This window comes from Nicotiana tabacum, chromosome 11 (assembly GCF_000715075.1).
Source record: "Nicotiana tabacum cultivar K326 chromosome 11, ASM71507v2, whole genome shotgun sequence".
Lineage (NCBI taxonomy): Eukaryota > Viridiplantae > Streptophyta > Magnoliopsida > Solanales > Solanaceae > Nicotiana > Nicotiana tabacum.
Genome location: NC_134090.1, coordinates 1,466,533 through 1,538,621, shown reverse-complemented (window position 1 = coordinate 1,538,621; position 72,089 = coordinate 1,466,533). Strand labels below are relative to the sequence as shown.

The 72,089-nt window shown below is 37.6% G+C and overlaps 2 protein-coding genes across 2 annotated transcripts; one reads left to right on the top strand and one right to left on the bottom strand.

Moving 5' to 3' along the window:
- Positions 1-38,843: 38,843 nt before the first annotated feature.
- LOC107823151 (uncharacterized) lies at positions 38,844-41,691 on the top strand. The gene is made up of 2 exons (XM_016649747.2): positions 38,844-40,306; positions 41,142-41,691. The coding sequence occupies exons 1-2, from the start codon at positions 38,969-38,971 to the stop codon at positions 41,202-41,204; spliced, it is 1,401 nt and encodes a 466-aa protein (XP_016505233.2). The 5' UTR covers positions 38,844-38,968; the 3' UTR covers positions 41,205-41,691.
- Positions 41,692-66,449: 24,758 nt separating this feature from the next.
- On the bottom strand, positions 66,450-70,475 carry LOC142166164 (inositol transporter 4-like). Its single transcript, XM_075224616.1, has 7 exons — positions 70,345-70,475; positions 69,407-69,613; positions 69,144-69,214; positions 68,549-68,884; positions 68,348-68,455; positions 67,617-68,228; positions 66,450-67,123 (listed from the first exon to the last, which is right to left on the bottom strand). The coding sequence occupies exons 2-7, from the start codon at positions 69,537-69,539 to the stop codon at positions 66,647-66,649; spliced, it is 1,737 nt and encodes a 578-aa protein (XP_075080717.1). The 5' UTR covers positions 69,540-69,613; positions 70,345-70,475; the 3' UTR covers positions 66,450-66,646.
- Between the last annotated feature and the right edge of the window lie 1,614 nt (positions 70,476-72,089).

The window sequence follows — 72,089 nt, the reverse complement described above, 5'->3', positions numbered from 1 at the left end:
TTTGGTATGGTCCTTCCTAGTTCGGCCCTAATTTCCCTTCATTCGGGTTTCAGGTGCTTAGTGTGACCTTTCTTAGTACCAAGTTCCTGATATTGAAGTGTCGAAGGTTGGCCCTTCGATTGTAATATCTTTCGATCCGCTATTTTTGGGCTGCCAATCGGACTAGGGCGGCTTCGCGCCTTTCATCTAGTAGCTCCAGGCTCGTACTCATAGCCTTGTCGTTCGATTCCTTTGTTGCATAACGGAATCTGACGCTTGGTTCTCCGACCTCGATCCGTATTAAAGCTTCGGTACCATAAACCAACGAGAACGGGTGGCCTCGGTACTAGACTTCAAAGTTGTACGATATTCCCAAAGGACCTCGGGAAGGATTTCCTTCTATTTTCCTTTGGCGTCGATCAACTTCTTTTTGAGGTTTTGAATTATGATTTTATTGGTGAATTCTGCTTGTCCGTTCAAACTAGATTGGTAGGGAGTGGATAAGATCCTTTTGATCTTATGGTCTTCGAGAAACTTGCTTACTTTGCTGCCAATAAATTATTTCTCGTTGTCGCACACGATCTCGGCCGGTATTCCGAACTATGGTTGTCCAATGGGACGGGACGAGACCAAATAAACAGGACGGGACGACATTTAGTCGGGACGGTGGGTGGACGGGCCTAAATGGGACGGGATAAACGGTAGTCCCATCCCATCCCGCTAACAAACGAGACGGTTTTGTAGCCTTAAGTGGGCTATTTTTAAAAAATAATAATAATTATTTAATCATTAAGTTTGGCAAATCTAGTTTTTTGCCAATGACTAAGTTTTAAAATTTGCAACAACTAGTTTTTTGACTTATTTAATAGAAAACTAAGTAAAGAATTATAAAATATTAAAATAAAAGATTTTTAATGAAATATTTAAGTAATTATAATAGAGTTGTAATTTATTTAATATAATTTCAAGCCATTAAGTAACTAAGTAAGAGTGTAAGACAATTCATAAAATAATTCAAGGCTTAGAGCCTTTTATTTTATTAATAGAACTTTCAAATTTCACCTACAAATATAGTTCTTTTGACGAGCACCTACTCTACGCAACCACCTTCTAGGAAGGATTCTATTTGAACTAGGCCTCTTAGTAGCCAATTACAAATTAGTATACTAATATTTTTAAGCTCCTATATAGTTTCGTTGTAATTTATCTATAATTTCTCTCGGACATTGTTCTGGAATTGACAATGTTGATTGATGTTCCATGAGTTCCATGTCGTCATCGCTCCCAGTGCTAAGTATCTCATTGTATTCTTCTTCTTCCCCAATGGTTAATTTTTTAAAACCAAGATTTCTTCTTTCTAAATTAATCCAATCTCTGAATAAAATGAAAATCTCTAGGTTGTCCTCCACTAATGAATGTCTATGATCTCCGATTTGATATCTTGCAGCGCTAAAAGCACTCTTCGATGTTACTGATGATGCTTGAATAGCGACAATATCTCAGGCCATTATTGAAAGTGTTGGAAAGTCTTGCCACGCTCCATCCACCATGCCAAAAGTTGTTCGTTGCCTTTTTCGTCTTTAATACTTTCCAATCCTTTATTAAGATAAGAATCAAGTTCATCAACAATAGAGGAATTAAAATATGTTATATCATCCATATCTTCCCATAGAACTTCTACTCAAGCCTTAGAAATAGAAGGAGAAGTTTCACCATATGTTGTTCCCATAGATTTATATTTATCAAATATTGATCTAGCTTAAGAATATATGTGTAATAATCTGATCGGTCGTTTTGAGTATTACTATCCCATTTCAACATCTACTGCTCAATTTGTGTTTTACAGTTGTTATGTGACTCGTGATTGGTTCGGGTCCGGTGAGGTTTTGGAATGAATTGGAACACTTAGTTCTAAGGTTTAAAGCTTAGGTTAAAATAGTGGTCGGATGTCGACTTATGTGTAAACGACCCCGGAATAGAGTTTTGATGATTCCAATAGCACCATAAGGTGATTTTGGACTTAGGAGCGTGTCCGAAAAAGTATTTGGAAGCCGGTAGCTAAATTAGGTTTGAAATGACTAAAATAAAAATTTAAGTTTGGAAGTTTGACCGGGGAGTTGATTTTTTGATATCGGGGCCGGAATCCAATTCTGAAAAATTGGAATACCTCCATTATGTCATTTATGACTTGTGTGCAAAATTTAAGGTCAATCGGACTTGATATGATAGGTTTCGGCATTGAATGTAGAATTTGGAATTTGTTAGTTTTGAATAGGTAAATTCGGGTGCGATTCGTGTTGTAGTGTTATTCAATATAATTTGAGGCATCGACTAAGTTTGTGTCATATTATGGGACTTGTTAGTATACTTGGTTGGGGTCTCATGGGCTCGGATGAGTTTTGGAAGAGTTTGGTGTTTTGAGCATAAGCATGTAATGATCCAAAGGTCCATTTTTAGTTTTAGAGATTGAAATTGGATTTTGAGACTTTTGGGATTTTGATAATGAATTATAGCAGTGATCTGGAAAGTTTGGTCTAATTTCATCAAGTCGCGATTGGGTTTTTAGCGCGAAATATGAGTTAATTGTTTAAGGAGAGAAATTGGTATTGCATTGGGCAACTGAGCTCCGAATTGAGTTTCGATTGAACGACTAGGTTTGTATTATTATTTGTGACTCATAGGAAAAACAATCGTCGAATTCCGAGTTTGTATGATGGAGTTAGAGCCTTTTTAGTGAAAAACATAATTGTTGGTGCAAGCAAGTTCTGGTATAGACTTTTAGTGACGGATGGGCAGAAACTTAAGGACCAAAAATGATCATTTCCTTCATTTCGTTTTGGATACAGTTCTTGGGCAATTTTGAGCATTTCTTCACGACTTCGACTTGGGTACGTGTCCTATATCCAAAAGTGATTATATTTCATAAATCCATGGTTATATTCATAATTTATTTCGGATTTAAATGCAAGAAATCAAGATTTTTGCAAAACTTTTCAAGAACGAAGATTTTAGATTTGGAGGTCGAGTTGTTATCGGAATGTGAAAAATGGTATGGTTTGACTCGTAATTGAATGGGTTGTCGGATTTTGTGAGTTTCGCCGGATTGCGAGACGTGGGCCCCACGAACGATTTTTGAGTTAAATTTTGGTTTTTGTTGGAAAATTAGTATTTCCATATAGAATTAATTCCTATAATTAGTATCGACTGAATTGAATTAACTGTGGCTAGATTTGAGGCGTTCGAAGGCCGATTCGCGAGGCAAAGGCATAGCAGAATAAAGAATTACACAGTTTGAGGTAAGTAACAGTTCTAAAGTTGGCTGTGGGGGTATGAAACCCCCGATTATGTGTTATATGATCAGTTTTGTAGGTGACACACATGCTAGGTGACGGGCGTGTGGGCGTGCAACGTAGGAATTGTGACTTGGTCAAATTCCATGGAATTGTGTAGTTGAATAATCTGTGATTATCTGTACATTCTCCATGTAGTAAAGAAATTGAAACACAAACCATGTTTAGATTATGTATTGGCACTGTAGGGACCCACATAGGTCGTGCACATGTTGAATTATCTGCTAAATTGTTGTTTTGTACTCAGTCACAGTTTACTGGTTGATTTTATCTCAGTCTCTATTGTTCATTATTGATGCATCAAATTATTGTTGTTTGGGCTAATTTGCATGATCATTGAGAGCCCGGGAGACTGGAGAGATTTATGACTGAGTGAGGCCGAGGGCCTAATTGTGAGATATTATATTATAGCACGTGAGTTATCCGTGCAGCACGTGAGTTGTCCGTGCGGATTCATATATTATACTATAGCATGTGAGTTATTCGTGCAATATGTGAGTTATCCGTGTGGATCCATATTTTATACTATAACACGTGAGTTATCCGTGCAACATGTGAGTTTTCCTTGTGGATTCAGATATTATACTATAACATATGAGTTGTCCGTGCGGATCCAGATATTGATACTATAGCATGTGAGTTTTCCGTGCAGCACATGAGTTGTCCGTGCGGATTATAGCGCTTGGGCTGTAGGAGCCCCTTCGGAGTCTGTACACACCCCTAGTGAGCGCGGGCAAATGCTGAGTGCTTAGTGCTGAGTGAATGGAATGGCTAAGTGACTGTGGTCCTGAGAGGATGCATTTGATTTCATTACTGTTGCACTTCAGCTGTCATATATCACTATTTTGGAAATTTCTGAGAGATATAATCTTATGTTTCAGTTGAACTTGACATGAAATTACTGTTTTGGCCAAAAATGTTGAACTTGAAAGCATGCATATATTATTATGTTGGAAATTACTGTAATTGGACTCAGCAGTGAAGCTCGTCACTACTTTCAGTTCTTTATTTAGTATTGTTACTTGCTGAGTTGGTTATACTCATACTACACCCTGCACTTAGTGTGCAGATCCATGTGTTCCCGGACATAGTAGGTATTGATTCTTTCGCACAGTTGATTTTCTAGAGATTTAAAGGTAGCTGCCGTGTTTGGCAGACCTTGTCTCTCCTTCCCTATCTCCTTGTTTACTCTATTTGGTCTCTAACTATTATAGGTCATATTTTCCAGGCTCGTATTCATATTAGATGGTCATATACTCAGTGACAATGGGTATACTCATACTATACCCTGCACTTCGTGTGCAGATCCATGTATTCCCGGATATAGTGGGTATTGATTCTTTCGCACAATTGATTTTTCGGAGATTTAAAGGTAGCTGCCGTGTTTTGCAGACCTTGTCTCTCCTTCCCTATCTCCTTGTTTACTGTATTTGGTCTCTGACTATTATAGGTCATATTTTCCAGGCTCGTATTCATATTAGATGGCCATATACTCGGTGACACTGGGTTTGGGGAGTGTTTATATTTGTACTTATGAGATTTCTTCCACTGAATTTAATTATTGTATTTTTAAATTTAAAATATATGTTGTTTATTGAGATTGTCGGCTTGTCTAGTATTGAGATTGGCGCCATCACGACGGGTAAAAATTTGGGTCGTGACAAGTTGGTATCAGAGCTCTAGGTTACATAGGTTTCATGAGTCATGAGCAGGTTTAGTAGAGTCTTGCGGATCGGTACGGAGACGTCTGTACTTATCTTCGAGAGGTTTCCGAACCCTTGTGGAAAATTTCACTTTCTTTATTCATCGTGCAGAATTGATTCAGTTTGAAACATAACTCTTTGAATTCCTTCCACGCATTCGTGTGCGCATGTGAGCGCTCGGTATCAGTTGTGCATCACCGGCTTGTGATTCCATGAACGAGATTCATGATATGTATTCTGTGTTTCGCTGATGGGCCAGTCTGGAGGACTTGAGGCCAGGGTTAGACCGCAACTTAGGCTCGATAGTTTCAATTGTGTAAACTTGTGCATTTGGACTCATATGTCCGGAAGTATCCCTATGAGTGAATTTATGGCTCGATGAGCGGTTGACTAGCTATATGATGAGCATGATGTGACTTTAGAATATGTTCAGATGGTGCGGAGAATAGTTTGCTTGAGATGTAAAAAGGGGCATTGGGTGCTTGATTTTTGTTTTGATGTGACGTACGGTCTCGAGTTATGAGTGTGTTGAAGGATTTGTCATGCTGTTTAATTGTGGAGCGAAGTAGATTTTTCATGTCGTATTGACGAGTTCAAACTCAAAAAGATTAAGTGATTGCATAGTAACTGTGGCTGCGAAAGGGTATAACAAGATGCCAATTTGAGGCTAAGCAAGTGGGTTATCTCCTGCGGAGTAATCTACGTAGGTGTGTTCGTTATAATGTTGAGTGGAGAGTTTCTTTTCTACCAGCGGAGTGTATGTGTTGGGATTTGAATTTGAATCTAGTTGAGAAACTTGACTTGACTGTCACGAGAATGAAGGCAAGCTTAGCAGATGAATTGAGGTATTTTATGATTTGTGTTACATGAGCTTGTGAAGAATTTTCGTTGAACTGACTGCAGTATTATGGCAGTAATAGAGTATGGATATTGTGATTTATGAAATGTTTTGTTCTATGGCTTTGCGCCAAGTGGGGGGAGCCTGCTATTGACAATTTGATTTCATAGTTATGTGTTGTACTGGTTTTAGTTTGAGGCATATATATGAATCGGTTATGACTTGCAGAGATTGAGATCGAGGATGACTCGAGTAAAGAAATTCCTGGATACGGGTTATATTGTACCTTATGAATATATAAAAATCATGGGATGATCGAGTTGTTATTGTTGGATGTAGCATGCAAAGAGTATGAATTTATTGGTGATGTTAAGGCAAGGTTACCTCTTTGAGTGTTATTAAGCTAAGGGATCACGTATCTTTTGGCCCGTTTGGGCGGTGCAATTTAGATTTGAGCAGAGTGACTCTCTAGAAGGTTCTAATGAGTTCGAGATTTATATAAAGCAATCGAGAATTTTTCCGGATTTGTGTAAGGATAGAATTTGAGATTTACATTTGATAGTGCCGGGACTTGCGGTAATTCTGTATGATTATGGATTCTATATTCTAGTATAAGAAATGTAAAAGAACAATTTTAAATTCACACAAGGAATTTTCAGAGTGGGCATTTCAGTTGTGGTACTTATGGGGGTGCTTAGGAAGAATACAATGGCTCATGGGCCTTAGGGCGGTGTGGTTTTATGTTAGGATGTATTGTAGTGAGTTTTGGGTAAGGATAGTAGTGTTCTGACAAGGAGAAATGTCAACTTGAGAGTAATTCAGTAGAAACTCGGAGAAAATAGGACAAATGGGTAACATGCTGGATCGGTATGGTAATGGTATGCTCAGTTCTTTTGGTTCTTATGATGAGGTGGGGTTTTATGGGTGTTTTGTGGCAATACTCCCGGATTTGGCAACATGTGTGGCTTAGTCGAGTTAGAGGAATTCAGTTCTGATAGCTTGGTTATGTGCAAATGGATTTCAAAGTGTTTTTGATAGTTTCTACCATGGTTTGAGCCGGATAGTTTTTACCGGTTTGGAGAACGTGTTGTGTATTGTGATTTCCTCTTGGAAGGAAGCAAGAGAAAGGCTTCTAACTAACTGGGTATGTAATTTGCTGGTGACTCAGAGTTTATAATGAGATTCTTGTGCTTGTCACATGATGGCATGATGGATGTGGTATGTTGTGTGGATTAAGATTTACATGTACAAGGTGGTAGTTTGATCTGGAAGGGAAGGTCAAGAAGTTTGGACAGAATGGTCAGTTTCAGAAATCTAGATGAATGTTGTAACTACTCGGTAATCCCTGAGAAGGGTGTATATTTCAGAAGGGGCATAATGTTTTGACTTACGGATGTTCATCGGTATTGCGGTACTCACCTGGTTGATAGATTGTTGATATTATAATTATTGCTATGTGGCACAAATATATTTTTTTTGGAAGAATTCCTCATGGAATAATCGTGCATGAAAGATGTGTTAGTCATTCGAGTGCTGGAGTTGGGATCAGTTACGGTGATTCATGTGTTATATGAATTTGGAGACTATGAGTTCTCATAAGCATATTGTTTAAGGGTTGCAGCATGTTTGGGGTGAGTGTTTTATTTAAACTCAATGGAGGCACTAGTTGCGTTAATTATTTGTGATAGCTACGCGCTATGAGTGCGCATATATGTATGGTTTGAGCCCAAGTGCGGGCGTCGGAGAAAGTATTCATACTTGGAAGAATTCCTAGGCTATGATATGCCTAGAATTGACTGTTGAGCATAAAGTTATAGCATTTCTCGTATTCGTACCTTTGTCGAGAACTATCTAGACTACACTTGAGGTTACAAAGAGGCTAATTCCCTGAATAAATTGGGTAGTTACTATTTCTGTGTTAACTTACCGATTTGAGTGGTGATAGCACACTTTGCACCTGCCTACTCTATGACGTGTTATTATACCAGTTCAGGAGCATGAGAATCATAATTTATTTATCATATACATGTGTACTTATTTGATTGCTCCGGTATGATATGCTTGGACTGGAGGCCTATGACCACGCCAGGCAGATTATATTATTGGCACGTGAGTTGTCCGTACGAGTGATGTTAATGTGAGCTCTAGAAGAGCTGGTTACTGTTATTAAATTTGTGTGTCTTGGTTATACTATATATAATGAGCTTATAGCATTGCAATTGTGGTGGTGCTTGTTGGACTCGCAATACGGTTCTCTACGTTGAGACTTCTTCCATTTTGGGTACAAGGTTGCGCAGTTGTGGCTTGAGTTGCATTGGTGTGGCATGTCAGTGAGATAGTTATGTTTAATAATATATGGTCATTGGACCTATAATGGGTACTATCAGATTTTATTACGGTATATTGGGAGGATAATATTGAAAGTCATCTTAGAAGGTGATTATGACTCTGGTTGGGGCGAGAGAGCTCCATGACTTGTTGACCTGATGAGTGGTTATGAGATTCTGCGTGTTTCTTTAATTATCAGCAATGTACGAAGGTTTTGGAATGAAGTTTTGTTTGGTATGGGGTTAAACACTAGTACCATGTTAGTTTTGAGTAGTTACTGTGAACCTAAATGGTTCTGCGAGTTTGCGAGTTGTGTAGTATGTTATATGACTATACTTGGGGTTATGGTTATGGCTTGATATTGCTTGTTCAAACTTATACAGTGTGTAGATGTGAGATTTATGTCTTGAAAAGAATTTTGGATGTTGGAAATTTGGGTTCTAAGTTTTACGGAGTAAAGTTAAAGTAAGGATCTTCAATTATGTTGGCATGAGATCACCCTCGAATGTACGTGGTAAGATGGAATAGTGATGTGATGGCTTGGAAACAACTTTTGGCACGTTCGAGGACGAACGTATGTTAAGCGGGGGAGAATGTAGCGACCCGGCTGGTCGTTTTGAGTATTACAATCCCGTTTCCATATCTACTACTCAATTTGTGCTTTACAGTTGTTATGTGACTCGCCGGGGTGATTGGTTCGGGTTCGGTGACGTTTTGGAATGAATTGGAACACTTAGTTTTAAGGTTTAAAGCTTAGGTTAAAATAGTAACCGGATGTCGACTTATGTGTAAATGACCCCGGAATAGAGTTTTGATGATTCCAATAGCTCCATATGGTGATTTTGGACTTAGGAGCGTGCCCGAAAAATTATTTGGAACCCCCTAGCTAAATTAGGCTTGAAATGGCTAAAATAGAAATTTAAGTTTGGAAGTTTGACCGGGGAGTTGACTTTTTGATATCGGGGTCGGAATCCAATTCTAAAAAATTAGAATACCTCCATTATGTCATTTATGACTTGTGTGCAAAATTTAAGGTCAATCGGACTTGATATGATAGGTTTCGGCATTAAATGTAGAATTTGGAATTTGTTAGTTTTGAATAGGCATGAATTGGGGTGCGATTCGTGTTTTATTATTGTTCAATATAATTTGAGGCATCGACTAAGTTTGGGTTATATTATGGGACTTGTTAGTATACTTGGTTGGGGTCCCATGTGCTCGGATGAGTTTTGGAAGAGTTTTTGGAATAGTTTGGTGTTTTGAACATAAGCATGTAATGATCCAAAAGTCCATTTTTAGTTCTAGAGATTAAAATTCGATTTTAAGACTTTCGGGATTTTGATAATAAATTATAGGAGTGATCTGGAAAGTTTGGTCTAATTTCATCAAGTCACGATTGGATTTTTTAGCATGAAACATGAGTTAATTGTTTAACGAGCGAAATTGGTATCGAATTGAGCAAATGAGCTCCGAATTGAGTTTCGATTGAATGACTAGGTTCGTATTATTATTTGTGACTCATAGGAATAAGAATCATCGAATTTCGAATTCGTATGATGGAGTTAGAGCTTCTTTAGTGAAAATAATAACTGCTAGTGCAAGCAAGTTCTGGTATAGACTTTTAGTGATGGAAAATGGACTTTTAGTAACCAAAAATGGTCATTTCCTTCATTTCGTTTTGAATTTTTGGAGCACGGTTCTTGGGCAATTTTGGGAATTTCTTCACGACTTCGACTTGGGTAAGTGTCCTATATCCAAAAGTGATTATATTTCATAAATCCATTGTCTTGTTCATCATTTATTTCGGATTTAAATGGAAGAAATCAAGATTTTTGCAAAACTTTTCAAGAACAAAAATTTTAGATTTGGAGGTCGAGTTATTATCGGAATTTGATAAGATTGGTATGGTTGGACTCGTAATTGAATGGGTTGTCGGATTTTGTAAGTTTCGTCAGATTCCAAGACGTGGTTCACACGGGCGATTTTTAAGTTAAATTTCGAATTTTGTTGGAAAATTAGTATTTTCATATAGAATTAATTCCTATAATTAGTATTGACTGAATTGAATTAACTATGGCTGGATTTGAGGCGTTCGGAGGCCGATTCGCTAGGAAAAGGCATAGCAGAATAAAGAATTACACAGTTCGAGGTAAGTAATAGTTCTAAATTTGGTCCTGAGAGTATGAAACCACGGATTATGTGTTATATGATCGATTTTGGAGGTGACGCACATGCTAGATGACGGGCGTGTGGGCGTGCACCGTAGTAATTATGACTTGGTCAAATTCCATGGAACTCTGTAGTTGAATAATTTGTGGTTATTTGTACATTCTCCATGTAGTAGAGAAATTGAAAAATAAATCATGTTTAGATTATGTATTGGCACTGTAGGGACCCACAGTGGTTGTGCACATATTGAATTATATACTAACTTGTTGTTTTGTACTCAGTCATAATTTACTTGTTGATTTTATCTCAATCTCTATTGTTCATTATTGATGCATCATATTATTGTTGTTTGGGCTGATTTGCATGATCATTGAGAACCCGAGAGACTGGAGAGATTTATGACTGAGTGATGCCGAGGGCCTGATTGTGAGATATTATATTATAGCACGTGAGTTGTCCGTGCGAATCCATATATTATACTATAGCACGCGTGTTTTCCGTGCGGATCCATATATTATACTATAGCACGTGAGTTGTCAGTGCAGCACGTGAGTTGTCCATGCATATTGATACTATAGCACGTGAGTTGTCTGTGCAACACGTGAGTTATCCGTGCGGATCCAGATATTGATACTATAGCACGTGAGTTATCCATGCAGTACGTGAGTTGTCCGTGCGGATTATAGCGCTTGGGCTGAAGGAGCCCCTCCGGAGTCTGTACACACCCCCACTGAGCGCAGGTACCTACTGAGTGTCAGTGCTGAGTATTGAGTGAATGGAATGGCTAAGTGACTGTGGTCCTAAGAGGATGCATTTTATTTCATTACTGTTGCACTTCAGCTGTCATATATTACTGTTTTGAAAATTTCTGAGAGATATTATCTTATGTTTCAGTTGAACTTGACATGAAATTACTATTTTGGCCTTAAATGTTGAACTTGAAAGCATGCCTATCTTATTATGTTGGAAATTACTGTAATTGGACTCAGTAGTGAAGCTCGTCACTACTTTCAGTTCTTTATTTAGTATTGTTACTTGCTGAGTTGGTTATACTCATACTACACCCTGCACTTCGTGTGCAGGTCTAGGTATTCCCGGACATAGTGGGTGCTAATTCTTTCGCACATTTGATTTTTCGTAGATTTAGAGGTAGCTGCCGTGTTTTGCAGACCTTGTCTCTCCTTCCCTATCTCCTTGTTTACTATATTTGGTGTTAGATGCTCATGTACTCAGTGACACCGGGTTTTAGGAGTGTTTATATTTGTACTTGTGAGATTTCTTCTGTTGAATTTAATTATTATATTTTCAAATTTAAAAGATATGTGGTTTATTGAGATTGTCTGCTTGCCTAGTATTGAGATATGCGTCATCACGACGGGTGAGATTTTGGATCGTGACAATATGTTAGCTTGGCAGTCTTCGAGAGATAGTTGTTCATTTTCTTGAATTGCTAAATTCTCATAAATTTTACGAACAAGTCCCTTTGCACCTCTTGATTTTAAAGATAGGTTAAGTAGAGTAGAAATTAAATAAACTTAGTGGATAGGAAAAAATACTTTTTAAATTTTGCAATCATTTCATTTATGGCCGGTGCATAAGTTAGATTTGTTTTATACTTACCAAATGCAACAGAAATTCCATAATAAAATTTTTCTAAATATTTAGTAAGCTCTTTGATCTCATCCCAATCAGAATCAACAATTTGATCAACGGGGATAGCATTATGCATATTCAATACCTTTTGCATAGGCACCCGATAATCATAAGCAACTTTAAGCATTTCGTAAGTAGAATTCCACCTAGTACAAACATCTTTTGGAACTTTTCTATATGGAAGGTTAGCACTAACACATTGTTGAGCAAATTCACAAAGTCTACTCGCTTTATCAGCATGAAAAATATAGCCGCAAGCAAGTTGTACTTTACTACAAGCATCAAAAAATAAATTTATATCATCTTTTACAACCAAGTTAAAAATATGACATGCACATCTAATATAAAAAATTATAGATTAATTGGACAAAGTCTAGTTCTTAAGCTAGTTGATGGAGTTGTGTTAGTAGAAGCATTATCTAAGGTGATAGTTAAAACTTTATCAATGAGTCCATAAAAATCAACTATTTGTAGAACAATAGTTGCAATATATGCTCCAGTGTGTTTTGAATCAACAAATTTATAACCAATAATACGTTTTTGTATGTTCTAGTGATGATCAACCCAATAACATGTAATAGTTAAATAATCACAACCATTAGGACTAGACCTATATCAGATTTGATAGACACTTTACAATCTAAGTGAAAAAATACACAACGAATATACTAAAGATATTCGGTTTGAAATTTAAAAATATCATTTCTAACTGTGTTCTTAGGAAAACCTTGAAAAGTAGGGTCAATCTGTTGTTGTAAAAAGTTAAAACCCCCGCCAGATCCACTAGGAGCTCCAGTACCTGTGCTAGGATCCGTAATTTTTTCCGACTTCTATTAGAGCTTGCATCCATAAAGCTTTGTGCTCCCTACGTAAGTGTCTAGCTAAACCCCTCATCCCATCACTAGTCTTGTGTACAAATCGTTGCTTACATTTTTCACATATAGCACGTTGATTGACTTTATCATGTTTAAAAAATTTCCATGCTAGTGATATTTTGGCACGTTCACCCTTATCTGCCATAATTTAAATACGAAATTAAATTAAAAAAGTTAACACAAAAATTAAACACACGAATGAAATACGAAGAAAGTAAACATAAAAATTAAGCACTAAAATAATACGCAAAAATTATATATTAAAATTAGGAGATGGAACGAGTACACCGTGATTAAATATTGAAACTTGAAAAAATTGCCCCAAATATTGTTCCAAATACTTGACGAATTAATTTGAAGCTTGAAAGTTGCTCCAAATATTCGCCCAAATACTTGAAACTTAGTTGATCACTTGATTGTGAGAAAATTGATAGAATAATATAGATAGAATATAAGAGATTTGAGAGAGAATGATTAATTTTTGTGGGAAAAAATAAAGAAGGACGGGGGTATTTATAGTTAAAAATAGGGCCAAAATATAATTTAATAAACTTAGGGATTATATTAAAAGTTTAGGGGGGTAGGGGTATTTTTTTGGGGGGGGGAGGGGGGGGGTTTCGTTTATAGTCGTTTATGGTCATTGGCCAACAGCTATATTTCCAAAAACAATATTTAAAAAAACATGCAGGACGGGACGGGACAGAAACAGGATAAACGGGACGAAATGGGCATCCTGTCCCATCCCGTATACCGTTTAACATTGGCCCATCCCGTTTATATTTAAGTGGGCCGGGACGAGATGGGATACGGGACGAGACTGGGACGGGACGGGATGGCCCGTCCCGTTGGACAACCTTATTCCGAATCTACCTATGATGTGGTCCTAGATAAAATCGATGACTTCTTTATCTCTGACATTCTCATATGCTTGTGCTTTCACCCATTTAGAAAAATAGTCAGTCATAAACAATACAAATCGAGTCTTACGGGGTGCCCATGGAAGGGAGCCAACGATGTTCATTCCCCACTTCATGAATGTCCATGGTGATAAAATTGAATGCAGCAGCTCCCCGGGTTGATAAATCATCGGAGCGTGTCTTTGGCATTCATCACATTTTTGAACGAACTCCTTTGCATCTTTTTCCATGTCGATCCAGTAGTAACCGGCTTTGACTATTTTTCGAACCAACGATTCGGCGCCCGAATGATTTCCACAGGTACCTTCGTGGATTTCTCTCAAAACGTACTCAGTATCCCCCGACCCTAGACATATTGCAAGTGGGCCATCGAATGTTCTTTTGAATAGAGTTCCGTCTTCAGAAAGCTAAATCGAGTTGCCTTTGTATACAGGGCCCTCGATTCTTTTGGGTCCGAGGGTAGTTTACCAGTCCTGATATATTCCATGTACTTATTCCTCTAGTCCCAAGTTAGGCTCGTTGCGTTGATCTTGGTGTGGCCTTCTTCCACCACCGATTTCATAAGCTATACTGTAAGGCCCCGTAAAACCTTTTTCCTAAAAAAACGGGGTTCTATGGTGCCGGGGCAGGTGTAGAGGTTAATAATAGTAGGGGAGTTGAAGAAAATGTTGGGCAGAAGTAAACATTTCTGCGGCCTATTCTGCGACCACAGAATGGTCGCAGAGTGGGTCAGTTTTCTGGGTCATTTTGATGTCAAATTTCGCGGCCATTATGCGAACGCATAACCACTTTGCGGGCCGCACTCTTGTTGCATATCCCGCTTTGGGATTTTTTGGAGGGAGGTTCTGCGGTACACTATTTGACTGCAGAACCGTTCTGCGGTGCATTATGCGACCTCAGAACAGGTCTGCGGGCCGCATAGTGACCGCATACCCAGTCAATCATGCCAGTTTTGGAGGCCAAATTATGCGGCCGATATGCGGACCGCATATCAATTATGCGATCGCATATGTGATCGCATACCTTGTTCCGGAGCACCATTTTTTGATTTTTAAAACCCGACCCTACTTCATTAAATACACGTTTTGGGCCATGTTTTGAGCTAAAATCTGACATTTTAGAGTGAGAGAGAGTGCCCTAGAGTGAGGAGGTGTTCCTCAATAATTGTTCTTCACTTCTTCCTCAAATTTTGGAAGATTAAGAAGGGAAACTTACTAGGTCTTCATCTAGAGGTAAGATTCTACACCCTAACCCTCAATTTCGAATTTTGTCTAGAATTGGATAATTAGCAAGATAATGTTTGGGCATGGGAGTTGCCCATATTACATGCATGTGTTATCAAAGGGTGTAGAAAGATTGTTGAGCTAAAAATGATAAAGAATGGGTTGTGGGATGATGGAATCCTCCATAAAAGGACCTTAAAACATTGATGCACGCCTAGTGTTTGATAAAATGCTCAAATGAGCTAGAACCATAATCATCCTCCTAATTTTGATTCAATTTGTTACATTATCAAAATAGATTAAAGTTGCTAAGATTTCTGGAATATTTTAGAGTGTAAGGAAGCTCAATTGAGGTATATTGTCTAAACTTTCTCTCTTAGAATCGAATTTTATAATGTCCCCGTGAGTTTCAAAGTATAGGTTGCGTATTAAAATATTATGGCTTTGAATCGTATTTTAAATGAAAGCGAGTATGCCAATTTGTGTGAGAAAATCTCAATATTCTTAAGACTCTTAATTACTCATATGTGTACCTAAAGTCTTAATTGGAAATGTCTTATTGTTGATAATCTATGAAGATGGTTGGAAATGAAATAATTGAGTTGGGGGTATAGCGTATGGCCAACGTGCCAAGAATTTAACTTATGATTCTGGCTAGTAGTTAGTGCAAATGATTTGAGAGGATGCAATAAAGAATATGAAATGAGCCTCAACTCAATTGTTTAAAAATACTTTCGAAAATAGAATTGCCTAAAAGCTTTTGTACTCAATTCATGCCCATAAGTGGCTGCTTTAATTAATGCTTTGCTTTACAAATATATCCATTGTGATTCGAGTTCTACATACTCAGGTGTTGAAATTGTATATTTTCATTTCTGGGAAAGAATATTGAAAGAATAAATGGTGTATTGATTACTTATGATTTGATGTGTGCTTGCATTGTTGGTCGGTATGCCCCATTATTTGGGAAGAAACCTTTTGTGTTTAAAGTTCCCATTACTAATAAATTTGAGTTATATGATTGCTGAAATATTCTATATATTGATATTTGATGGTGATCTTTGAAATTGAAAGAGGAGAAAGTGTGGAATATGAAATACGGCTACCGTGCCAGGAATAAAGAATCTTGTGAATGGCCAAATGAGCTAAGGAAATATTATTGTTGTGAGTGTCTGGAAATACTAATAAGAATTTATACAATGTGAAAAATGTTGAGGTGAGTACAATTGTATTTATGTTACCTTGTGTGCAAATCAAATAAAAAAAATATTTTTGGGAGTATCATTAGCAAAATCGAGGAAGGGTGGGTCATAAGGCCCACACCTGAAACTACACGTGCCCGTGTAGGGTGAATTGTGATTATTCCTGTTATTTGGGATAAAATTGAAATATTGGAGAAATTATGATATTATTCCCCTTAATAGGAATGAAACTGGTAACAATTGTGGATTGGAAAAGTCAACCCACACGGCATATGTGGGAAGGCGGCCTAGCTGATCGGGTGGAGATCGGATGCCATGTTGCGCACATAGTGGTACTACTCTTGGTAACAACTTTCTTTCGCATCACTCATCAAATCACATCATTCGTGGGGAGATGGCCTAGCCGATCGGGCGTGATCGGACGCCGTGATAACACAGACAGTGGCATATCGGTGCTAATGATCTCCCAACCAAAAATTATATATGAAGTTCATATTTTGAAAATTATTATGTTTTAACTGGACATTTGGATATTGTTGATTGTGACTTGCCGTTTCTATGTGTTGTTTTTCTTATATGGTAATTCTATTTGAAAGAGGACTTTTAGCTTTACATATTAGTACTATTCGACAGTACTAACGTTCCTTTTGCCGGGGGCGCTGCATCTTTAATGGATGCAGGTGGATCCACAGCAGGCGGCATTGATCTGTGATAGCGGTACACTTTCTTCACATGACTTGGTGAGCCCTCCTTCATTTCGGAGGTCATGTATCTTTTGTTTATCATGTACTGTGTTTTGAGGTATAGCCAGGGCCTTGTTGCCGGCATTTTCATATTACTCTTCTTTTGTACTTAGAGGCTCCGTAGACAGGTTGTGGGTTGTGGTTGATGTTGGGAATTGAACTAGAAATGTTGGCATTTAGAAATCATGTTTTTCATTAATTCTATAAACTCGTAATATTTTAGAAATTATGAATGAAGATACTAATGGGAATGAAATGGAAGTTGTTAATAAAAATCTTTTCAGTGTTTGATTAATGGAGTACATCTCTTATTTATTCATGGATGAGTTTGGGTAGTAGGGAATCTAACGGGCTTGCTCGACGGGGTTCTCTCGGTTGAGCGCCGGTCGCGCTCCCTGAGTTTGGGGCGTGACATGTACGACTTCTCCCGAGTTGATCTCGTCTTCTTCGACCGATGACCCCAAGTTAGCGAGGGCATCGGCCTCGCTGTTTTGATCCCGAGGTACATGTTGTAAAGTCCATTCTTTGAACCGATGCAATGCCACTTGTAACTTGTCCAAGTATCTTTGTATTTTCTCTTCCCTGACCTCGAATATTCCATTGGCTTGGTTTACCACAAGGAGGGAGTCGCACTTGGCTTCGATCACTTCTGCCCCCAAGCTTTTGGCTAGTTCAAGGCCTGTAATCATGGCCTCATATTCGGCCTCGTTATTAGTCAATTTCCTAGTCTTAATAGATTGCCTAATTATGTTACCTGTTGGTGGATTATTACGATGCCAAGTCCGGATCCTTTTGCGTTTGAGGCGCCGTCCGTAAAGAGGAACAGATTCCTGAGGAAGTCCCCGAGTTAAGCTATAACTCTCTTTCGACATAGGGTATTAGGGCCAGTGTAAAGTCGACCACAAAGTCTGCTAAAATTTGAGACTTAATGGCAGTCCAAGGTCGGTACTCAATATCGTACCTACTTACTTCCACAGCCTATTTGGCCAATCAGACCGAGAGTTCGGGCTTATCCATAACGTTTCTCAATGGGTAAGTAGTTACGACACATATGGGGTGACACTGGAAGTTTGGTTTTAGCTTCCTAGAGGCGCTTAGTAAAGCGAGCGCCAGTTTTTCTAGGTGAGGGTACCTAGTTTCGGCCTCACCTAAGGTCCTACTAACATAATAAATTGAAAATTGCGTACCTTGCTCTTCCCGAACTAGGACTCCACTTACCTCTATCTCCGAGACCGCCAAGTACAAGTACAATTGTTAGTCTGTCTTTGGTGTGTGAAGTAGCGGCGGGCTTAATAAGTACCTCTTGAGCTCTTCCAAAGCTCGTTGGCATTCCGGAGTCCATGAGAAGTTATTCTTCTTTTTAAATAGTGCGAAGAATCGGTGGCTCTTGTCGGATGACCTCGAAATAAATCGCCCCAAAGAGGCTATGCGGCCGGCTAGCCTTTGTACGACCTTTACATCGTCCACGACCATGATATCTTCAATGGCTTTGATCTTGTCGGGGATGATCTCGATTCCTCGGTTGGATACCATGAACCCGAGGAATTTACCTGATCCGACTATGAACGCATATTTTTCGGGGTTCAGCTTCATATTATACTTCTTTAATATGCTGAAGGTTTCCTAAAAATGTTTTAAATGGTCCTCTGCTCGTAAGGACTTAACCAACATATCATCAATGTAAACCTCAATAGATTTTCTTATTTGTTCCTCAAACATCCGGTTTACTAAGCGTTGATAAGTGGCACCGGCGTTTTTAAATCTGAATGGCTTCACGTTATAGCAGTATGTGTCGTACTTAGTGATGAAGGAGGTTTTTTCCTGGTCATCCGAGTTCATCCATTTTTGGTTGTACCCGGAATAGGCGTCGAGAAAACTGAGAATCTCGTGGCCGTCCATGGCATCGATCATGCGAGCAATGTTGGGTAGAGCGAAAGAGTCTTTGGGACATGCTTTGTTCAGATCCTTATAATCTATGCACATTCATAATTTGTTCCCCTTTTTAGGGACTACCACTACGTTTGCTAACCAATCCAGGTATTTGACCTCCCGAATGGACCCTATTTTAAGTAGTTTAGATACCTCGTCCTTGACGAAAGCATGTTTGACCTCGGACTGGGGCCTCATCTTCTATTTGACCGAATTGAATCTCGGGTCCAGGCTTAGCTTGTGAGTGGTTATCTCCGGTGGGATCCCTGTCATATCAAGATGGGGCCAAGCGAAATAAACTATGTTAGCTATAAGAAATTGAATAAATTTTTTCCTGAGCTCGGGAGTTAACTCCATGCCCAGGTATACCTTCCGATCGGATAAATGCTCGATCAATATAACATATTCTAGCTCTTCGACCGTCGATTTGGTTGTGTCATAGTCATCGGGGATTATAAAAGAATGGGGAACCTCGTAATCATCGTCTTCATCAGTCCCATGCTTATCTGGTTGGGCCATGGATGGTATCGGTGACTGCTATTTGGCCTCTTGGTTTGTACCCAAACTTGGTTCCTACGTTGTTGTAAGTGTCGATATTGGAATTACTTCTTCGACTACAAACATCTCTTTTGAGACTGGTTGTTCCTCGTAGATTTTCTTAATCCCCCATAGAGTTTGGAATTTTAATACTTGGTGAAGAGTTGAGGGCACTGCCCTCATGTTGTAGATCCATTGCCTCTCGAGTAGGGCGTTGTACCTCATGTCTCTTTCAATCACATAAAACTTGGCCTTCTGTATGGCCACAGTGGTATTGATTGGCAACGTTATCTCCCCTTTTATGGTTTCACATGCCATGTTGAATCCGTTTAGAATTCGGATTGTAGGCACGATTTCGTCCTATAGACCGAGCTGCTCTATGACCCTCGACCGAATGATGTTGGCCGAGCTACCTAGATCAATTAACACACGTTTAACTCAAATTTAATTTACGAGTACAAATATTACCAGTGCATCAATGTGAGGCTGTACGATCCATTCCGCATCCTCATCGTTGAAAGATAAAGTTCCTTCTGGTATGTAGTCTCGGGTTTGTTTCTCCCTAGTGATGGATACTTTGGTGCGTTTCAACATCGGCCCCTGTGGGATATCGACTCCACCGATGATCATATTAATGATGTGTTGAGGTTCTTCTTGTTCTGTCTGTTTGTTAGAATCCATGTAACTAAAATAATTCTTGGCCCGGTCGCTCAAGAATTCTCGAAGGTGCCCATTGTAGAATAGTCGGGCTACGTCTTCTCTCAGCTGTCGACAATCTTCTGTTTTATGACCGTGAGTTCCATGATATTTGCACATCTAATTAGGATCCCTTTGAGTTGGATCGGATTGTAGAGGTCGAGGCCATTTACTATCTTTGATGCGCCTGATAGCCGATACAATGGCTGCAACATCAATATTAGCATCTCGTTATCCTTCGGTTTGACTTTGAAATGGTCTGATTTCCTGGTTTCGACCTTGATGGCACCAGCATGTGCTTTTACGAAAGAGTCTGTAAGCATAACGAATGATTCAATAGAATTAAGAGGTAAGTTGTGATACCATATCATAGCTCCTTTTGACAGGGTCTCCCCAACTTTTTCAGTAGAACAGACTCGATCTCGTCGTCTTCTAAGTCGTTTCCTTTGATGGCACATGTATATGAGGTTACATTCTCGTTTGTGTCGGTCGCTCCGTTATACTTAGGTATTTCGGGCATACGGAATTTCTTGGGGATCGGCTTCGGAGCCGTGCTCAGAGGAAAAGGATTTTGCACGAACTTCCTGGAATTTAGTCCTTTCAATATCGGAGGTGCTTCTGGGATTTGATCTACCCTGGAATTGTAGGTTTCTACCTTTTTGTTGTTTGCTTCGATTTTCTTTTCCCCTGATTATATTCGCTTTGTCAGCTCCTCGAGCATCTTTATAATCTCGGTGTTAGCACCGGATTCTTGTTCATTTGACCTTTCTATGTCCGATTTTTTTCTGCGGGTGACTTCAAGGGGCGGATCGGGCTCAACCCTGCTTGGTGCCCGACTTTGGTTATGTAATTAAGCTATCGTCGCATGTTGTGCCTACAACAATTCGAAGATCATTTGTAAGCTGATCCTATCTTCTTCAATGTTTTGCGTGTTTCGAGTTGCCGATCGGGCTCTACCACGGACGCTATTTTCGGGGTCGGTAGGAAAGTTTGTGCCAATAGCTATATGTGTATTAACATCAATCGGATCTACGAACGAAATTCCAACAGGATCAGCAGGCGGCACTTTGTTACCGGGTGCCATGTTGTTATTTTTACCTTGATAATCGGACCCGTTGTCGATATGTATAGGTGCTGATTGAGAGTTTGGCATTTTTAGTCTGAAATAAAAGACACTTGAAAGAGCAAGGGTAAAGTAGTGTGTGTTATGGAGATTTGTATCAAATAACCATTATTATCCTAAGCCCCACGGTGGGCGTCAAATTATTTACCCTCGAAATCGGATAACAATTGAATTTGTTAGTGGTTTAAAGGATATGCAGATTAACTTGATACAAAGCGATAAATTAGACTGCAATTGAAATAAATAGCGATAAATTAACTGCAAACCACACGAATTGGATGATTTCAGTTTAAGAAAGTTAGCAACCCTTGAGTTGAATGCACTTTTATTGACACAAAGATATGAAAGAGTAAGAACTTAGAGAATGTATTGCTTATCAGTGTATGTTATAATATATTTATGAATTGTGAGTGTCACGGTCCCGTTTCCTTATGCTCGCTAGTGGCACCGAATTGCCCGTGCGGCGCCTGCCGTTCTCCTCGCTGCAGGCCAGCCTTCTTCCTTTCCCAGGTTTTCCAAGCATGATCCTATGCCTGTGGTGAAGCCTGCCTGGAAGGCATGCTCCAATTTTGCCGCTCATAAGATGTCTAGGCACTTGGCCTCGACATGTTGTGGCGCTTCTCGTCTTAGGATCATAATCTATGCGCGCCCTGGGGTTTAGCTTAGGACATGTATTGTCCCTCACCTAGAACTGAGCATCGTAGTCGCGTGCATAGCTCAATCCTCAAGCTTGACACTCGCCTAGTGCATCTGCAACCAGCTTGTGCCTTGCCCGAGTAAAGCAACCTTTTGTCCTTGGCCATTGTCATGCGCGTCTTTTGTGCCATGCCCATACATAGCCCTCGCGATACACTTCCATCTCGTCTAGTGCAGTGTCGCCACACAACTGCACCTTTAGGCCAATTGACCCTTGCTCACATGGCTAAACCCAAGCCATGTTTACAAGTCGACATATGATGCCCCTAAGATAGGCGTATCAAGTATCCAATCGGCACGGAGGTCGCCTTCCAACATTTCGGCAGCCCGGGGGCATAGCCGTCAAACATATCAACCTCTAGTGCCTATTTGGTGCCCAACGCTAGCCCGAAGGCATCGCGCCGTCTATAGTGTTCCTTAACTTGTACGGATACCTAGGACACTCCTTTGAGTTATCCAGGCAGGCCCTTGAGGTTCCCCCTCAAGGTCGCTCATTAGATACGGCTTGATGGTAGCACGTATGGGGGAGGCAGGTTGAGCTTTCAACACCTATACCCCCTTATATATGCTTAAAATTAAAAAGCCCAAGTTCCCTGAGTAGACAAGTCTACGTTAGATAATCAGAAGAGCCATTTCTTACCGGTTCTTGGCCGAAGTCACAACCCCAAAGTGCAGGTTGTGACATCCTCCCACACTCATCTGTCATCGTACCGATGACACATCATGGCCAACGACATCCCGAAATCTGCCCCCTAAGGTATGTACTTCGCGGCTCCCTTTGTCCTGTGGGTTGGACTTCCTCGAAATCCTGCTCAAAAGGAGTCGTTCCCCATGCACTTCTCCCCCGAGTATCTTCCAAGTGTGCCTCTGCACTTTACCTCCTTTCGGTGTTCACTTGGAAAGTGCCTCCGCACTTGCACCCTCTGGTGTCTAACTTTGTGATTTACCCATACTAGTCAATCACACCATGACCCTCGCGGCCTTCATGTCCGTTTGAAACTTTTCCTTCAATGGTAAGCACATCAGCGTGCTTTCTGGCGCAACTCTCGTAGCTATATCGCTACAGTAGCCTTTTCACGCACTCCGGCATAGCTCTCGTAGCCTTTCGCTCCCGTAGCTTTTCCTTGCCCTAAGTACCTTTGGAGATATGTTTGCTTCTGGACTCACGACTTCGCCCTTATGCCTCTTGCATAGGCGGATCCTCCCACACTCAATGTGGAGGATACTTCTTAACGTTGTCGTCCAACTTGGCATTCGACCAGCTCTTGGGACGACTCTTGGTGAGTACTACATTCTCAAAGTCATAGCATCGCCGCATTCCCAAACAAAGCTCTTTGTTTTCCAACAGTCACTTCCTCAGCAAGTACCCAATGATCCCGGTAGTACGTCAATACTAGCCCTATAGTCAAGTACTTACTTGGTCCTTCTAGCACGGCTTCCCGGTCTGGTTGTGCCTCGCACTTGGACTCTCAACGGTCCCCGATCATTCGGCGTACCCCTTTCCAGAATGATGACATCTTCCAACTTGAAAATCTACCCAATTCTGAAGCTTCGCTATTTCTTCGAATTCGTCTCCTCACCTTGGCAATGCCCTCAGGCAGCTCACAAGTCTATCCCGTAGGAAAGACACTCATGTGATGCGTTGCACGCATCCTTGGCAAGATCTCCGCTATGATCATGCAGAATGTTTATAGTCCACGACTCCCACTCTTTTGCAATATGGATGCTCGACCTGGCAAACATGGCCTTCTCTTGACCATCCGACTCATCGGCATATCACCTCATTCAATAGAAGCCCAGACTTTCGAAAGAAAGTGGAATCACCCATTTCTTTCTTCGACCAGCAGTATCGGATTCTCGATCTCTGGTGGCATATGAACATCAATCTCTGCTTTGACATGATCTCCGCACTGACATCCAAAATGCACTCGCCATCTCTACCCTTTGCCTCGACATTGTGTCATGGAATAGTATGGCCTTAATCAACTCTGATACCACGTGTCATGAGCCCGTTTTTCTTACGCTCGCCAGCGTCACCGAATTTCCCGTGCGGTGCCTGCAGTTCCCCTCGCTGCAGGCCAGCCTTCATCTTTTCCCAGGTTTTTCAAGCACGATCACGTGCCTGTGGTGAAGCCTGCCTGGAAAGCATGCTCCAATTGTGTCGCCCGTAAGATGTCTAGGCACTTGGCCTCGACATGTTGTGGCTCTTCTCGTCTTAGGATCATAATCCATGCGCACCCTGGGGTTTGGCTTAGAACATGTCTTGTCCCTCGCGTAGAACTGAGCATAGCTCTCGCGTGCACAGCTCAATCCTCAAGCTTGACACTCACCTAGTGCATCCGCAACCAGCTTGTGCATTGCCCGAGTAAGGCAACCTTTAGTCCTTACCCATTATCATGCGCGTCTTTCGTGCCATGCCTATACATAGCCCTCGCGACACACTTCCATCCAGTCTAGTACAGTGTCGCCCCGCAATTGCACGTTTAGGCCAACAGACCCTTGCTCACATGGCTGAACCCAAGCCATGCTTACAAGTCGACACATGATGCCCCTAAGATAAGTGCATCAAGTATCCAATCGGCACAGAGGTCTCCTTCCAACATTTTCGGCAGCCCGCGGGGCATAGCCGTCACATATATCAACCTCTAGCGCCCGTTTGGTGCCTAACGCTAGCCCGAAGGCGTTACGCCGTCCATAGAGTTCCCTAAATCATATGGATACCTAGGACACTCTTTTGAGTCATCCAGGCAGGCCCTTGAGGTTGCCCCCAAGGTAGCTCGTTCGATACGTCTCGGTGGCAGCACATATGGGGGAGGCAGGTTGGAGCTTTCATCACCTATACCCCACTTATATATGCTTAAAATTAAAAAGCCCAAGTTAGAATAGACAAGTCTACGTGAGACAATCAGAAGAGCCTTTTCTCACCGGTTCTTGGCCGAAGTCACAACCCCAAAGTGCGGGTTGTGACACTTTGCTCCACTAATAAATTGTTGTGTTCCAGAATACAGAGCATCCTTATGTTTGGCCATTTCGAGGACAAGTGTGGATTCGACTAGACCTTTGGTTCCTTTTTTGGTATATTCCGTGATTTTTGCCGTAATGTCCGGTTAATTACGGAATTTCGGATAAGCTAGCAACATATTCTTTGAGACCGTTATGACCGGGACCAGCTATGACTTCGATAAACTTGAGAGCAAATCTGGTGGTGTTGATGGCTAGTTTTAGCAATGCTTTGGGTCCGATCTTATTTACCATATTTCGATTTTAGCTAATTGTATTGGACGTAAGATCGAACTTCGAGCTCGACTTTTACCCGATTACGAATATTTCGACCCTGACTTTAATTAGGGAGGTTGGAATCTCGATCGAACATCCAGCCCGATTTTACCCGTATACAAACTGAAAAAATGACATAAAAATTAAATAACCCACGCGATTATTATGGCCACCAAAGATTTAAAAAACATCATTACTACTCCAATATTTTGAGTGGCAAAATTTACAAAAAGCATTATAAAAGTGACGCAAATTAACATTGTAGGTCTATCTTAGCCATCATTGACCTCGTAAAAAATCCTAGGTTTAACTAGTTTTAACTTAGTACATAAAAGCTGCTTGCTCTCGTGTCGAAAAGCTAACTTAAGATAGATTAAAGTACTAATTAAATGAACGTGTTCCCACATGTACTAGTCAAAATCTTTGATTTCTAGAGTTAAACACCATTATAAATCTTTTTAGCTGGATGGTAATTATGATCCTCACTTCCACTAATTTACCATTACCACATATAAAAAGGTTGGATTATTACCACGTTACATGTTTTTATTAACTGTGCACCAAGTGATAGTCATAATCATGGTAAATGGCACTAACCTTTATGGCTTTTATCTTCTTATCACTCCTTTTACTTGGCGGTGAAATTGTTTTTTCACCTATAAGGATTGCTATAGAATGAATGGACTCCTTTCACTTTCAATTAGAAATATCGAAATTGAGTTATGTAGTGGAGAATTATAATTTACACGTTTAATTCTCTCCACTAAGCATAAGCAATAATCACGGTTCATTTCACTTATCACTAGGATTTTCCTAACCATCATACGCATAGGCGCAGCTAGCCTTCCGGTCGCGGGTTTGTCTTAATCGAGTAATTTTAGCCCAACTCTGTATTTTTGTAAGGAATTTATTAATTATATAAAATTTCTAATACATAAGGCTCAAATCTTTGTTTTGCCTCTAATCATGCACGAATACAACTATGTTTATCAAGTTCAACTGAACTCGGCATTTTTTTGACATGAAATATAGGTATATATGTAGAGAAAATTACTTAGGTTTTATCAAATATTAAAATTCGACCCTAATTGAAAGTTGAGCCTATTAAGAAAATGATTTAAGAATACCCCTCGTTATACTATTGGGTTATCTATACCCTGCAATCATACTTTGGGTTCAAATATACCCCTCATTTAAACGGAGAGACACGTGTCATCGTCATGTTGGTCAATTTTAAATATCTCCTAATTAATTAAAAAGACTCATTACCCATACCCGAAAATTAATTTTCTAAAGCATTTTTTTTTTTTGTAAAAACTAGAAAATTTGATTTTTTTTAAACTAAAAACTGAAGGAAAAAAAAACAAAAATATTTTATTCTCCAGTTTTTTTACCAAAAAACTGCTTTAAAAGAAAACTGAAAAATATTTTCTAAAATAATATTTTTGTAAAAACTGGAAAAAAAAATTTGAAAAGCAATTTTCTAAAGCAATATTTTTGTAAAAACTGAAAAAACTGAATATTTTTTTACTAATAACTGAAAAATCGAAAATATTTTTTTCCAGCTTTTAGAAAAATATTGCTTTAAAAAAAACTGAAAAATAATTTTCTAAAGCAATGTTTTTGTAAAAACTGAAAAACAAATATTTTCTTCTTTTTTTTTTCCAGTTTTTATTTAAAATAATTTCAGTTTTTTCCAGTTTTTAATTGCTTTAGAAAATTGCTTCAGTTCTTATTTTCAGTTTTTACAAAAATATTATTTTAAAAAATATTTTTCAATTTTTTTAAAGTAGTTTTTTTGTAAAAACTGGAAAAAAATATATTTTCGATTTTTTCAGTTTTTAGTAAAAAGAAATCAGTTTTTTTTTAGTTTTTACAAAAAAAAAAAAAAATTACTTTAGAAAATTGATTTTCGGGTATGGGTAATGAGTCTTTTTAATTAATTAGGTGATATTTAGAATTGGCTAACAGGACGATGACACGTGTCCCTCCGTTTAAATGAGAGGTATATTTGAACCCAAAGTATGATTGCAGGGGTATAGATAACCTAATAGTATAACGAGGGATATCCTTAGATCATTTTCGAAAATACAAAGGAATATTTGGACATTGCCTAATATTAAATTCGACCCTAATTGAAAGTTAAGCTTATCAAGAAATCATGAATCTGCTTTTGATAAATGCGCCGATCGAAGGAAGCTTGAGTACAAGACCCACCAGTTGAGCAGGGACGAATATCGGCCTTAGTGATCCCATAGTGCCGAGTGGAGTAGCCATCTAATTACCGTTTTGAATTAAATTAGCCAAAGTACACACAATTAAAGTCTCTGACATGTCAACCTTAATGTGATTTACTAACGCGTGCGGCAGATTATTGTGGGTCGTTACCCTAATGTTTAATGGATATTATAATGGGGACAACATAATCTTTTTTTAATTAGTAATATTAATTTGTGATTAAGTTGGTAAACAACTCGGCGATGTTGCATTTGAACAGAACAAGGCACCAAAACAAATAAAAATAGAAGCAATTGCGTCCAAATATTGGCAGTATCCTACGTTTAATTATAATATATTAAAGTAGACTATTTTTCTTCCATTATATGCCAAAAAATTCTAGTAAAGGTTCCTAGAATGTTTATAAGGTATCTGATTACTTAATTATATAATTAAAAATCTTTGGACCTATTCATGCTTTACATTATATTCTAATGATTTTAAGTGCTGGGGGACAAAATTCTTACTAAGTTTATTATTTTAATAATGCAAGAGTTTTATATTGACACAATATAAATATATAATGACGCTTTGTTCTTTGACTAAGTTTGCGAAAAGAATCAAGCAAGAAGAACGTTATATATAGAATTGGATGATATTTTATATACTTAAGATTAGTTTAATTTTAAATTACTTATTTTGTTTTTAGTTACATAATTTTAAATTTACAAAAATAACTGTGGCGTGTTTTAAATTATTTATTATTTTCTTAAACAACATATTCAATCAAACACAATCACTACTAGAAAACTGTCAAATTTTGTCCACCAAAACCGACCGAAATCGGTCGGAATTAAAGGAAAAGCGACCGATTTCCGACTGCTTTTAATTAGTCGCAAAAATAATGGTCGCTAAGGTGTTGCGACCGAAGGCGGTCGCAATTTTTCGACTGAAGTCGGTCGGTTAATTCAACGCTTTGACTGACAACAAAAATAAATATACCGACCGAAGTCGGTCGGAATTATTAAATTATTTTTTATTTATTTTTCAAAATAGCGACCGACATCGGTCGAAAATATAAATATATAATAATTTTGTATTTCTTTGTAAATGGTAACAAACCGACTGAAATCGAACGGTATACTAAAAAATAAATAAATAAAAAAGTAATTTCCAACCGACTTCGGTTGGAAATTTCAAAAATCTGCAGATTTCAAATTGAATTATCGATCGACTTTGGTCGAAAATTTTGATTTTTTTGGGAAATAATATGAATTTTCCGACCGAAGTTGGTCGGTTTTCTAAGCTACACCACCTGCCAATTACAATCAATATTCATCCTATAATGGCAGCATTATATTGTTGTCATTCAACCATAATTAACCAACAACAACACTAATAATAACCACAACCACAATAACAACGCTAATAACAACCACAACAACAATAACAACGCCAACCACGACAACAGCTATACAAATGTTCAATAACAAAATAATATCAATAATACAATCATCATTCAAAATTATTCCCAACTAAATATTCACAAGTTCAAGACTTTATTTAGTAATACACACCATTCAATGAGTATTTTGTATTGCATCATCTCCATCTTCACTACTAGAAGTTTCATCGTCGGCATAGTTCGAAGGATCACATCCGGGGAAGGCTCACGAGACCGGAAAATGGGAAAAGCACCACTATCAAGAAGATTGGCCAGCTGACCTTGAAGGAGATTAAATTATTGGTCCCTCTTTTCTAGCTCAACTTGAAGGGTATCAAATTGTTCATCTCTCTTTTGCTCTCTAGCCTTTGTCTCTTCAAGCTCCGATGTTAGCTTTGCGATCTTCTTCTCCATAGACGAGAGAGTCGACCTATCAATTGCCTCGCCTTGGGCGGAAGTCCTTAAATTATTGCGATCTCTCTGGAAGGCCGTATGCTATCCCCTTTTTAGGACCAACGACAACATCCAACCATATCCTCTGCGCTTCTTCGTCTGAAATGGGTGGTCGCTCGCCTTGCTCTTTTTGTGGCAAGCTCTGAGTGTACTCCTCCACATTAATCTTATAGCGGCCCTTTATTTAGAAGAAAGGAAATTATTAATTATATAATATTATAAACAATAATTTAAAGTTATAGTAGTTATGAAACTTACATATGAAGTCTCTGCCCGGTCCTCGACCCATCTAGTTGGATATGTCGGTGCCTTCTTCTTCCGGATGTGAGTCTCCATGAAAAACTCATCATGAGTCATCTTTCTCCCATATTTTTTTCCCCACAAATAGAATAAAACATATTAACTAAATTAAAATATATAAATATAGTTCGATAAAAATAGAATTAAATATTTTAAGGAATTACCAGTAGTCACTTCGCAGTCCCCATGCTCCTTGCGCCCACACAGTGCAAGGAGCCACCCTTCTCAGATGCTCGGGCCTTCTTTCCCTGTTCACTTTTCTTCTCAAACTTCGCAGTGATCCACTGCCTCAGCAGATCCTCCCATATGTGTGGTAGAACCCATAAAGGCTTCTTGCTCTTCTTCCGAGCATAATAGAAGGAATCGGATAGTCTCTTACGGCATTTGAACTCAAAATTTGCAAGAATGGCATTGTCATGCCGGTCCTCCCAAGCACACTTAATCTGCAAATGAAGTGTGTAATATTAGATGAAAATATTATTAAAATAATGCTTAAATAGATAAGAATTGAATTAAAACCTTAAATTGGTTGAAAATTTATTGCACGAGTTTCGGTGAAAAGTCACTCCAAGTCGCGTAGGGTGCATCATATAACCGGCCAAGAGCTTTAGTGATTATCTTTGTAGTCGGATTATTAGGTATAAACCTGCAACATAGCAATTACGTTAAATAAACAAGACAAGCTATTATAATTCAGCAAAATAAAGAGGTAATAAATAAATCTTACACATTGCCCTCAGGCCTGATGATCATCCTATGATAACGATCATACCGCACTTCCTCTGGATCATCTTCCTCCGATGAACCTGAAGCATATGCAGAAGGGGAGGCATCTGGCTCGGCGCTACTATCCCGAAGGCGAAGTCTAGAAATGCTAGGAGACGAACTCTGTGGAGAAGGAGACGGGGTCGCTGATGAAGATGACCGCGATCCACACCCTTGCAGCGATCTAGACCCCTGCTGCGATCCAGACCACTGCTGCGATCCGGCTGGCTTAAATTTAGATGGATGCGATCCAGCTGGTGATGAAGCAAAGGGAGCAGATGGCGGGCGTATCACCGCATGGCTCTATGACTGATGACTTGATGGACTCATGTAACTATATGTTGGATCATGTGAAGGAAGCGGGGTATAGCCCCGTGGCGGAGAATGGTGAGAATACTGCTGGGAGGGTGAATAGTAGGTAGTCTGATGAGTAGATGGATGTGGTGGAATATATGTGTACCTAGAAGATTGCTGCCAGCCATCAGCAGCGGAGGGATGTAAGTGTGGAGTGGAAGAAAGATAGAGTGTAGTACCATCATCATCATCGATAGGCCTTTTATCCTTCCTATACCTACCTCGACCCCTACCGGTCATCTGCATAAATTAAATAAAATGTTAGAATTGACAATATAAATATATATATAAGTTGAAAGCGCTTGAAAACACTAACATACTAGTCGCCTTCGAAGTCTCCTTCCTCGTCCGAAAATTCTTCCTCTTCACTTATTTCATTTTCATTAGGTGATTCTTCATCCTCATTTTCTATGATTGTTATTTCCTCCATATCAGCTTCTATTAATATGTGTTGAGGATGTTACAAGTTATTTTCTAATTGATCATCCACCATTTGGTTATACGGACTGGTCATACACATTTTAGACAGAAGATTATACGGCGTAATAAAGACCGACCAGCATGAATATGGTGTTGCAGAAACAGAAAATGGCGTGAAATCATCAGCACACAAACCCAACCGAACATTCCTCAGTTCACTAGCATAATCCGGATACGTCCTATCAAAATACTTCCAAGCTTCCTCATCTGAAGGATGACACATAACTCCGGACCCCTTCTATTTTCATAGTGCCATCTCATATGAGGAGCGGAACTCATCGATGCGTAAAACCTCTTTAATTTAGGAATAAGAGGTAAATAATGCATCGACTTCACAGTAACATTCTTCCCGCTGGAAACCCTCTTAAAACGAGGTTTTTCACAAAATTTACAACTTTCTTAATTTTCATCACCCTTATAATACAACATGCAACCATCTTCACAACAATCGATTCTCATAGACGAGAGTCCTAATTTAGAAACCAATCTTTTAGCCTTATAGAAATGTTCGGGTATGTTGAAAGTTGGGTCAACTAGTTCACTCATAAGGCTAATGAAAGAATCAATTCCCGTTTGAGAAATATCGGTATCTGATTTGATACTTAACAATCTAACCGCAACAGACAACTGAGAGTGCATACTCCATTCCCTTATTGGACGACTAACGGCCTCCAACTGTTCATAAAAATATTTTGCCTCTTCGTTAGGAGGTTGTTCAACACTTTCATGGGTTTCAAAATCGAAGTGTATCCCAAAAGCATCTGCAACCATTGCATGGTATCTAGGATGTTGAACGTTATTCTCCACCGACCTACTACTTTCACCAACAACTACGTTATGAAATAAACCATCAGTACCATCAACCTCTCCATGACTAGTCCACACAAAATAATTATCCATAAACCCCTTTCTATAAAGATGAGTCGTAACATCCTCTGAACCCAAAAAATGTAAAAACTTGCACTTCGTACAAGGACACCTAATCATCCCTCCGATCTGAAACGGTTCAAGTGACATTGCATGCCTAATAAATTCCTTAACCCCTTCTATAAATTCCTCCCTAAAAAAAATAATGATTAGGATAATTCCTATTATACATCCAACTACGATATTCCATCTACATAAAGAACAAATAAATTACATGTTATATTAATCATAATTCAAATTAATTTATAGAATTAAGTTACATAATAAACTTTAGTTATAAAGTACAACATTTACTTACTAGAATATTGAATAAGTTAAGCCATTCAATTAGACTAACTCATTCAATTATAATTTGTTAGCACTCTCAATTAATCTAGCATAATTAGTTAAGCCTAACGTTCTAAAAGCAATAAACACTAATAAAATAATATTAGCCCATAAATTAATAAACCCTAAATTTCTAAAAGCAATAAACACTAATATAATAATAAATTAAACCCTAAAATAATAAATTACATGTTATATTAATCATAATCCAACTACGATATTTCATCTACATAAAGAACAAATAAATTACATGTTATATTAATCATAATTCAAATTAATTTATAGAATTAAGTTACATAATAAACTTTAGTTACAAAGTACAATATTTACTTACTAGAATATTGAATAAGTTAAGCCATTCAATTAGACTAACTCATTCAATTATAATTTATTAGCACACTCAATTAATCTAGCATAATTAATTAAGCCTAACTTTCTAAAAGCAATAAACACTAATAGAACAATATTATCCCGTAAATTAATAAATCCTAAATTTTTAAAAGCAATAAACACTAATATAATAATAAATTAAACCCTAAAATAATAAATTACAAGTTATATTAATCATAATCCAACTACGATATTCCATCTACATAAAGAATAAATAAATTACATGTTATATTAACTATAATTCAAATTAATTTATAGAATTAAGTTGCATAATAAACTTTAGTTACAAAGTACAACATTTACTTACTAGAATATTGAATAAGTTAAGCCATTCAATTAGACTAACTCATTCAATTATAATTTGTTAGCACACTCAATTAATCTAGCATAATTAGTTATGCCAAATTTTCTAAAAGCAATAAACACTAATAGAATAATATTATCTCCTAAATTAATAAACCCTAAATCTCTAAAAGCAATAAACACTAATATAATAATACATTAAACCCTAAAATAATAAATTATTTCCAAAAGCAATAAACAAAATTAAGAGCATCCAACTTCATAAATTAATAGCACTAGCCCCTAGTTTATATAATTTATACACCACAAAATTAACTAGTTTAAATAATTTATACACCTCTATTAGTGCATAATCAATTTTAGTTACAATGTAGTTCACTTTAATTATAATGTAGTTCAAAAACTGCCAAATTTCGTCACACAAATCCAAAATAGAAAAAAACCCTAAAACAATTGCATAAAATTATATTAGGCATGCAATAAATTAAAAATTAAAAGGCTAACAAGGTAGAATACTAACCTTGAAAGGGAATGGTAGTGATGGCGACGGGAGGGGAGTGACCGTGGTAGATGTGGCAGTGGCAGGCGGAGGAGGTGGGGCTGGGGGAGGTGGAGTTTCGATTTTGGGGGTGGGGGACTTGATTTTGAGTGGGATTTGGGTAAAAAGGTGTGAGAAAGAGAGATGGGAGAGTGAAAGAAGTGAGAGAGGAAAAAGATGAAAACGGGGAAGAAAACCCATCTCTTAGATCTAATTAGGATATTACCGACCGACTTCGGTCGGAAATGTTGGTCAGTAATAATAAAATATGTTTTGACCGTTTGACCTCAAAATTTCCGACCGAATTCGGTTTCAGAAACATTAATTAAAATTTTCCTTCATTAAATTATTATAAATATACCGACCGATTTCAGTCGGTTTTAGTGGTCAAAAATTAAATTATTATATATATCAATTATAGTAAGTTTTAATCGAATATAATTAAATTTTCAATTGATCCACCGATGAAGTATCCGAGCAAAGTATTAATACAACTTAATATAATTGGATACAACTTAATATAATTGGATCTATATCCAATATTAAGTTGTATCCAATTTAATATAGATTATATCCAATTGAGAATAAATCATCAAGCATTCAAGTATGAATAGTTGAGAATAAATCATCAACGCAAGTCATATGTATGTAAATGTAAATTATCATAAATGAAATAAATTCATACACTCTATTAGAATTTATTACACGTATACGAATATGAAGTGCAATTTATACGAAAGCACATGGATGATAAATATTATATATATAATTGATCGAGTTTAATTGATATAGTCGTTGTATCCAACATGCTATGATATATATATATATATATATATATATATATAGAGAGAGAGAGAGATTATAAATAACAATAATTTATAAGTGGTTGACTATTTTTGACCATTAATACTGATCAAATCCGGTCGGTATATTCATAATAATTTAATTTTTTTTTGTTATGGTGGGTTGCTCTAGTGGTAAACATCCTCCACTTTCAACCAAGAGGTTGTGAGTTCGAGTCACCCCAAGAGCAAGGTGGCGAGTTCTTGGAGGGAGGGAGTCGGGAGTCTATCGGAAACAGCCTCTTTACCCTAGGGTAGGGGTAGTTTGCGTACACACTACCCTCCCCAGATCCCACTAGTGAGATTATACTGGGTTGTTGTTATTGTTGTTGTTGTATTTTTGTTATGGGAAAAAAATAATTGAGCCTGGGCAGGAAAAATTAAATCAAAATTTCCGACCGACTTCGGTCGGTATACTTGAATTTTTTTAATTAAATTTTTTTTTGTATATAATATGCAAAGTCTGACCAGGTTATGGTCAAATATTGACCAATTTCTAATCGACATCGATCGAAATTAATATATGTATTAGACAAAACACTGTTTCTTTATTGTGGGATCACTTTTCCGACCGAAAGCGGTCGGTATTGTTTAATCAAAATATTTATTTGATTTTTGCGACCGATTTCAGTCGATTTTCCCTTCCGACCGATTTCAGTTGGTATGGTTTGGACGGATTTTGGTAGATTTGTAGTAGTGAATTACATAAATTGAAACGTTAGAAGTATTTTCTTTTCCTATTTTGTAACATTCGTAAATATATGACATATCTTTTTACATCGTGTCACATAATTTATTTTGTATAATTTTTAAAACCTTGTAAGTTTTAATTTTATTTAAATTTCTAAATTATGATTTTTTTTCTTTAAAAGTATAATTTTTTCATCATATATATTTATAAAAATTTTATACTACTACTTTTTATCTGCTAGCTAGGTTATACATAAGATGGAGAATTTTTTAAAATTCGTGTGACAACTGTCAAGTAAAAATAGTATTTATGTTCGATTAAAACGTTCAACTGACGAAGTACACTGTAAACTTCTTATTTTCTACTAACTGTTATCAAAGCTTAAAGTACACTTTCACTTTTATTTATTCAGTATTCTTAAAATAAAAGTTTACTTTACTTGTTATTTTTAGCATATCAATAGAAAATAATTTTTTTTTCTATTATACCCATATTATTAATTATGCATTTCAAATTATTTTTATAAATTTATTAAAAATATACATCAATTAATATGAATATCATGATAAATTATGTACTTTATTTATTATTTTTTAAGGGGATTGAAAAGTTAAAACGTGTAAGTACATATAAAAAAGGTACAACAATCTATGCAGGCTCCAGCCTGCAACCACGTGTACAGAATGAAGCAAATTTCTTGAAATCTACGAGCACAGTACAGTCTTACCTGCATGGAGTACTATACTCGTTGTACATTCTTGAATATCGAGCCAAATTGGCCGTCCAGAAGGTAAAAGGTCAAAATGGAAGCTATAACTTATTCTCCCAACGAATTTCACTGTCTTCAAAAAATCAAGTCTCCCAAATTCATTAACCCTCCCCCCCCCCCCCCAAACCCACCCAAAACAAAACCCCCAAAACCACAATTTAATGACTAAAATAATTGGGTGAAAGGTGTTTTGTTATTGATTTGGACGTTAGTTTAACTAGCCTATTGAAAGTAAAAAATAAAATTAATATTTCCATAATACAGAATGAATCTCATACCGTGGGGTCTGAGGAGGATAATATGTATGCAAACTTTACCCCTAACTTGTGAAGACAGAGAGATTATTTTCAATAGTCTTTCGGCTCAAAAAAATATAAATACCATATTAATGAAAAATATAGACATAAAAAATAGACATCACCAAAAAGCATTGTAAAAGAATTTGAAATTTTGTCAACCAAAATAATTAATGACAAAAATCAGTTCTCACAGTCGACCTATTTTCTGTGGGCCCAACAAGTGGCATTTAGAAATACTGAAATAGTTAGATAAAAAAAGGTAAATTATCAATGTTAATATGTTTGCTAACTTTTAGTAGATTATTAATTGATGTATACAAATTTAAGTTTTATATAAATAATTTGATTGTATAAATAATTTTTTATAGTCAATATATAGAAATGAAGCCCATAATTCATATCCTTAATGGTATTTTCTTACTAATTTTCTTAATGGTATTAAAAAAAAGCTTCAAACCACGTTTGGTGTTGCCAGTCCTTGCCAAGAAGGTTATTATATAAGTCCTTTAAAGATTAAAATACGAACTTTATCTAAAGTTCTAAAATACAGTACTATTATTTCACTGTTTCAAAAGCGTACACCTCTACTATTACTTTTTTCTTAAATTTGCTTTCATAAATACGTATTTCGTATTCGTTCATTTCTCTGTTGTAGGGAGGTACATCTGAAAAATTGATGGAATTAACTGTTTCAAGGAAAATGAAAGTGACAACCAAAAAGCGACTAATAGAGTTAAAAAAAACATGAAACGACGTCACCTCATTCCCCTTCACCGACGTCCTTTCAAAGCAAAAAAGCAAACTCGTACTGTACAAAAAGCAACTTGCTAATTTCACAGGCCCTTGTTACTTTTACTCTATCTCACCTACCTTCCACGTGGGTTCTCTTTAGTTTCATGTTTCAAGTACCCGTGTTGAGCACGACTAGGTATCGAATAGTCGCACTAGAATATATGGTATTTGTGCTTGTTTATTAAAACAGTACAGTTAAATTAGTTACGTAATTTATATACAAGCGAATCGATTTGATCCAAAAATGATAAAAAAATAGAATAAAAATAAGATCAGCGATTAAAATTAAAAGAAAAGTAGCAAACATGATTCTGAGCTCGGTCTTTCCTAGAGCAAGAACAATATCAATGATAAATGCTTTAGATTGAACTTGAAACAGTATGTCATAGCTTTTTTGTGTAGAATATGTCCTCCCCTTACAAGAGGTGTCAATCTGGTATTTATAACTATTCCTAGGGAGATAAGATTCTAAAATAAAGCTTTTCTTAAATGAGAACAAAAGTATCATTGATGTGTGTATAACAGCTAGTTTGAATGCAAATATTCTCTATAGGCTGCTCATTTAATGTTATCCGATGTCAAGCCTTCGAATCTTTGCCATCGATTATGCTTCCTTCGGGATTCACCCTGTATCGGTTATGTATTTCGTGATCGATAATAATTATTTATCGACTCAACTTCTGCCTGTTCTTGGTTCCACGTGTCCTCATGCTATCTAGTCACTTGTAATCAATCAATTTCACCCCATACAGTGTTGAGCACCGGTAAGTATCAAATAGTCGTATTGGAATATCGTGTACTTGAGCGGAGGTTCTAAGTATTCGTAAAGGATTTGAGAACTCGTGCTGAAGTGCTACGTACACGACTAGGTACTAAGAACCAGTACAAACAGGGGGTAGGTACTGATAGCCCTGCTGGGATATCGAGTATTATCGTTGAAGTTCCAAGTACATGTATAGAGGCTTCAAATACCTGTATTGAGCACAAGCAGGTATCGAGTACCCTTGCTGAGCATAGCAGGTATCGAGTACTCGTGTTGAGTTAATGGGTACACGTGCTGGAGGCCCGAGACCAATGCTAAAGTTTCATGCAAGTACCCATTCTGAGGATCGAAGTACCTCGAGCACGTTTAGGTATCGAGAACTCGTGTTGAGCTTGAATATATACCGAGTACCTCTATTAAGGTATCGGGTGCCCTTACCTATCCAAGTATGCTTGTTGAGGTACCAAGTACTCATACTAAGGTTCCAAGTACCTACGCTGAAGTTCCGAGACTTGGGCAAGGTTCTAAGTACACCCGTCGAAATTTAAATACATGTGTCGAGGTTCGAGTTAAGGAATTGGGGCTTAGAGCTATGAGCTATAACACATACGCAAGAAGGAAAAATGCTGAGGTTCCGAAAAAATATAGTGAGGTTTTAGCTACTCATACTAAGATCTAGAGAACCCGTGTTGAGTATTCTTTCTAAAGTTCGGATAATCGGTGCTTAGAGGAATAACATACTTGATTTTGTTAATTTTTAAATTATAAAACTATAATCGTAACATCTTATGGTAAAAATATTTTTTTTTAAAAAGGATTATAGTTAAAAGGAAATTATCTAACCCAGTGATATGTTAGTACTAAAAATTAACCTCGGGCTTTGACAATGAGCTGGAAGGTTTCCCCTGCTTGTGATACTAAATACACAACACACCGCATGTCATTTTAGCACAAAATCAAAAATCATAGCCACCAAACAGACCAAATCCTCTCCTTCTCATCCTTTCTATCTTTTCCTTCTATAAAATTCCTCCATTTTTTCTCATTCCTTCAAAACTCAAAAATTTTAAAAAAAAAATGGTTTCACTTGAAGAATCTCAGTCTCATTCACATTCTCATAGTGTTAATAGTGTTTCTAGTACTACCCATATTGGCCAAACACGGCCTTATTACTACACTCCACCACCGTTATCTTCCGCCGCTAAAATCAACCGTTCAATTGGTCGGTCCATGAGAACTATCCGATCATCAACTACTTTCCGGTCAACTAATTGCTCCGGCTCCGTTTCTGAAAACTCCGGTGCTATTTCCGAGAATCTCACCGACTCCGTCATTGATATTCATCTCGGCGAGCTTTCGAGAAAGCCTCCAGCGAACAAATCGTCTACTTCCGATGAGGATTATCTAGAACTTTCTCAAGCTTTCAGTGATTTCTCAGCTTGTAGCAGTGATATCTCCGGCGAGTTACAGCGGTTAGCAAATGTTCCAGTTTCGGATCAGAGTAACCCGAATTTTAAACCCGAACCCGAACCTGAACCTTGCTTCGGGTTTCTAGAAAGAGAGAAATTTTCAACGGAGATAATCGAGAGCATTTCGCCGGAGGATCTTCAACCGACGGTGAAACTCTGCGTCGACAGCTTAAATTCTCCGTCAGTCGCCGTTAAAAGATCGGCGGCAGCTAAATTAAGGCTGTTAGCGAAGAATCGGGCTGATAATCGGGCTTTAATAGGCGAATCGGGTGCAATTCCAGTCCTAATCCCACTTCTCCGGTGCACCGACCCGTGGACGCAAGAACACGCAGTAACAGCACTCTTAAATCTCTCACTTCACGAGCCAAACAAGACCTTAATCACTTCCTCAGGGGCAATTAAGTCATTAATCTACGTGCTCAAAACCGGGACCGACACGTCGAAACAGAATGCTGCGTGTGGGCTTTTAAGCTTAGCTTTAGTTGATGAAAATAAGCTTTCAATTGGTGCTTGTGGTGCAGTTCCACCATTAGTGGGATTGCTTATAAATGGAACGAATAGAGGAAAAAAAGATGCTTTAACGACTCTTTATAAGCTTTGTTCAGTGAAATTAAATAAAGAGAGGGCTATTGTTGCAGGTGCAGTGAAGCCATTAGTAGGGCTAGTTTGTGAAAATGGGAATGGATTAGCTGAAAAGGCAATGGTCGTGTTGAGTATATTGGCTGGGATTGAAATGGGGAAAGTGGCTATTGTTGAGGAAGGGGGAATTGCTACACTTGTTGAAGCTATTGAAGATGGTTCTGATAAAGGAAGGGAATTTGCAGTGTTGACACTTTTGCAGCTTTGTGTGGATAGTGTTAGGAACAGAGGGCTTCTTGTTAGAGAAGGTGGAATTCCTCCTCTTGTTGCCTTGTCTCAGAATGGTACTGCTAAAGCTAAGCACAAGGTGAGTTATCTTAGTCAATTATTAGCACTTTGTAGTTGTAATTAGTAGTATTGTTTAGTTAAAGACTGAATCTTTATGGAATTAGTTTTATGGAACTGCTAAAGCTAAGCACAAGGTGAGTTTTGAGTTTTCGATCCACCACTAGAACTGTTTACTGAAGTTGTTGGAAAAGAAAAGGAAAAATCTTGATCATTTATTAGAGTTGTTGTAGTGGCTAGTTAAAGACTGAATTTTTATGGAATTAGTAATATTAAAGAACCAATAGTTCTTTCAAATTATTGACATTTATTAGTAGGAGTTCTTGTTATTGAAGCAATTTGTTTGAAAGTTGCTATGATTTTTGATGAGTAGAGCTTTTAACTTAAACTAATTTGTGCCAGTAGTTAACTAAGGGCATAAAGTTGGAATAAAGATTAAATTTTATTGGTTACCATGACATATTTGAATTTATATAATCATAAACATATGGTGTGGAGTGTTTTTCAATACTTGGATGTTTGAGAGTTGGAAGATGGGGGTATGGAAGAAAATAGAAAGAGATGAATGAAGAAAGCATGAGAGTGAAGTTTGGAGATTACAGTTGTATGGTGTGGTTTGCTATCCTTTGAAATGAGCATTTCGTTTTCTTTTATTTTGGTGATGTTATCATTTGAACTTTCTGGTACTTGTTGCAGTAACGTATAGAACAAATACTGCTGCTGTGTTGCTTTCAGTGACACTGATGTTTTAGTCTGCGTATGCATTTTAAGTACAAGGGATACAAGCTGTATTACTTTGATCCTATTCTTGTTATGGAAAGAATTTAATGGCGTTTGGTCTTTTTCTTTTTTCTCAGGCAGAAACTCTACTGGGATACTTGAGAGAACCAAGACAAGAAGCTTCAAGTTCAACTCCTTGAGAAAAGTAGAAGTTTTAGACTAGTATTTCTACTGTAGTGGTTTTGTTCTGTATATAGGAAGAAGGGGTTTGAAGAGTTTGTACAGAGTGTCTTAGAAATTTGGGATAATGGATGATCTCAGATAATATAAAAAAACTAAAAAATAATATTATTAGAAGCTAGTGAAGAAACTCTGACCTTATTTTTGACTAGGTATTTAGAGGAAGGGTTCTCACTTGTCATGTCCCTCTTGAATTATTAACTGGTGCTGGTTTTTTGGGAGGAGGATGTTGTTTGCCTAGTTTTGGGTTTTTTCTTTTTGGTTTGGTAAGAATTTGGGTTATTATCCTCTAGTTTTGTTTGTGAGGTCCAAGTTCTTGTAGAAGGGTTACTAATTTTCTTGATTTTTAGTGTGTGAAAATCAACTAGCATAGTAGGCTAGAGGTTGTTTTTTCCTTTTTTTTGAACATGAATATATGCTAGTGTATGAAGCAAACATATTTGGCCATTTATGTGATATATTCATGATTTACGAACATCAAAATTTCCAAGCTTAGATGATTACACTAGAGTTTGTGGTTCTCTATGCAACTAGAGAGCATCAGATGCCTGTGTTCCCCACTTAGTTATAATAGTTGTTGTCCAGAAACCCCACCTCCCCCACTGGCCTTTCAATCATCTTATTGAAATTCTGTCTTTAAGTTTTCTCCACACCACAAGAGGGTGTAGTGCGTTTCCCTTCTAACAAATCTTACACCGTGCGAATTCACGTTTAATCGACCTAATTGACAATACAAATTTAAATTAGTCAAGTTTTTGAATACGGAATGGTTATAAAAATAGGTTTTTTAAGATCATTTTTGTCTATTTCCTATGTCACCTAGTGAATTATAGCTGGCAAGGTTGCTTAGGATTTGGTCAATTAAAGGTGGGTTCATATGAGTTGGTTAGCCAACCATTTTGGTCCTCCAACCTTTGACCACTTTTTATACATTTATTGGATATTGGATGCTCGAAAAACTTAATTTGAACTCTATTTTTTCCCTTTATGTGGTTTGTGGTCCTCCCGTGTGGCGAATCTAGGATTTAAACTCTATAGATTCAACTTTAAAGATTTTTAACATTGAACTCATTATATTTTTAAAGTTATGGGTTCAAATCTATTATTTTTGCAATTTTAATAAATTTTTACACATATACTCAACGTCGAAAGTTATGAGTTCAATTGAACTCATACCTACCACAGCATCCGCCTCTACTCGTAATTCCTCTTTTTGATATCACTGTGTCTTTTTTCAAGTTTTTAAAATGTTTGGACCTCTTTTCTTCTCACATAAGGTGTACAAGGTGGTATTCAAATCATTAGTCACTCCATAAGTATTACGATGATGCTACATGTTAAATTCTTGCATTTTGTCATATCTCAGACTCACGGTGTGAAATAATACTGGGTATGTTATTGACTTTTTCTAAGCACCATCCTTTATGGCAATTGTGTGTTAAGTTTAACATCCTATTAAGGACCATACGTTCCACGTGTATGGCAATGTGTGTATGAAAGTTATATATATAATACATTCACTAGTTTGGTATAAACATGGAGTGCGAATAGGTTTTTCTCTCTGAGATGCATTTGAACCATCAAACGTGATACCAGTTGCTTCAAATGAAACAGAAGTATATGCAAAATTAGTTGATCGACCTAGTCAAGTATATGCAAAATTAATTGATTGGCCTAGTATTTTCTTTTTGGACGGTGAATTATATACTAAAAGATAGTTATGTCTCCTTGTTGGGGACTACTGAAGTAGTTACAATGCTTTTATTGCTAGTGTTGAATGAAATTGCCTAGAGTACGCAAAACTTCTTTGATTTATGAAAATCTTTTAGTGTCAAAGGGAGTAAGTGTAATATAGAAATTAAGCCTTCCTAATTGATAGATCTTATCCTCATAGGTTTTGTATTGGGTAAAATATGTCACGGCATGTGGCCACCTAAGAAGGAGACACGTGGAATTAAAATCGAGAGGATGAAAAACCGGGCACAACTATCTCGTGTGTCACCGAGAAAGACAAGTTCGTAAGGGCATTTAGCACGCTGCGCCCGATGACATTTAATGAAAAATATTCCACATCATTAAAGAGTAACAACTCATTAAAGAAACCTGATGATTTATGTTTACCGTTAGGTTTCCATTATCATACTATTAATAATTGTCATTAGTGGTGTGCCCGACCATTACGCCCACTGAGCTATAAATAATAGGCTCAACTATCATTGTAAGACACGCTTTTCTGGGCATCAAAGAATATATTCTAATACAACATTACTATCTCTCTCCCTAGCTTGTTGTTCTTATCATCATTGTACCCAGAAATCATGTTTCAGGGTTCTCCAAATCTATCGCTTCACTAACATTTTAGCTAAGTATCTTGAATGAAAATCGATTAATTCATTATCTTTTGGGATCAAATTGATTCATCTGTCTAGTAATCACGAACAAATTTAACTGTACCATTTTTCGGGTAAACACTTTGGCGCCCACCGTGGGGCCTAGACAGTCATGTGGTTAAGTTGATCCTTACCTCCTTCACTCACAAGCTTTGATCGTTCCTGTCCTAGCAAAATCACAAAGAATGGCAATCAATACCATTAACAACATTCACAATCCTGAGATTCGAGAGGAACACCTCCATTTTGAGGACTCAATCAGCGATACTCGTAATGAGGGGGAAGATGCCACACAGGTGTATGACGGGAGGTACCCCAGACGAGTACGTGAAGCAACCCCAGATGATGCTGACCAAAGGCACGTAGCAGACGCGGTGAGTATCCTGCAAGTACAACATGCAATCATCTTAGGCCACCTCACGCGGAAAGATCAGGTCATTACGGAGTTAAAACAAGCGCTATCGGGCGCTTCAAATAATGCAAATAGGCGAGATCCAATTCCTCCTATTATTCCTACAAACCAAACAACGTAGAGAGTCGACAACAACACTCCTAGGGGTGAAGTTAGCTCCGACGGGGCTAGCGGGAGCAGATCTGGACTCAACAACGATAAAGATCCGTTTAAGGAGGAACTCTTGCGGTTCATGAAGGAAGTAAACGACTGCATGGACCAAATCCCGGGAGCACCCCGGTATTGAAAGGCCCGAGCTCGAAGAAGTACATCCAATTACAGTACAAACCGAGTGCGGCCCCGGAATTAATCCCAAAGTGATTCAGAATGCATGAAGTGCCAAAATACGATGGGACCTCATATCCACAGGAACACATCACCACCTACACAATGGCAGTGAGAGGAAATGAACTGTCTCCTCACGAAATCGAGTCCGTGTTATTGTAGAAATTTGGTGAGACTCTCACGAGGGGACCCTTGACATGGTACTCATTATTGCTCGAGCTTTCCATAGATTCTTTCGAAATGCTCGTGGATTCGTTCATCAAGGCCCATGCTGGCGCCGGAAAGGTACAAGCCCGAAAGGTCGATATATTCAGGATCGCACATGGAGAATCTGAGCTATTACGAAGGTTCGTTAGCCGAATCCAGAAGGAAAGGATGTTGTTATCGGCCGTCCCGGACGAATGGGTAGCTGAAGTGTTCACTAAGAGTTTGAACCCGAGGAGTTCAGATGCTTCCCGGAAGTTGAAGGAAAGTCTGCTCGAGTTTCAAGCAACAACTTGGGCGGATGTCCACAACCGGTACGAGTCAAAAGAATCAAAGATGATCAGTTTGACTTCCCGTCATCAGCAAGGGGGCGGGAGAATAACAAAGAAAAAATGAAAGACGATGTCGACTCACATGGACAAGTTTCAAGGGGCCGGTTTCTTCCCTACGAGTGGATTGAAGGTCATGACAGGAGCTTCCGAACATCGGACAAGTTCACCGTTGACAGGAGGACAGATCGTGGGCGGAACAACAGATCGCTGCAGGATAGAAAAATCTCGGGACCACGAGGTTCTTCTTATCTAAAGTTATGAGAGTATAATTTCAACATCAGCGTGGTGGAGTTAGTGTCCGCCATGAGAGATATCAAAGAGGCACGATTCCTGAGACCTATGAGGTCCAATCTCAGCCAGAGGGACCCAAATCTATGGTGTGAATACCACGATACTAATGGCCATCGGACTGGGGACTGTCGGCACCTCCGGGAAGAAGTGGAAACATGGTTGAAAAATGGTCACGTCAAAGAACTATTGAGTGACCGAGCCAAAAATAATTATGGTCGGGACAGGGGCAACGCGCAAAACTCGAAGGAAGGAGAAGAACCACCACGTCAAACGATCAACATAATCTTCGGAGGGGACGAGATTAATGGGGTCATTTTCTCGACCGCAAAGAAGAATAAAGTATTGACAACCTATAGTAAGAGTTTCTGAGAGTACCGCACAATGACGCACTGGTAATTTCTTTAAATGTGTTAAATTTTAAAATTAAATACATTTTAGTGGATCCAGGAAGTTCCGCCAATATCATACAATAGAGAGTTCTAGATCAGGATAAACTCACCGGGAACATCGTCCCGACAACAAAGCTCCTTGCCAGATTCAACCTCGCAAGTGTTACAACTCGAGGGGATATCTTACTGCTTACGGATGCCAAGGGCGTAATGAAGACAACTCTCTTTGAAGTAGTAGATGGGGACATGGGCTATAATATCATCCTGGGAAGGCCATGGCTGCACGAGATGAAAGTCGTGCCTTCAACGTACCATCAATTGCTGAAATTCTCGACACCCGAAGGGATCAAGCATATAAGAGGTGATCAACCGGCAATGATAGAGTTGAGTGCGACCTCAGTCTCTCATAGCAAGGGAAAGGAACATGCGGTATAGCAGTTATCGGCTTCCGACCCCGAACCAGAGGAAGTTTCCCCGGGGGCAGGAAGGTCGGAGCAATATCATATACCAATGTATTTTCAAGTACCGGAAGAAACAGACACAACGAAATCCACGACAGTAGAACTAGAGCATGTTGCACTGTTTGAAAAATTCCCAGAAAGGAAATTTCATTTGGGAACAAGACTACACCCGGAGCTCAGGTCATATTTTATTGCATTCCTTAAAATTAATGCTGATTGTTTTGCATGGTCGCACGAGGATATGACAGGAATTCCAACAGAAATAGACGTCCACAAGTTAAGTTTGGACCCGAGCATACCTCCGGTAAGGCAAAAGAAGCGCCTTATTGCCGAAGCAAGGAATAAATTCGTCAGAGAAGAGGTAACCCGTCTACTTAAAATTGGTTCAATCTAAGATGTAAGATATTCAGACTAGCTAGCTAATGTGGTGGTAGTTCCTAAGACGAACAATAAATTTTACATGTGCGTAGATTATAAAGATCTTAATAAGGCATGCCCGAAGGACTCGTTCCCATTATCAAATATTGATCAAATGATTGACGCTACGACCGGGAACGAGTTAATGAGTTTTCTCGATGCCTATTCTGGGTACAATCAGATTAAGATGAACCCAGAAGACCGGGAAAAGACTTCATTTATTACAAATTTTGGTACTTACTGTTACAACGTAATGCCCTTCGGACTAAAAAATGTCAGAGCCACTTATCAACGACTTATAAATAAGATGTTCGAAAAACAAATAGGAAAAACTATGGAAGTATATATAGACGATATGGTTGCTAAATCTCTGGATGCAGATAGCCACCTGAGACACCTGCAAGAAACGTTTGACGCACTGAGGGAGCATAATATGAAGCTTAACCTCGAGAAGTGTGTGTTCGGGGTCTGTTCAGGTAAATTCTTAGGATTTCTAGTCTCACAAAGAGGAATCGAGGTGAATCCCGACAAAATCAAGGCCATAGAGGATATCCCGGATCAACTATTCAATGTAAAGGAAGTACAGAGACTCACAGACATATTGGCGTCTTTGAGCAGATTTGTTTCCCGATCATTGAAAAAGTGTCACCGCTTCTTCGCAGCGCTCAAAAAGAAGAATAACTTCGAGTGGACGTCGGAGTGTCGAGAAGCCTTGAAGGAAATGAAGAAATATTTGTTAAGCCCTAATTTGTTCTCGAAACTTAATGAATGAGAAACATTGCTGGTCTACCTGGCAGTCTCGGAAGTCATGATGAGCACAATTTTAGTCCGAGAGGAAAAAGGTACGCAGTCCCCTACATATTACGTTAGCAGAATTTCGTCTGAAGCAGAAACTCGCTACCCACATCTGGAAAAATTGGCCTTAGCCCTTGTGGTAACCGCCCGGAAGCTGAGGCCCTACTTCCAGTGCCACCCGATAGCGGCGGTGACTACTTTTTCTCTGAGGAATATCCTCTATAAACCCGAGCTCTCGATTAGATTAGCCAAATACGCCGTCCAAATGAGAGAATTTAATATAGAGTATAAGCCACAGACTGCGATTAAGTCGTATGTCTTGACTGACTTCGTAGCCGATTTCAGCCGGGGTTGATGCCCCTGGCCTCCAAAGAGGCAATAATGGTGTCAGAGCCGACATCAGGAGTTTGGACCTTATTTACAGACAGAGCTTCAAATCTGAAAGGGTCCGGGCTCGGAATAGTCCTAGTCACGCTGGGGGAAACCTTTAAGGCAAGCCATCAAGATGGTAACTTTAACTTATAATGAAGCGAAATATGAAGCTTTGATTGTAGGGCTCGAATTGGCCCGGGGGCTCGATTCCGAAGCAATCAACATCAAATGTGACTCGCAACTGGTGGTAAATCAGGTCTACAGAATTTTTGATACCAAAGATGAGCGAATGCAACAGTACGTGGTAAAGGTTTAGGCCTTGTTGTCAAGATTTCGAGAGTGGACAATAACCCACATCCCGAGGGAAGAAAATGCGGAAGCAGATGCGTTAGCAAATCTGGGCTCATCAATAAAAATTCAGGGACCATAAATGGGGGCAATTGTTCAACTGATGAACTCAGCCTTAGACACGAAGTGTTACAATGAGGTAAATTCGACCAACCTGGTCTGGGACTGGAGAAACGAGATAATCGATTATCTCGAACACGGAAAACTACCCAAAGACCCCAAGGTATCGAAAGCGGTGCGCACCAAAGCCACGTGATACAGCTTCGAGAAAGGGAAGTTATACAGAAAATCGTTCTAAGGCCCGCTGGCCCGATGCTTAGGAGTGTCTGAAGCCAGCTACGCCATGAAATAAATCCATAAAGGAATATGTGGCAACCACTCGGGCGCAGATTCTTTGGTGTTAAAATTAGTCTGGGCGGGATATTATTGGCCCCGTATGGATGTAGATGCCAAAGACTTTGTACAAAAATGTGATAAGTGCCAATGCCACGTACCTATGGTACATTAACCAGCAGAACCATTACATTCAATTTTGTCCCCGTTGCCATTCATGAAATGGGGGATGGACATCGTGGAACCTCTACCACCAACTTCGGGAAAGGTACGATTTCTTTTAATTTTGACTGATTATTTTTCCAAATGGGTGGAAGCAGGTCCTTACCAAAATATCGGAGAACGCGAAGTGGTCAAATTCCTGTGGGAGAATATAATATGTAGGTTCGGACTACCTAAGGAAATTGCATGCGACAACGAGCCACAGTTTATTAGCGCAACAGTCATAAAATTCCTTGAAGATTTGAAGATAAAAAAGATTACCTCATCACCGTACCATACGAGCGCAAACGGACAAGCAGAGTCCACAAACAAAACAATTGTGCAAAATCTGAAGAAAAGGCTAGAAGCATCAAAAGGTCGTTGGCCCGAGGAATTGCCGGGGTACTCTAGGCCTACCGACTGTCAAATCAAGCATAGGAGAAACTCCATTTTCCCTCATTTATGGCGCAGAAGCTTTGATACTGGTGGAAGTGGGGGAGCCCAATTTAAGGTATTCCCAGGCAAATGAAGAATCAAACAGCGAGACAATGCTAATCAACTTAGAACTTCTCGAGGGACGCATGGACCTGACACATGTCAGAATGGCAGCTCAAAAGTAAAGGATGGAACGGTATTACAATCAAATAACCAACCTTCGTTACTTCAAAGTAGGGGACTTGTTCTTGAGGAAGGTGACTAAAAACATCCAAGAACACAATGCCGCCAAGTTAGCCTCTACATGGGAAGGCCCTTACCAAGTTTCAGCTATCACCAGTAAAGGGTCATACTAGTTAGAAAATCACAACGGAGACAAGTTGCCCAACAACTGGAACGTGGCTCATCTCAAAAAATATTACTGTTGACAAAAAACGGCAAAGGGTTTTTAACAAGACAGCGACCATAAGCATACTACAAAAACAGCAGTAATAAGATCTTTTGATGACAAGTTTTCATTCGGGGGTGATAAGGTAATCTTTGCTTCGTTAGCAAATTCTCACAGGGAGGTTAAGTTTGTTACCGAATAAATGTTACACTATCATTCGCGAGCACAAAGCACTAGGCGATTGTGATATATTTTTTTGCTCGACGGCATAAATTCCTAAGGGGAAAGCAAAATATGTTACCGAGCAAAGGGTTACGTAGAAATTCATCGATTCAACCTTCGGAGATACAAGACTTTCAGTGTTCCAACGCGCATTTTTCGCATTAGAACACTAGGGGGAATAATGATATGATTACAAGGCAACACTGAATGCCACGTCAATCGGGAACAAAAATCCGGCAAGGCAACACTAAATACCACGTTAACTGGGAACGAAAATCCGGCAAGGTAACACTGAATGCCACGTCAACTGGGAACGAAAATCTGGCAAGGCAACACTGAATGCCATGCATCATCGGGATCGGGGACTGCACAACCAACCCCGAAGAAACAAGATAGCCACAAGTCATGGCAGCTTCTTTACTACATAGTAAAATGCCTATGTAAACCATAAAAACGGAAGGAATGAAATGAAATCCTTTTCCTTTTGTCTTGTTTCTTGTCTACACGATGAGCTAATTTTGTCATTTGAAAGTTAAACAAGTACTTTAGATGTTAGTGACGTAATGAATATGAGACGTCCTCTTCAAAAGCACCGTAAACATAAGGGGGTCCTCTCTTATAAAAACTCTCATGTTAAAGGGTTAGGTTCCGGAAGAATATATCCCCGGAACCAAATCCGCGCAAACACCTATTGAAACCCTCATGTAAAAGGGATAATTCTCGGAAACAGAAGTGCATCGATGGAAATGCATCTCAAACCATATATGGAAAATACACACAAATATTCAAGCAAAAGTAAGACTCAATCAAACATTTGAGCAAAAATATGTCTTCATTTACAAGCATGTGCCAAAAGAAATACAAAAAAAGGAAAGAAAAAGCTAAGCTACAGCATCGCCCGAATCAGGAGGAAGAGAAGTATCCATGTCCCTGGGAACGGTGGACTGTTCAACCAATGGTTCAACATATTCCCCAGCTTGGTTCTCGGCATCATCGCCTTCCGATTCCTCTTCAGTATCCGAAATTTTGGATCCACAATCAGAAGAACCTGGAGCATGAGACCGCGCTGGGAATCCATTTTTTGTAGCCAACTCAAGCTCATGTGCCTTGGCAATTTCGGCATCAATATCAATAATTCCAGCTTTGGTGTTTTCCAAGATTTTTCTCCTTATGCTGTACATGGAGTAAGTTTTCTCAACAATGAGGGATGCCTCTCGGCGCTTGAGTTCTTCTTTGAGCTCGGTGATCTCGGTAGAAATATTATCCCGGGCGGACCTAGCTACTCGAAGGCTAACATCGAGATCTCGGACAGTTGAACTATAGAGCTTGTTATGCTCAATAGTTTTCTTATTCTTCTCCTCCAACCGGGCATATCTTGCCTCCGCAGTAGTAAGCTCTTCGACCTTAGAATTCAAGGCTGCTTCTAAGTTAGTTATCCTTTGAGCAGCAGCAACCTCACGGTCATTGGTAGCAAGAATGGCTCCTGAACCTCAACCCATTTAGCTTTGACTTCATCAAAGCTAGTCCTCAGTGGCCCAATCTCCTGGCTATGGATCTCTACTTCCTACTCACTTTGCCGGAAGCAGGCTTCCAAAGCCACGACCTCAGTGGCCCTGGTTTCCAGTTCCGAGAGGCGAAGAACGGTCTAGTCCCGTTCAGCCAAAAGCCGATCCCGCTCAGAAGAAAGTTCCTCCTTCTCACGGATTAATTGTTGTAGGACCTCGGAAGTAAGAAAAATGTCCTGCAAGATAAGAAGAGGTAAAATTTAAAATGCACTCATTCAGAGGCTGAGAAATAGCAAGAGAAAGACAAAAACATACCGCTGCGGCATTATGCATGACATTGTTCAACAAACACTCTCCTGAGAGTGTACGAATCTTTTCCCAATCCTTCTCTGAAGCCAAGGGCTTCAGATAATTTGCAAGCTCTACCGGTCGGGAAAGCATAATTTTGATTAAGACCGAAAGGGTATGTTACACCCCGTGTGTCCCAAGGTGACATAACGAATATGAAACTTGTTAATCATGATTTAAATGACTTAAAATTCATAATATGGCTATATATGATGTTTGGATAGAAAATATAAAATTTGAAAAAAATCGGATTAAAGTTGCGGAAAAACCGACTAAGGATTTGTCCTGTAACAGAGCTTTTTGATAAATATATTTCGTGTACTATATGAGGTTTTTATTGAACATATTATATAACAAATTGAAGGTCTTGGAATGTAGTTTCCAACGCACTTAACCTTTCATTCATACGACATCCGGATAAAAAGATATAAGCGTCGGAAGATGGGCGAATGAGAGGGTGGCAAGCTAGCACCTTTTGACTTTTCAAACGTTGATAACTATGTCTTAACTCGTCTCTCTCATTATTTTCACATAGAACCCGACAATAGAACACCATAGAACCTGTATTTGAGGTCTCTAATAGTGTTTCAAAGAATATTATCATCCCGGACACGGAATCAAGAAGCGATAATATTAAAACGATCCCTACGACGTAAGTATCGCTATATCACCTCTCTTTTCCTTTGTTGTTTGAGTTTTGGAATGTATTTAATAGTTAATAAAATTTCTAATTTCTGTATTTAAGTGCTTAAATATCAAGGAATGTTGATAAATTCATTTCCTAATAGTTAGAACTCACGGGACGGTGATCGGAAGCCATGAGTTCGAGTTATTTGACTTGTAGTGGACTGTTTTGTGGGCTGTTTCGTGTTGCCTTTGGGCTGTATATTTTTCTACTGTTTAATGGATTTTTGGAGGACAAATGGTGTGGATAAACACCATATGATGAAGGAATGGTGGGCTGCTCGTTCGTCGTTATATTTGTTTAAGTTGTTTGACACTACTTTGGTTGTCGTTTTATGTATGAAGTGATTAGGGTATGTGGGCTGTTTTGTGGTATATTGTGATGGATATATGGTTGGAAAATTATGATTACATGTTGCTATTGTTGTGTTCTTGTTTCTGTTGGTATATGATATTGGAGGAGGGCCTAGTTACAGGGGAGATGCTGCCCAAATTTACGTAAGCGAGCTACTAGTTTAAGTTGAGGACTTAGCATTTACTCAGCACTGATTTTGAATCTCCTTATGATGTGCTAGAATGAATTGAGTTGTTTGAAGAATTTCTTGGAAGGTATTAAGGACTCAACGGATTTAAGGTATGTTAAGACTATCCCTCATTTTCTTTTGGCATGATCCGTACGATACAAACGAAACGAGCAAATACGCAACTTTCATAAATGACTATATTCATAGAAATACTAGGGATGTCTATATTCTTGATTCCCCATGTGAATTATTATTATATCCTCTGTTCATGGGTCTCAGAAAAATATGTATTTGATAAAGTTTGTCCGAAAGGCATAATAATTTTATTATATTCGAGAAATCTTATTAACGTATTTCTTATGCATTTCATGCATTTATACATGTACATTGACCCATGACCAGAAGGCGATATATACGCGTATATTATATGTATATGGGATGTGGGAAAAGATTAAGGCGTTATATACGCACCACCACCTGATCAGCTGGTATACGTTGATGATTTTGCCCACAGTGGCTGAGATGATATGATGGGATGCCCTCAGAGGATTGATGATGTTATGTACGCATATACCTATGCATGGTATGGCATTTATACGCACATGCATGACATTATAAATTTTCATGATTCACAGAGCTATTCAGAATTTCAAGTTGAGTTCTTTACTCCATGTCTCTTTCATGTCTTTTATATACTACTTTCATACCTTACATACTCGGTACTTTATTTGTACTGACATCCCTTTTTCCTGGGGACGCTGCGTTTCATGCCCGCAGGTCCCGATAGACAGGTTGAGAGTTCTCCTAGTAGGCTATCAGCTCAGCAGAAAGTGTTTGTGCACTCCACTTGCTCCGGAGTTGCCTATTTGGTCAGTATGATTTGAATATGTATTATTTGGTATGGCGGGGCTCTGTCCCGACCTTTATGATATTTATGTACTCTTAGAGGCTTGTAGACATATGTCATGTATACGGATACTGGTATGGCCTTATAGGCAAGTACGTTAGATGTATAAGCCAGTATATCAAGTTGGGTTACCCTATATTGAGTATTTCCTCATGTTTTACTCTACTTATCTCACGACAACCTCTCTCACTCAATTACTTATGATAGTATGATACGAAAGATACGTTACGTTGGTATTCGGTTGAGTAAGGTATCGGGTGCCCGTCGCGACCCATCGGTTTGGGTCGTGACAGGGTAACACTCCTCATTCTCTGAAGATCTTTAGAAGGGGCAGCATAATTTTGCCCCAAATTTCCATAAACAAGGGACTGAGGAAGAGGAACGCCTTCAGCACGGTCAGGTGCGGCCGTTGGAAATGATATTGTTGGTGGAAGCGTGGATGAAGATGGAAATAATGTAGCAACAGCTGGTGGTGAAGAAGGGGGTTATAAAACCGGTAAGGGAGAAGAACGGGAAACATCTGCATCGAAGGCAGTACTGGTCATTGGGTGCACACAAACCAAGGACGGCAAGGACTCGGTACTATGCCTCGCTGTACCTGGCACAACGATTGGGGCCCGAGAACGGGAGTTGGCATTTTTCACCAAATCAAACTCTTCCCAAAGTGCCGAGACATCATCCTCGGCGGGTGTGACTGCATCAACAGGTTGAGCATCCTGTTGAGAGGATAATGATCGTTGTCTTCTAAGAAGAGAAGCTCCCCCATCACTAGCTTCTTCATCATCAATCACTATAGTGTCTATGACTGGCCCGGAGGGAGGACCAGCCAACATAGCCAACCCGGGATGATTCGGGCGTATCAACCTTTGCCCTCATTTTCTTCTCCCCGGACGCATATGAACGCCTTATTTTTGGTTGCTTGTTCTTTGGCCGGGGACTCCGTGAAGAAATATTTGATCCCTGAGTATACTCGGAGGCACCCGTTCGAGCAAGCGCCTCCTGGAGCAGCCTCGTTGTATCAGCAGGGTCGGCCAAAATATCATCTTCGGGGATCTCGACTGAGCCCGGGGGCAGACCTAATTTGATAAACAAGTTAGGAAATTCAGCCAAAATCCACATATGCAGAAAATAAAGCAAGGCAAATCATAGTTACCATGATTCTTGGTCTTCCACCCGTATTTAATGGACAATTCTTTTCACAAGCGAATTTAGGGCGTGGTGATGTTCAAAATCTTTTGAACCCACTAGTCCAAGCTTTCTACCACCGGTGGGACCCATCGGGTTGCTATAACATACAAGAGTTAAATAATTAATACGGGCGTGGAAAAGCATTTAGGAGAAACGTATTGAAAGAAACTTACGAGAGCGGTTCCAAGCAACCGGAAAGGATGAAGCCGTTGTTGGAATAATGTTACCAGAGGCAACTGCAATGAACCATTCCATCCACCCTCATTTGTTGTCATCATCTATGCTGGATATCAAAGCATTGTGACCACACTTGCAGAGATTGATCATTCCCCCGCGGAAGACTTTGGGGGAGTACAAATTCATCATATGAGCCAATGATAGCTCTTCTTTGGTTTCCATACATAAGCGCCGAAGGCAGGTGACCATCCTCCATACAGAAGGATTTACTTGTGCCAAACACACCTGATAACGGAGACAAAATTCCGCTATCACAGTATCAAGTTCTCCGTCTAAAGAAAATAGACCCAAAGTAAATGGGTACGTATAAAAATATATGAAACCCTCTCTGGGAAGGGTCACTCGCTCTGATAGATCGGGAGCGATAATATCCAAATCTTGGCAGCAACAATCTTCCTTCACAGTAGGGATACTAAAAGGATGAATGGAAGATGGGTACCTGCTATCCGCCCATGTACGAGGGTTATCAGTGAGAAATTTCTCCTCCAAATCCTTCAATGTACTAAGCCTCCTAGGGATTATGGAACTTACTGTTGGAGGAACGGAATCCTCATTCTTAATCTTTCTCTTCGAAGAACCAGCGCGTTTAGATGAAGAAGCCATTGGAGGAGGGGAAGAAAAAGTTATGTGTTTTAAAGAAATTAGAGAAAAGGTGTAGAACAGGGATGCAGGTTGGAAGTTCAAACAACTGGTGAAACCTAAAGAAAAAGGGAGTTGATACGTATAGGTAAAATTTTTGGGCGGCTAAAATACTTGGCCCGAATTATCTCGATAACCAGCGAAAGGCATGCTAAATCATAGGAGGATGCGTGTTCAAGGCATTAAATGCAGAGAGAACGGCGTGTAATCAACAGTCAGTAACCTTGAAAAGAAATTATAGTAATTCCCGCCAAAAGAAGATTCTCACTAACTTCCCGATAACACAAAGTCATGTCACCGAAAAGTAGGGGACTATCTGTATTGGGTAAAATATGTCACGATACGTGGCCACCTAAGGAGGAGACACGTGGAATCGAAATCGGGAGGATGAAAAATCGGGCACAACTATCTCGTGTGTCACCAAGAAAGGCAAGTTCGTAAGGGCATTAAGCATGCTGCGCCCGATGGCATTTAATGAAGAATATTCCACAGTAATAAAGAGTAACGATTCATTAAAGAACTTGAGAATTTATGTTTACCGTTAGGTTTCCATTATCATACTATTAATAATTGTCATTAGTGGTGGGCCCGACCATTACGCCCACTGAGCTATAAATAATAGGCTCAACTATCATTGTAAGACACGATTTTTTGGGCATCAAAGAATATATTCTAATATAGCATCTCAATACTATCTCTCTCCCTAGCTTGTTGTTCTTATCATAATTGTACCGAGAAACCCTATTTCAGGGTTCTCCAAATCTATCGTTTCACTTACATTTGAGCTAAGTATCTTGAACGAAAATCGATTAATTCATTATCTTTTGGGATCAAATTGATCCATCTGTCTAGAAAGCACGAACAAATTCAACTGTACCATTCCCGAGGTAAACATGTTTGGTAGTCACAGTTGTATTTAATTTGCTCTTCACTTCCATTGCCATTGAGGTATGGAAATGGTTAAGATGAAGGAAGTTGTAGCATGGGTTATATTGCTGGTATCCTCCAAAGATGCGATAGTCGAGTTAAAGTTTCACAATATTCAAGATTATAATCTACCGGGTTTAATTTTTAAAGTTCTTTAACATTGAATTCACTATACTTTTAAAATCTTAGGCTCAAAATCTAATATACTCCCTCCGTTTCAATTTAAATGACACACTTTCCTTATATGTCCGTTCCAAAAATAATAACACATTTTTATAATTAGAAATAATTCAACTTTAAATTTTTTATTTTACCAATTTTATCCTTAATGAGAAACTTTTATAACCACACAAATACCATGGCTCCACAAAAATTTTACCTCTTAAGCTCTTAAGATCACAAGTTTCAAAAGTTCCCTCTTTTCTCTTAAACCCCATGACGAATAATTATAAATTAGTTTCTATGATATTATAATCATTAACATAATCTGATAAACTAATTTGCTATCATCAATTCAACTACATTAATAATGTATATATATGTAATGTTAGTTTAAAGAATTCCATTGCGCAATGTTAATATAAAGACATATTACATGCACGGGCAATGTAAAGATTTCTTACAAAATGGACTTCCCTTTCGTAGTAAGGTCCCGGGTTAATACCAGAAATTGAAAAGGACCAGTCAAACCAAGAATTACCAGAACATTTAAGTACTCTTATAAGACAAACAGTTGGCTATTTTATTAGGCCACGTCGTCTCAATTCAACGACTGCCGCTGATTTACTGTAGTGTTGCACAAGTAATTTTCACATTTTTCTTGATAAGGTAAAAAAAAATCGTAGCCATTGTCCCTTTTATGAATCGCATTAGCTGGCACAACAGCTTGTCATTTGTCTTGATGTTTCCCTCTACATCTTTCAATTTGCGTTTAAAAACCAAATAGACTGTTTAGGAGGTATGCGACTTGGACGACGAAAGAGGGCTAGAGCGTGGGTCAGGGCGGAGGGTATCCTTTTTTGTGGATTAGCATCTCGAGGTCTTTTGACGAGCATAAAGAAATCATCTTACTACCAACAACCAAATGTGATATTTTAGTAAAAAAAAATTTTATGATTCCTGGCTTCGCTAATGATAAGATATATATTTCAAATTTTTACTCTCTTATGTTGGAAGGCGGATGAAATTATCTGTTAGATTTATTCATAGGTCAAGTATGTCAATTGAAAGAAAAAGCCTTAACTCGTGTGGTAATTGGATGAGAATTATTAAATAACCCTAAGGTATGTGAAAAATTCATTAATATGTTTAAGTCTAGCAACATGCTACTTCCATTCAAGTTGTCTCTTTTCACGTCTAGAGTCCGTTGAATTAACTTGATTGCTCTGAGATTAATTTACTTTTCTAATAAAATTTAGATATTCATAAATTATTCAGAAAGTAATCGACTTAGAGCATGTTTGGCCATGCTTTTTGGAGGCCAAAAAGTATTTTTCTTCCCAGAAAAATACTTTCTAAAAAATTTGAGCTATTTGGCCAATATAGAGAATAATGTTTCTGTTTTTGGAAAGAAGCATAAAATTTTAACTTCTTCTAAGAATCAGAAGTAAAAAAAATAATTTATTCAATACAAAACTATCCTCACCATAAATTTATATTTTTCAATTATCCCTTACTAATTTAAATTTTTTCTTTTCATTTTTGTTTCTAGTTTTTACCATTCTATTAAAATTAAGGATATCATATACATGAATCATATTGTAACTTTCCAAATTCTTTATTGAATTTTTTTGTTTTTGATTTTTTCTTTGTGTAATGTCTCGTAACTTTCCAAATTATCTTCTTCTTTTTTCACACTAAAGCAAATTATCTACATCTTTCTTTGGATTATCAATTCTATTCCTATAAATAATTATTTATAATTTCTTCTATTATATGCTATTAGTTCCTGAATCTTTAAAACAATTATCAAATCTAATTTGTTAAAATGACCTACAAGTAGGTAATAAATTTACAATTATATCGCATAATCTATCTATATATTATTAAAAGAAGAAAAAAATATATCCACATTAAGTCAAGTGACAGCCTCACAATAGGCCACTTGGCAATTTAAGACAAAGGTAGTAAGGTTAGGTAATAATTAGTTTCTTTTTGAATTTAAGTTTAAAAATAAATAAATTATATATTATGTGTTGTTAAAATTTAGTTACTCTTTTGAATTAGAATGTGAACATACTTAACTATTTCTTTTACGATTTGTTTTTTATATATTTAAAATTATTTTATTTTACGCTCAACGCCATCTTTCAGGTGTGACACTCAGAATCATCTAGTTACAACTACCATGGCTATACATAATTTCAGTCGACTACAATCTTCTGCCGATAAGGAATTCAACTATGCTAATGAAGACATTACTAAAGAGATTGAGGAAGGAGATGGGCCTTCTGATATTCTTTTAGAAATGCGAGGCAAGTCTTCTACTAATATGGAGGCGTTGTGTGATAGAAGTAGAGATGAAATTATTTAGAAATACTATCATGTGTGAGTGACTTTACTTATTATTTCATGATGGATTATCAATATATAGTAATTTATTGATAGATTTCTAATTTATACTGAATGATGTATTTTAATTATTCAAATCATCATATGACAATAAGTAATTATACTAGATAATATCATGTGCTTTGGTATAACTATATATGTAAAATTGATTTAAATCATTAATATGTTTGTTTACTTTATGTTTTATATGTTAATTAATAAAATAAAAAATAATAAAAGTCCCTTACGATTTGACACTCAAAAGCACTTTTTAGAAAGATTGGCCAAACACAATTTGTTTAACAAATGTTGCAAAAAGTATTTCTTAAATGAATTGGCCAAACACAATTTGTTTATAAAATGTTGCAAAAAGTACTTAAATGAATTGGCCAAACACAAACAGTTTTTTTTTTTCAAAAGTACTTATTGAAAAAAGTACTTCTGAATAAAGTATTTTTTAAAATAAGCAGATTTTGACAGCTTGGTCAAACGGGCTCTTATATTTAAGCTAGCTCGGGAAGTGAAATGTGCAACTATATATTTTGAGACATATGGAATTATTAGAGATAAGATGAAATAATCTAAGTTAATCAAGTTTTGGATCTATTTGGTGGCTTCTCAATGGTTTTACTCATTATTTAATTACTTGTTTAACTTTAATTGGATTAGCTAAGACTTTTCTTATCAAGCTTAATGTCAAACTAATGCTTGCTTTGTCTTGCTTTATGTAAAACTATAACTTTTTGAGAGTTAAACAATTTTCCTTTGGTTACGTATTCTTTTCTAAAACTTTTATCATAATAAAAAATGAGATTTGTGTTATGAAAATAATTATATTGTGAATGTTCATTTATTACTCTGCTATAGATAATCTTCCTGAAGAAGATTATCCATTTAGTACTCTGTTGAAATTTATCTACAAGCAGCTGATGCAGGCAGGTTGCAAGCAGCTCAATGAAATGATTTGCACCAGTTTCTTATTAAACAGGCAGGTTGCAAGTAGCTCATGCAGACAGCTTACAAGCAGCTAAAGAAAAGCCTTGCAGCTGCTTCCTGAAAAGCCTCGCAGCTGCTTCCTTTCTTCTATAAATAGAGGAGTTTTCAGTTCATTATGTACATGAATTTGAAGTTGAATAATATATCAGTTTCTCTCTATACTTGTCTTCAGTTTATCTACTTTATAGTATTTATTTTATAACACGTTATCAGCACGAGACTCTGCCATCTCGAGAAAATATTTTGAAAGTATCAGAGGTACGAACTTTCTTTTTCTAAATAATGTCAAATCTTTCTAAACTTGAGTTTATAGCCCTGGATATATCGGGCAAAAGCTACATGTCTTGGGTGCTTGATGCCAAAATTCATCTTGATGCGATGGGTCTGGCAGACACCATCAAAGATAAAAATCAAGCATCAAACCAAGACCGTGCCAAAGCAATGATATTCCTATGCCATCACCTTGATGAGGGCCTGAAAATGGAATATCTTACTGTTAAAGATCCAGTCATACTGTGAAATAATTTGAAAGATAGATATGACCACCTGAAGATGGTCGTTCTTCCACATGCACGTTATGATTGGACTCATCTAAGGCTACAAGATTTTAAATCTATCAGTGAGTATAATTCTGCTATGTTCAGAATTATTTCCCAATTGAAACTATGTGGTGATAATATTACTGATCATGATATGTTGGAGAAAACTTTCACCACTTTTCATGCCTCGAATATGCTCCTGCAGCAGCAATATCGAGAGATGGAATTTAAAAAGTATTCTGAACTTATCTCACATCTTCTTGTAGCCGAGCAACATAATGGGCTATTAATGAAAAACCATGAAAGCTGACCTATTGGTTCTTGTCCATTCCCTAAAGTGAATGAGACGAACTTTCACCAAGCTAAGCGTGGAAGAGGACGTGGCCCCAGTCGTGGTCATGGCCGTGGTCGTGGAGAAAACTCTAATCGTGGTAATAACAATGCACCAAAGAACCCTCTTCACCACCAGCAGTGAAAAAGGAAGGAACAAAAGCATGAAGCACTGCAAGAAGCAAAGCCAGAAAAGGCATGCTATAGATGTGGAGGAAAAAGGCATTGGTCACGTACATGTCGTACGCCAAAGCACCTGGTTGAGCTGTATAAAGCCTCTCTGAAGAAGACATAGAAAAATGCTGAAGCAAATTTTATTTCTGAAGATAATTTAGACTTCATGCATTTGGATGTAGATTATTTTGCACTCCCAGAAGGAGAAACAAGTCATGTGATCGGTAGTGAATCTGTAGAAATATAAATATTTTAATTTTTATTGTTTATAGTAGATAGTATGGTTATGTAATTGATGTACATAAATAAAAGTTATGCTTAGATAATAATTTTACTATCATATTTATTTTGTTTATGTCATTTTGAAGAATATGAATAATTCTCAAATTATGTTTGGATCAAAGACCAATCATAAAGATATTTGTGTAATTAATAGTGGAACAACTCATGCCATATTCAAAGATCAGAAATACTTTTCTTATTTGCATAAGGAAAAAGCAAATGTTTCTACAATTTCTGGTAATATAAGTTTGATTGAAGGCTCCGGAAGAGCTATTGTATTTCTGTTTAAGGGAACAAAACTTATTATAGACAATGCATTATTCTCCTCTAAGTCCCGAAGAAACTTGTTGAGTTTTATAGATATCCGCCGATATGGGTATCATGTTGAGACAATAGATTAAATGAACGTGGAATATCTTTGTATTACAAAGAATATTTCTGGCCAGAAATGCATTGTAGAAAAGTTACCGACTTTATCTTCTGGCTTATACTATTCAAAGATTAGTACAGTTGAAGCACACTCTATCGTAAACCAGAAGTTTACTGATTCAAATACTTTTGTGCTTTGGCATGGCCGTTTGGGTCATCCTGGATCAATAATGATGAGACGAATTACCGAAAATTCGAGTGGGCATCCATTAAAGAACCTGAAGATTCTTACAAATGATGAATTTTCTTGTGATGCTTGTTATCAAGGCAAAATGATCACTGGACCATCACCAATGAAGGTTGGCATTAAGTCCCCTACCTTTTTAGAACGTATACATGGGGATATATGTGGACCTATTCACCCACCAATTGGGCTGTTTAGATATTTTATGGTCCTAATAGATGCATCTTCAAGATAGTCTCATGTTTACCTACTATTATCTCGCAACCTGGCGTTTGCCAAGTTATTAGCCCAAATAATTCGATTAAGGGCACAATTCCCAGATTATCCTATAAAGGCTATTCGCCTTGATAATGCTGGAGAATTCTCATCTCAAGCTTTTGATAATTACTGTCTATCAGTTGGAATAAAAGTTGAACATCATGTAGCTTATGTTCATATTCAAAATGGCCTTGCAGAGTCATTTATTAAACGACTGCAATTGATAGCAAAACCACTACTTATGAAAACAAAATTACCCACTACTGTTTGGGGCCATGCTATCTTGCATGCAACATCACTTATCCGTCTCAGACCAATACATTATAATAAATATTCTCCGTCACAATTAGTTTTTGGTCATGAACCAAATATTGCCCATCTACGAATTTTTGGATGTGCTGTATATGTGCCAGTAGTACTACCACAGCGCAATAAGATGGGCCCCCAAAGAAGGTTAGGAATATATATTGGGTTTGAATCACCTTCTATTATTCGCTATCTTGAACCATTGACGGGAGATTTATTTACTGCTCGATTTGCAGATTGTCGATTTGATGAAACAAATTTCCCACAATTAGGGGGAGAGAAAAAGGAAATCAAATTATGTGGAAAGTTTCATCATTATCTCATTTTGATCCACGTACCCCTATATATAATCAGGAGGTCCAGAAGATCATCCATTTATAAAATATAGCAAATCAAATGCCAGACACGTTTACTGATTTGGAAAGGATAACTAAGTCACATATCCCTGCAGAGAATGAACCTATACGAATTGATGTCCCAGCAGGACCATCTACTAGTATAAGAACTAGTGAACCTAAAGCACGCCTGAAGCGTGGTAGGCCTTTGGGTTCTAAGAATCAAAATCCTATAAAAAGAAAATCGACAAATGATCAAAATTATATTATAAAGGGATCTCCTGAAGAGACCCAAGATCTGATTAGTTCTGAGATTCCTGAAGAAATCAATAAACCCGAGACTCAAGTGAGTGAGGAACTTTTAATAAGTTCTACTGGTGATGGAATTAATTTAAATCGATCTAAAATAGTGGTGGATAATATTTTTGCATATAATGTTGCACTTAACATTATGCAAGATAGTGAGGATTATGAACCCTGATCTGTCGAAGAATGTCAACAAAGATCTGATTGGCCAAAATGGTAAGGGGCAATTCAATCAGAATTGAACGCACTTGCTAAAAGAGAGGTCTTTGGACCAGTAGTCCAAACACCCACTGGTGTAAAACTAGTTGGTCATAAATGGGTTTTTGTGCGAAAAAAGAATGACCAAAATGAAGTTGAAAGATACAAGGCTCGCCTTGTCGCACAAGGATTCTCACAACGACCTGGAGTCGATTATGAAGAAATATATTCACCAGTTATGGATGCCATAATATTTCGATATCTCATCAGTTTAGCCTTACGTGAAAGACTTGAAATACATATGATGGATGTGGTTACTGCTTATCTGTACGGGTCACTTGATAATGAGATTTACATGAAAATTCCTGAAAGATTTAAAATGCCTGAAGCATATTCGAAATCTCGGGAAATGTATTCAATCAGATTACAAAGATCTTTGTACGGTTTAAAGCAATCTGGGCGCATGTGGTATAATCGCCTTAGTGAATATTTACTGAAAGAGGGTTACATAAATGATGTTATTTATCCATGTATTTTTATAAAGAAAATGACATTAGAATTTGTTATACTTGCTATTTATGTTGATGACATAAATCTTGTTGGAACTCCAGAAGAGCTCCAAAAGACAATTGAATATCTTAAGAAAGAATTTGAGACGAAAGATCTTAGAAAAACAAAACTTTGTCTTGGATTGCAAATTGAACATTTAGCAAACGGGATCTTTATACATCAATCTGCCTATACAGAAAGGGTCTTAAAATGCTTTTACATGGACAAAGCGCACCAATTGAGTACACCAATAGTTGTTCGATCACTTGAAGTGAATAAGGACCCGTTCCGACCTCCAGAAGAGGATGAGGAACTCCTTGGTCCTGAAACACCTTATCTCAGTACAATTGGTGCACTTATGTATCTTGCTAATGCTACAAAGCCTGACATAGCATTTTCTATTAATTTACTAGCAAGATATAGCTCTTCTCCTACTCGGAGACATTGGAATGGGATTAAGCATATTTTGCGATATTTAAAGGGAACTCTTGATATGAGTTTGTTTTATTCTAACAAAGGTAGTGCAGATCTTGTTGGTTATGCAGATGCAGGTTATTTATCTCATCCCCATAAAGCTCGATCTCAAACCGGGTACGTGTTTACATGTGGAGGTACTATCATATCATGGCGCTCCACAAAGCAGTCAATTGTTGCTACTTCTTCAAATCATGCTGAGATAATAGCTATTCATGAAGTAAGTAGGGAATGCGTATGGTTGAGATCAGTTATTCATTTTATTCAAGAAAAATGTGGTTTAGAGTGTGATAAAAAATCCACAATTTTATACGAAGACAATGCTGCATGCATAGCCCAATTGAAGGGAGGATTTATAAAAGGAAATAGAACGAAGCACATTTCACCAAAATTATTCTACACACACGATCTTCAGAAAAATTGTGACATTGATGTGCAGCAAATCCGTTCAAGTGACAATCCGGCAGATTTATTCACTAAATCTTTGCCAACTTCAACTTTTGAGAAGATGGTATACAAGATTGGAATGCGAAGACTCAAATATTTGAAACAAGGTTTTCATCAGGGGGAGTCAAATACGCGATGTATTCTTTTTTTCTTACTAAGATTTTTTCCCACAGGGTTTTCCTTATAAGGTTTTTAATGAGGCAGCTAGAAATGCGTATTACTAAATATGTGTATTCTTTTTCCTTCACTAAGATTTTTTCCACTGGGTTTTTCCTAGTAAGGTTTTAACGAGGCACAATACCTTTTAATGAACATCCAAGGGGGAGTGTTATGAAAATAATTATATTGTGAATGTTCATTTATTACTCCGCTATAGATAATCTTCCTGAAGAAGATTATCCATTTAGTACTCTGTTGAAATTTATCTACAAGCAGCTGATGCAGGCAGGTTGCAAGCAGCTCAATGAAATGATTTGCACCAGCTTCTTATTAAACAGGCAGGTTGCAAGCAGCTCATGCAGACAGCTTACAAGCAGCTAAAGAAAAGCCTTGCAGCTGCTTCCTGAAAAGCCTCGCAGCTGCTTCCTTTCTTCTATAAATAGAGGAGTTTTCAGTTCATTATGTACATGAATTTGAAGTTGAATAATATATCAGTTTCTCTCTATACTTGTCTTCAGTTTATCTACTTTATAGTATTTATTTTATAACAATTTGATCATTTTATATGTAGTTTTTATAATTACAAATTTTTTCAAAAAATAAATCAAGGAATTTATGTTCAATTGCACATCAAATACTCCTAAGACGCTTAAGGCATACAAATCATGCCTGCACCAGAAACTATTTAAATCTGGTAGCCGAAAAGTGTACAAAAATTATATAATTTTTATATGTAACATACATAATGTATATATATATACAAAAAATATACAAATTTTATTCATTTTTTCTGCCATTATTTTTACAACGGCTATACATTGTAATTTTTCAAAAAAGAAACCCGCCCGAACAAACTTTTGGCCCACCTAAATTGTCTCTCAAGACCGATTTACGCAAATGTCCCCTTAAAGGCCACTGTTTACATTTTGTTTTAAAAAGTTTTACAAATATAGCCTTTGAAAGTTACCTTCTGGATAACATTAGAATCGGATATAATGTTTGCTCATAAAATTTTCAGTTTGCTCACAAAATATTAGATTGTGGTCTAATATTTGCAAATAACTTACAAAATCTTAAAATATGGTCTAACATTTTCTCCTAAGATTTTCAATTTACTCAAAAAGGATCATTAGACCGACATCCAAAAGGTCCATCAACCGCTAGAGAAATAAAAAGAGGTCATGCACTAAACAACAGCTATAAACAGGGACAACCAACAAGAACATACAACAATCCAGCGAATTCCCATAAGTGGGGTCTTGGGAGCGTAAAGTGTATGCAACCTTACTCCTACCCGAGAAGGTAAAAAGATTGTTTCCGATAAACAATCAGCTACAAAAAAGAAAAGAAGTAACGACAATAAATAGTAACAACAACAAGATATTAAGGAAGCGAAGAAAAGATATCTAGAGCAGATAAACCAAAATGTCACTTTGCCATTTGAAATGTCTAATTGAAAAAACAAAATGTTCTACTCTCTGATCATCTACACTATAAAACAGTATCTTGACAATCAGAGACCTTCACTAGCATGTTGTAGTAGAGCTTATTTTTCGCCATAATCTATAAATATGGGACAAATTACCAGCAAAAAATGTCACACTGAATTGAACTTAGCTTGCATCTGCTGTCTTTTCGCTCGTTTTCTTGCGAAACAACTTTGGTTTATAGCCTTTCTCAAGCATCTTCTCAACTTCCTCAAATTGCAGGCCTTTTGTTTCAGGTACAAGAAAGAATATGGCAACTAAGCCAATTGCAGAGAATCCAGCAAACAAAAGGAATGTACCAGCAGAACCAATTGCCTCCGTCAAAGTCAAGAACGACTCGCTCACTATAAGATTAGATACCCAATTAGCAACGGCCGCTATACCACCACCAATACCTCTGTATCTTAAGGGGTATATCTCAGAGTTGACGATCCAAGGCGCTGTTCCCATTCCCGGAGAGTAAGATATGATGTACATTCCAAGAAGCAACACTGCAAAGAACCCGAACTTGCTAGGACAACCTTTTGTGTACCATGCACGCTTTTCTGATCGGCATAAACCTCTAACATCATCATTTAAAGCCAAGCATGCACCAGGATGATACTGATCAAAGAAAGTTACTGTCAATACCAAATTACCAATACTAAATACGCGAAAAAAAGAGAACAAAAAGCCAAACATGACAATTAAATGCAATTAGGAGGAAACCAAGTCGCACAATTGCTTACGCAAGATTTGGTGTAAGCAGTGTCGGCCTATTGTTACAATTTGAGTTGTAGGTCGGTTTGAGTTTGGGATTGTCGTGTTCTAAACCTTTACTTCATGTCTGAAATTCACATTTACTTTGTATATTTCAAACAATGGTGCATTGTATATGAACATACTGTTGTTTAGAAAAATATTATTACTGTATATGATATAGTAAAAGATTTCAGCAAAGCAGTGTCGGATAACACCTCAGGGTATAAGGCGTCTCCGTTACTAATATGCATACTACCGTACTGTTTTGGACAAACATAACAAGGATTTGACAATAATACCAAAGGGAATTAGTTAATAAATGCATCAGTGAGGACGTAAAACCAACAAAACTTACTTTGTTGTCTCCATTAGAGCAGAAAGCACAATCTGAGGAAGACTGCAAGCAACTCATACAGTTCCAGGACGATGCATCGGGAGCTTTTAGAAATGCCGAGCATGTGGAATTTGATCCAAAGTGATTGGATTCAAAGGCACTAATTGGCGGGGCATGTGAAGAAGCTTGCATGAAGAGCACAGACAATACCACTAGGCATGCTATGATACCAAACATGGAGACAATCATCAACCTCCTCCTCCCGAATCTGTCGACAAAGCACATACTCACAATGGAACCGACAGCATTGAGACCAGATGTTATGAGCGAGAGCGCTAAAGCTGTCTTGTTAGAAGCAAATCCAGCCAGTTGTACAATCGTCGGACTGTAATACATGACCGTGTTTATTCCGACAAATTGTTGTGCCACTTGGACTGTAATACCGGCATAGAGACCACGACGAACAACAGTGTTACTCCAAGCACTCTTGACTTTTGAGAAAATACCAGCTCCAAGGAATTGAGTATCAGCCTTCTCTGCTTCAATGGAAATCTCCAAAGCTTTCATCTCATCTTCAACTTCATGAGCCGGATATATCTTCTCTAATATAGCCCTAGCTTCGTCTTTTTTGTTCTGCAAAAAAGGTCAAAGGACAAGGACAATTAATTATGGCAATGAGAGAATCTACTAGAAATGAAAATGTCTTCAAATTTTCTGATAAAAAGAGAAAATTAAACAGGCAATCGGCCTACCTCTCTATACAACCATCGAGGTGACTCGGGGAGGGATAGCATTAGGAAAAATTGAATCAAAGCAGGAACTCCAGCTACCCCGAGCATCCATCGCCAAGTTCCTTTGGTCTAAAAGTATTCACAGAAATCAGTTAACGTTCCAAATGATATAAACAATTCCAATCGGATAAAAACCAGCAAAAAAGATTCAACATGTATTACCCTGGTAAATGCTAAGTTGATAAGATAAGATAGAAACTGTCCACCCGTAATTAGCAGACCATTCGTGCTAACTAAAGCTCCTCTAATCCGAGCTGGGGAAGCTTCTGAGATATAAAGTGGAGATGTCATGGAAGCCATTCCAACTCCTAAACCGACGAGAATTCTTCCAATAATTATCACCCACGGTGCTGGCGCAACTGACATAACGATTGCACCAATAAAGAACAAGATATCTGCTAAAAGAATCGATTTTCTCCGACCATACTTGTCATTAAACCAGCCACCAAATCCTGCCCCAAAAATTGCCCCTGCAACCGCCATGCTTACTATGGTTTCCTACATTGTTTTGAAAAAAAAAAAATATGTTATTCTGTTTTCACAATATAATCAAATTGAAGTCGTGACCTCCTAGTTGTTGCCATGTGACCAGGAGGTCACGAGTTCGAGCCGTGGAAACAGCCTCTTGCAGAAATGCAGGGTAAGACTGCGTATAATAGGCCCTTGTGGTCCGGCCCTTCCCCGGACCCCGCGCATAGCGGGAGCTTAGTGTACCGGACTGCCTGAATTGATATATAAAGCAGAGTATATCACTTACTTGCAACCAAGTATGCTTATCAACAGCTTTGAAGTCATCCCGAATATAAAGCAATGCACCAGAAATCACACCTTGTTTGCAAGAAAATCACATAGAGCCAAACTTTAAAATTAATAAGCGACAAAGAAACTTCATTAATACTGAACTTAACAATAATTTACATCTTATCGCTCCAATTTATTGACAAAGGTTTTATCGGCAACATAGTATCAAACCATCTGGTCTAATCAAAAAAATTGGTATTAAAAGCAGTTGTCGTTTACCGGTATCATAACCAAACAGCAACCCTCCAATACCAGCAGAAAAGGCGAGACGCATGATGTAAGGCGTTTTCCATGACGTCCTCCAACATTCTGTAAACTCCGTCTTATCCGCTTTGTGAGGACCGCCTTCCATAGTATCCCGGTATCAATCTAGTTTTCTGCTATGCTTAAAAAGAATTCACAAGAGAAATCTTCACAGCAAATTACCTGCCAACAACAAAGGACTCAGCCTTTTTAATCTAAATCACATTCATTATCCAATACAATTTTCATCCAAGTTGCTTGAGAATCAAATACATTCATTAATACAAATTGCAAAAAGTAGCACTAGGACCAAAAAAGAAAGATTCTTGATCTGTTAATTAATACTAAAAATTGAGGAAAGATGAATTGATTCTGGAATAAAAAGGGAACAACTTTAGCACAAAAAATTAACCAATTTGTACAATGGATATACTGATTGAGACGTTTCATATGCCAAATTATCTGAACAAGGCAAAAACAAAAGGCAAATACCAGTTCTATATATACATAAACATAAATTGTCACTGTTTTCTTATTTATAACAAAAGCAACCATTGATTCTATTGCCAAATCAAGAATTCAGTACTCCACTTATCTAGACTTATTTTGTGGTCTGATACATTAAAAAAAAAATCCATATAGAAATATAATTTTTTTCATATAGATTGACCAATTATACCATTAATATTAATATCCAGAGAATAAACAAGAATGCCAATGAAAAAAATCAGATCAAAGAAAATAAATTATACCATCATGCAGAATTCAACAAAAAAAAAATGGAGAAACTTAAGAATAAATGTATAAAAAAAACAATGACAATTGGGATTGAGAATCAGAACAAGAGAAAAACCAGTGTATAATTTTCATGCAAAACCAAACTTGAAAAACAAAAGAAAACAGAAAATCAGTACCTAAGTGAAGTTGTCAAACTCTGCCACTTATTTTTTCAACTTCAGTAGTCTTTTTCTCAAAGAGTCCAAACCCCACGCCCTGTTTTTCAACTTTGTTGATGAGAAAGAATAAGATATAAAGTGAAGGAATGGATATATAATATAGGTGTAGTAACCGAAGTCAAAAAGGAAAGAGTATAAAAGAGATATTTTGAGTCAAATCCGTTGAGGAATTTGTGATATGTTTATCCTTTAGTTTAAATCCTTGTAGGATTGTAATTTCAATTATGGTAATAAATTAACATTAGTTTTTTTTCCCTTTAAGACTACAATAATTTCAAATATACTAGTAATAAATTCTAATTAATGTAGAATTAGATAAAAGTAAAAATTGCAAAAAGTTACTAGATAAATTCCAATTAGTTCAATCCTTATCCTATAAAGATTAGAAAATAATACGTTTTACAGCTCTTTCTTAATAAGGTACAAATTGCCAATCAAAATCATGTATTATAATACATATTTTTTATGAATACATATGTACTCTGACTAATAAGGATATTATAACCCGTGATAACGGCTTCCCATGATCATAGGAGGGTTATTAATATTATAACTCGCGCAATTTTAAAAGAAACTAAAGGATAAAATACCCGTGCGACACGTGTATAAATCAGTATTCAAGGCTGACTCAAGACTAACTCCTCTAATTTTGTGTATATTTTGTGTATACTAGTATATAAGCACGTTAATAATGGCACATGACGATTTAAATATTTATTTATATGAAGAACAATAAAATTTAATTAATGAGAGAAATTTTATATATAATATTACAACAATCATTTAAATCCCAAAAAATATTATTACATTAGTATAATACATGAATTTAAAATAAAAGGACGTCATCAAAACTTACACAAATGATCAATTTGTCATGTTAGTTACATAATAATTATATATTATAGTTTAAAAGTATTTAATATGATGGTATCTTAACGAACACTTCTTTGTTGACAATATTTTTTTGTGTATGTTTCCTCCTAATGCGTTGGTTGCTCTGCTTTAACCAGAACTCTTGTTGACGATCTTTATATCCCTCTTGAAAGTGCAACATACAATTGTTCATTTGTTCGTGCAAGAAAATATATTGTGGTAAATATAGTCCAATATTTAGAATGTTTGTCCTTATGCTATTTATTATATTTACAAAACATAAACATACTAAAAACTATTTTTACACAAATTTAAAAGGATATTCCTTAGTTTCGGAAGATGAAAGTTGAATTCAGGGATAAGAATATACTTAGAAGCATATTAACCAGTATCATAATTTTTGCATGTATGACGTTATTGTCAAAACTTCTATATACCATATGTGTGCTATTACATAAGCTATTCGGCGTATCTAAGTTTTTCAGTAGCATGACATGCATATTTTTCTTCAAAATTAACATATATACAATGGAAGATCAACTTTAACTTAGTCTACTATATATACGGTGACACTAACATAAGTAAAAAATTGTCACGACCCAAAATCCCACCACAAGCGTCGTGATGACACCTAGTCTCTAAGACTAGGTAAGCCAATTTTCATTACATTTTTTGAAGCCATTTTTTTTTAAAACTAACAACGAAAATAATTACAATATACAACCTCCCAAGACTGATAGTACTAAGTCACGAACTCTAACTGAATACATAGAATGATCACGAGGACCGAATATACAATACTGTTTGATTACAAGTTAACAGTACAATGA

Coding starts and splice junctions, on each gene's coding strand:
- LOC107823151 (XM_016649747.2), top strand. CDS start 38,969: ATGGTTTCACTTGAAGAATCTCAGTCTCATTCACATTCTCATAGTGTT. Junction 40,307..41,141: donor CTGCTAAAGCTAAGCACAAG/GTGAGTTATCTT, acceptor CTTTTTTCTCAG/GCAGAAACTCTACTGGGATA.
- LOC142166164 (XM_075224616.1), bottom strand. CDS start 69,539: ATGGAAGGCGGTCCTCACAAAGCGGATAAGACGGAGTTTACAGAATGT. Junction 68,456..68,548: donor TCAACTTAGCATTTACCAGG/GTAATACATGTT, acceptor GAATACTTTTAG/ACCAAAGGAACTTGGCGATG. Junction 67,124..67,616: donor GCTCTAATGGAGACAACAAA/GTAAGTTTTGTT, acceptor TTCTTTGATCAG/TATCATCCTGGTGCATGCTT.